Source organism: Urtica dioica, chromosome 10, assembly GCF_054948205.1.
Source record: "Urtica dioica subsp. dioica isolate 48M chromosome 10, U.dioica_male_clone48M_v1_H2, whole genome shotgun sequence".
Classification (NCBI taxonomy): domain Eukaryota; kingdom Viridiplantae; phylum Streptophyta; class Magnoliopsida; order Rosales; family Urticaceae; genus Urtica; species Urtica dioica.
Genome location: NC_142765.1, coordinates 2888113 through 2960201, shown reverse-complemented (window position 1 = coordinate 2960201; position 72089 = coordinate 2888113). Strand labels below are relative to the sequence as shown.

Below are 72089 nucleotides of genomic sequence, written 5' to 3'. Positions count from 1 at the left end.
AGCTCGTGCTGTTGAGCGACCGAGCGTATGTTGCGTCGGGTTGTGCCGGCGTCTTTTGAGCTCGTGCTGTTGAGCGACCGAGCGTATGTTGCGCCGGGTTGTGCCGGCTTATTTTGAGCTCGTGCTGTTGAGCGACCGAGCGTATGTTGCGCCGGGTTGTGCCGGCGTCTTTTGAGCTCGTGTTGTTGAGCGACCGAGCGTATGTTGCGCCGGGTTGTGCCGGCGTCTTTTGAGCTTGTCCTGTTGAGCGACCGAGCGTATGTTGCGTCGGGTTGTGCCGGCGTCTTTTGAGCTCGTGCTGTTGAGCGACCGAGCGTATGTTGCGCCGGGTTATGCCGGCGTCTTTTACTCAAACCTCATTGCGCTGGGTTATGCCAGCGTCTTTGGTGTTCGTGCCCGGGGGCTAGCGAACATTTGTATGGCTCAGATTTGGCCTCTTTTAGAGTTTGAGGCAGTACCTTTACACGACTTACATGCGTCCCGGGAGACGTCTTTCACCTGCACCTTTACGTGTCTTACGGCACGCCGGGAAGGCCGACGTTTTACCCGAACCCGTATGCGCGAAGGGTCGTCGGGGTCCGAGCTTCCTAAGTCTGTATCCTCGTGGGGGACTTAGGCCTGAGTAAAAGTGTTCGTGCTATTCAGCGATCGAACTTATGTGTTGCGTCGGGCTGGACCGGCGTCTTTGAGCTCGTGCTGTTGAGCGACCGAGCATAGGTGTTGCATCAGGTTAGGCCGACGTCTTTTCTCAGACCCGTATGCTTGATGAGCCATCGGGGTTCGAGCTTCTTAAGCCTCTGTATCCCATGAGTGGGGGGCTTAAGGTTTTTTTTTTTTTTTTTTTTTGGCCGTGAATCCTTGAGCGTATGTCGCAGGACCCATTAGCCCCCCAAGTTTTTAGTTTACATGTCGTGCCGTGATGACTAAAAACTTTTAATAAAGTGGGTAAGAAAGACCGCAAACTTTATTTTTTATTAATTTTTATTTTTTGCTAACAGGGAACATCCTTGAACAGTGGCACGTATGCCTTATTGAATAAGGGAAATCAGAGCAATAAATGGGGGCTTGGTCGCTGGTCGTACTGCCTCAAGTGCTCGGCGTTCCACGTGTGCCGGATTGGAGTTCCGTCCGTGTGTTCGATGTAGTAGGTTCCGTCGTGTATGACTTGTCGAACTCTATATGGTCCTTCCTAATTTGGGCCCAGGACCCCGGCGCCTTGCACTTGGGTGTTCTGGAACACGCGCCTGAGTACAAGGCTGCCGACGGCGAAGATCCGCCTTTTGACTTTGGCGTTGTAGTATCTCTCAACCTTTCGCTTTTGTGCAGCGAGTCTGGTGAGGGCCTCGGATCTTTTCTCGTCGATTAGATCCAATTCGAGGCGTATGGCTTCGTCGTTTTCTTTTTCGTCGAAAGTGTCGACCCGGTAGGTGGGGACTTCCGTTTCCACGGGGACCACCGCTTCAATCCCAAAAGCTAGGGAGAATGGGGTCTCTCCGGTGGCGTTTCGAACGGTCGTTCGATAGGCCCATAGGATGAAAGGCAGCTCCTCAGCCCAGGCGCCTTTTTTGGCTTCGAGCTTTTTCTTGAGGTTGCTTTTAATCGTCTTATTGACGGCTTCCACTTGGCCATTAGCCTGTGGGTGTCGCGGAGATGAGAATGTCTTACTTATCCCTAGTTGGGCGCAGATTTCCCTAACCCTCACGTTGTCGAATTGGGCGCCGTTATCGGTCACGTTCGACGCGGGGATGCCGTGGCGGCATATTATGGACTTCCAGATGAAGTTTGTAGTGTTGGCCTCGGTGATCCTGGCCTGAGGCTCGGCTTCGACCCACTTAGTGAAGTAGTCAATAGCGACGGTGGCGTATTCGTATTGCCTTGGGGCTTTGGGAAGCTTGCCGATAATGTCCACGCCCCATTTTGCGAAGGGACGTGGAACAACGATGCTACTCAGGGGAGATGGCGGCTGTCGTGGAACGTTGGAGATATGTTGACACTTGTCACACTTTCTTGCCCAGTCGTAGGCGTCTTTTTTCATCGTTGGCCAGAAATAGCCTTGTCGAAGTGCTTTGAGCGCGAGGGACCTCCCAGCGGTGTGGTTCCCGCAGAGGCCTTCGTGAATTTCGCGGAGGACCTTAGTCGACTCGACGCCGTTGAGACATCGGAGCAGCGGGGTCGAGTACCCGCGCTTGTATAAGGCTTCGCCTCTCAACACGTATTTAGATGCGAGGGCTTTCAGCCTTTCGGCTTCTTTGCGCTCTTCGGGAAGTGCCCCTCTTCGCAAGAAGTCCGTAAGCGGGGTCATCCAAGTTGGATGAGCGGTGCTCTCAATCGTTCCAACCTCGTCACGTGAGACGGATGGTCGCGAGAGAGACTCGATTGGGATAGTTCCCAACCCGTCTTCGGTGATACCGGATCCGAGGCGAGCTAGGGCGTCAGCCTCGGAGTTCTCTTCTCGTGAGATCTGGATGATCTCGAACCAGGAGAAGGCATCTAACTTGGCATTTGTCTTTGCCAAGTAGGTGATCATGTTAGGTTCTTTGGCAACGTAGTCGCCTTTAACCTGATTTACGATTAACTGCGAGTCACAGTGTATTCGTAAATTCTGTACGTTGAGCTTTTGAGCGAGCTCTAACCCTACGATGAGGGCTTCGTACTCGGCCTCATTGTTGGAGGCTTGGAATCCGTAGTGGAGGGCGTAGCGTAACTTTTCCCGGTCGGGGTTTGTTAGAATCACGCCAGCGCCTGCTCCCTGGGCATTGGATGCTCCGTCTACGTGTAATTCCCAGATGGGACCCGTAGGGTCGACCTTTCTTTTTCGAGCCGACAAGTCGCCGGTCGAGTCGTCTTCTGCTCTTCCCATGTCGGGAGTGTAGGAGAATTCAGCCACGAAATCGGCTAGGGCTTGAGCCTTTATTGCCGGTCTCGGGTGAAACTCAATCCCGTACTCGCTCAATTCTTGGGACCAGATCGCCATGCGAGTCGATGTTCCCTTTTGAAGAGCTTTACCGATGGGGTGCCCGGTTCGGAAAACAATTGGGTGAGCCTGGAAGTAGGGGTGTAGCTTTTTGGCGGCTACGAGGAGAGCGAGAGAGAGTTTCTCTATCTCTGTGTAAAGTGTTTCGGCGTCAAGCAAGGCTTTGCTCACGTACCCATTGAGCCTTATCTTCTTCACGGATCAGCACAGCGCTCACAGCTCGTTCGGAGACGGCGAGGTAGATGTAGAGCGTCTCGCCTTCTTTTGGCTTGGAAAGGAACGGAGGTGTCCCAAAGTAGGCCTTCATTTCTTGAAAGGCCTTCTCGCACTCGTCCGTCCATTCAAAGCCGTCCGTCTTCTTTATTGCTTTGAAGAACGGTTGACACTTGTCGGTTGCTTTGGCCACAAAACGTGAGAGGGCGGCAATCCGACCGGTCAAACTTTGGACTTCCTTGACACGTCGCGGAGATTTCATGTCAAGGAGCGCCTTGATTTTCTCGAGGTTCGCTTCGATACCTCGTCGGCTAACTATGTAGCCCAGGAACTTCCCGGATTCGACCCCGAACACACACTTGTTGGGGTTGAGCTTCATTTTGTACCGGCGGAGGATTAAAAACATCTCCCTTAGGTTGTGTACGTGATTAGTAGCCAGTAGGCTTTTAACGAGCATGTCGTCCACGTAAACTTCCATAGTCTTGCCGATCAGGTCGGCAAAGATCCGGTTTACCAATCGTTGGTACGTAGCTCCTGCATTTTTAAGGCCGAAAGACATGACCTTGTAGCAGTAGAGGCCGCGATCGGTGACAAAGGTCGTCTTGATCTGATCGGGCTCGTGCATTCGTATCTGGTTATAGCCCGAGTAGGCGTCCATGAAACTTAGCAGTTCATGTCTTGCCGTGGCGTCGACCAATTGTTTTATGCGCGGGAGTGGAAATCAATCTTTTGTGCAGGCTTTGTTAAGATCTTTATAATCTATACAAATGCGCCATTTCCCATTAGGCTTTTTGACCATGACCACATTGGCCACCTACTTGGGGTACTTGGCTTCTCGGATGAAACCAGCGGAGAGAAGCTTTTCGACTTCCTCGTTTATTGCTAGGTATCGTTCAGGGTTGAACGCGCGTCTAGCTTGTACGTTTTCAGCGATAGTTTTATCGTCATTCAACCGGTGCACAATCACATCGGGGTCTATACCAGGCATGTCTGCATGTGTCCACGCAAAGACATCCTTAAACTGCCGAAGGAAGGACGCTAGTTGAGTTTTGATGGCGAGAGGGAGTTGTGCACCGATCTTCACTACCTGGTCAGGTTTAGCTTCGTCGAGAACGATCGAAGTGAGATCATCGGGGGTGTCAACTTTCAACCTCTCGATATCGTCGCGGGGGTCTAGTTCCCCGAGCTGCCGTGCGTCTTTTTTATCACACGTGTAGTCGTCTTCTAACTGGTAGATCGTGTTGACCCTTTTTTCAGCGGGCTTGCCGTCCACGCCTTGGACGTAGCATATCCTCGCTTGGGTCTGATCGCCAGCCATGACGCCAATCCCCTCTTCTGTGGGGAATTTCACCAGTAGGTGATATGTGGATGTGATGGCCCTTAGTCTGTTCAATGTGGGTCGCCCAATGATAACATTGTAGGGTGACTTATGGTCAACCACAAGAAAGAGGACCATGTGAACGACTTCGATACTTCCGGTAGTTCCGAAGGTGACTGGTAAATCAATGATTCCTTCAGTCATGACCTTTTCTCCCGTGAACCCAAACAGAGGTGTCAGAGTTGGGACAGGGCGGAGCCCCCCGAGCTTCATGCGCTCTAGGGTGGTCTTAAAGATTATATCGGCTGCGCTGCCGTTATCAATAAGAACTCTTTTCACCAAGTTGTTGGCCACCTGGGCCTTAAGGACTATAGCATCATTGTACGGGTGCAAAACTCGCTTGGCCTCTTCATTGGTGAATTGTATCGTCTCGTGAGGTACGGATGGAGGTTCCTCATAGGTGAGGTTGACCTGCCCGGCAAGGCCTTCTTGAGAGGCAGCTCTGAGGAGCTTTTTCCTTTGCCGGGCCGAGTCCCCGTCTTACAGGCCACCTAGGATAGTGGTGACGACGTGGAGTTGCGCATCGGCCATAGCCGCAACCGCGGTACGGTTGGTATTGGTTGTGGCCCATCCACCTTTCTCAGGCTGTGGCTTGTTGTCGGTGGGGGCTGCAGCTCCTACCATGCGAAGGACAAACTCTTTGAGCTCTCCTTTTTCGATTAATGTCTTAATTTGCTTCCTAAGATGGAAGCATTGAGCGGTCGTGTGACCGTAATCCCGGTGGAATTCACAATAACGGGACCGGTCGCGAGATGCGAGGCCGCCTTTCATTGGAGCCGGAGCGGTGAACTTGTCACGCGCCACAGCGTAGATTTGCTCTACCGGGGCGTTCAAGGGAGTGTAACTCGAGTAGTCTCTAAAATTTCTCGCGAGGCGCGGTTTTTGAGACATAGGGGGTCGGCTATCGGTAGCTTGACCGCCCTTGTTCACCCTTTTGCGGGGGTTACCTGGCTCGTTGCTGGACTCATCCCGACGGTGAGAGCTTTGGTTACCGCTTCTGCGGCCGTCGAGGTAATCTTCCACCCCCATGAAGGTTATGGCTCGGTTCATTAACTCGGCCATCGTAGAAGGGACTCTGCCGACAACGGACTTTAAGAAGTCTCCGGTGCGCAAGCCTTCGATGATGGCTGTAATTGCGTCACTGTCGTCAAAGCGGTCGACCTTATTTGATTCTGCGGTGAATCGGGTGAGATACTGTCTCAAGGACTCGTTATTCTCTTGTCTGATTGACCATAAGTACATCTTGGTCTTCTTTTGGACCATTGATGTAGCAAATCGTGCTAGGAACATGTCCTTCAGGTCTTTGAATGATTGGACGCTCCCTGGTCTTAAATTCTTAAACCACTCAAAACCGGGTCCGACGAGGGTAAGACTAAAAGCCTAGCACAGAGCCCCAGGCGAAACGCCCTGCATCGTCATCCAAGTTTTGTAATGTTGGATGTGATACGTGGGATCAGTTTTCCCATTGTAGAGAGGGAGATTCGGGAGTTTGAAGTTTTCCGTGCACACCTCAGCAAGGATTTGGGCGGTGAAGGGAGAGGAACGTCCTTCACGCAGGTCACGCACTTCGTTACGAAGGTTGTGAATCATGGTGACGATGTCGAGGCTAGTGTTGTGGGTCACTCCTTGTTCAGGAGGAGTCACCTGGCGCCTTTCATTCGACCCTTGAGCCGTGCGAGGGTCCCCATTGATTGGGGCCGCAGGGTTGTTACCCTTGCAAGCACTTAGCCTCTCCCGGAGGTCTTCGCCACGGTCGTTCCGTTGGGCGGTAAGACGATCTCTAAGGTCCGGCCCGGTGGTATAGGGGCGTGAGCTTCGAGCCACACGCCTCACTCGCCGAGTCGTTGGACCTTCCCTGGTATCGCCTCTTTGACCGAGTCGGTCATGGGCTGAATGTCGGGAGGTCTCTTCTTGAGAGGAGATCGGTATTGCCTTTGTTTTAGGCGGCGGGATCGACGGACCGGCTTCGATCTCAACAGGGAGTTCCCCGTCTTTGGTGAGAGAAGTCTCGATGTCCGCTGAAATTTCCAAGCCTTCATAGTCGGGGCCATAGTCGTGCCCCTCGTCCATGAGGTCCTCGGACTCCCCGTGGGAGGTGCTATGTGCAGGTGCCTTGCCCGCCAGTTGGCGGTGGTACCTTGCATTGGCTATCTTTAGCTGGCGGATTTTCTCCTCCATCTCAAGGATGCGGTCGTCCTGATTGTCCTGAGGTGGAGGGGGCGAGGGAGTGTGGCTCTCGTCGTTGAGAGACTCCTCGTCGCCTTGCGCTCGGGAGCGCAGGAAATACTTCTTCACTCCGGTTGCGTTTTCAGGGTTATTCACGCCCTCAGAACGAACGGGTGGTTGACCACTCATGTCTTTCTCAAGTCGAGAAGAAAGGGGTCGAGTTGTAGAAGGGATTTCGGGCTGTATAAGTCGGGAAGCCCCCTCATTCTAGCGCCGAAATGTTGTCGCACGAAAATGAACAACGATTAGATACCTCGGGTGGTTCGATCCAAGGCCGGACCAAGTGACCGCGCCCGGGCCAAAAATGGGAGCTCGTAGACCGAGCTGCACCCTCCAGACCCTGAGGTGTGTTTTGGAGGGTGTGACCGTGCCAAAGGTTGGCTGCCTACGTACCCTTTAGTCGGGATCAGGTCAGAACGTAGTTCAATTTGTGTGTTTAGGGCTATCTTGGGCTCAGAGGCTTGGGACTCCAAGGCTTTAGAGTAAGACCCGGCTCGTAGCTTCTAGTGAAGACTTTAGAGGGGTCACCTGCCTCGTAGCTCGGAGTTCTAACTCAATGGCCAAGATGCAGGAGAGCAGTGTGTACTGCTGAAGCTCGGGTCGCAGAAAAGGAGTGTGCTCCCTCTCGTGGAGGGGGGTACTTGTATTTCTGAGCCGAGGGACGAGGAGCGCGCGCTCTTGGATTATCATAAGAGCACGGGAGATGAGAGAATTCTCGAGTGGGAGAGAAGTGTTGTGTGAATTTCCAATGAGAAAAGGTATTTATAGTGTTGCAGGGGGCCTTGGGCCGCCCCTCTTGAGGCCCACCGGGTGGCCGGGAGCGGGGCGCGCGAGAGCGCGGGGCGCGTTGCCTGGACGGGCGCGCGGCGCGCACGCGTGAGACCTGTCCGGGCGCGACGGGCCCAGCAGCAGGTGTGCCCGGCCGAGGCAGCAGGGCGCCCGGACGAGGTGGCAGAGGCACTCGGCCGGGGCAGCAGGGGCACCCGGCCGAGGCAGCAGGGGCGCCCGGCCGAGGCAGCAGGGGCACCCGGCCGAGGTGGCAGGGGCAGTCGGCCGGGGCACCAGGGGCACCCGGCCGAGGCCGTAGAGGCTTTTCGCCGGGGCAGCAGAGGCGCCCGGCCGAGGCAGCAGGGGCGCCCGGCCAAGGCGGTAGAGACGCTCGGCCGGGGCAGCAGGGACGTCTGGCCGAGGCAGCAGGCGTGCTCGGCCGAGGCGCTGGATCGCGAGCGGGCCGGGACGGCCGGGGGCGCGGGAGCGCGCGCGGGCCGGGACGGCCGGGGGCGCGGGACCGCGCGAGGGTCGGGCGCGCTAGGGCGCGCGCTCAGGCTCATTGGGCCGAGGGCGCGGGTGCGCGTGCGCAGGGCCTTTGGGCTGGGGACGCAAGCGCACGCGCAGGCCCTGTCGGGCCGTGGGTGCGTCAGGGCGCTCGGGCCTGGCGGGCCGAGACCCGTTGGGCTTCTGGCCGGCGAAGCTTGGCCGGTCTCGAATCGTTTTTGTATTTCTTGTATTCCGAAAACGACCAGTAACATTAGCCCCCCAAGTTTACGGCTTACGTGACGTAAGTCGTGAACTTTAGAAAAAGAAAGGGCGTTGATGTCATTTTACCTTCGGTCATGCGTGACCGTACGCACGCATATCTCCCCCTTTTTTTTCATTGGCCGGACCCTAGGCGGTCGGACCGGTCTGACTGGGCAGCAAGGCCCGCGCACGGCCTGGCGCCGGTGGACTGGCGCGCGCACGAGGCCGGCACGCGGGCCGGGCTTTGTGTCGCGCGCGCAGGGGGGGGGAGGAGTAGGGTTTGCTCCTTCCTCTCCTATAAATAGGAGAGCCCCCCTCCCTTTCTGTTCACACCTGGCAGCCTCTTTGGGTAATTCGAAAATTCATTTGAGTTTGAAATTCCCTCTGGGCAGCCGACTTTTTTACCCTTTTTTAATGGGGAGTGAGCTTGTTTCCCACGTTGATGATCCCAAGGTTGACTCTGAATCTCACTACGACTCCTATTTATGATTTCAGATCGTACCGTGTTTATGAGAATGAAATCATGGAATTCCGAGCGAGACGGAGAGAGAGGGAGAGAGAGAGAGAGAATTTTGTCCATACTAGGTGTGATGGGCGAAATTTTTGCCTCTGCAAAAGTGTGTTTTTTTGCTTCCTCTAAGACCCCTATTTATAGTGGTAGAAATGAGATATTCTATGAAGTTCCTAGAGACATTTAATTCTCATTTATTCTTTCATATTTTGTAGTTAAGCATGAGCCATTGGATCTTGACTACAAATCCTACTTTTTCTCTCATCCATCATATCATAATCTAGGATATTTATTTCTTTATTTTTCTCATATATTTAAGGAATCTAGATATTTGAGAATAATGAGGACAATATCTTATTTCCTTATTTAATGGAGAGAATATCTCTACAATTTATTCTCCTAGGTATTAGGAAATTAATTATGAGAAAGAATAAATGACATTATCTTATTTCCTTATTTAATGGAGAGAGAATATCTCAACTATTATTATTATCTCTTTTATTTAATTAGTTACCAGAAATCTAGCAACTAATTAAGAAGAGAATATTGAGTAATTAATACCCTAATGTAGGTGCCCAACATAGTGCTATTGGGCCTAGGAATTTCGAATTTCACAGTGTCCAGGAGGTCCAACATAAAAATGCAATTAATTATTTACTTGATCCAACAATAAATAATAATTAATTCCACAATAAATATTTAATTTGGCAAATAGACAAATTTCGGAATGAATGCTGCTAAACAGTTTACAACTGTGAGATTGTAATAATAATATTTATTATTACCAGAGAATTCATATTCGTCTATATCGAAGCCGAATCAGGAACTATGGACATAGTAATAGAAGCTTAACAAATCCGATGAAAAAGACGAAAAATTACTTTCTCTTTTTCCATCGATTCGTCTAATCTTGGTCAAATACTCCGCTATGTAAGCCAGGACTGAACCCTCATTTATACTAGAATTATATTTACTAATCGTGACGAGTGTCCACTGATCTAGTCAGTTCATGATCAAGATCCTCCAGGTTCAACCCGTATCGAGAAAGGTCAACTATTCCGTTATACATTTCTTGATACATATATATACCCTAAACACCGTTGCTCCCCCTGCGAAAGATTCTACCGAACGTACATACTTCGAAAGTGCCGGCAATCTATCGGTTCTGGAATCAACCCTTAGGTGTGTTGTCAATGATGCCCAGAAGAAGAGTTGTAGTCTTTATTTTGTACATTTGATGGAATAAAGTCTCACGAAGACTCTTGCTTGTAATTGCTTATTCATTAATAAAAAGTTGAAACGTTCATTCATTCTTCCTTGTCTGTTTAAAGCTTTATGATAAAACCTTAGTCTTCAGTCCATAAACAAACTTAACAACTTACGAAGAGACAAATGTAGATTTGCATGAACAAACTCTTCGTAGTTTGCTCAAAACAATATATTCGCAATCTAAGGGTCAGAGGACTATTGACCTCAGTACGATTGTTAGGAGAATCTATGATGTCTGGTTATGGGGCATTGAGAGTTGGAGACTCTATAGTTCTTCTAGGTATCTTCCGAATGTATTGAATTGACCAGTGCACTACTAGAGACAAGATAAGAAGAAACCATTTAACCTCTTATGTCTCGAAGTCACTACGTATGAATTGCATCGTGCTTACCTTAATCCTGAAATGAGACATGTCATTTCACAGCTTACGTATTCTCATTCAGAAAGTCAGAGTTCGGACTCCCTATGTGATTCTGAACAAGACCTATTGGTGAAGTACTAAGTAGTGAAGATGTCGTGAGTAACTTTGTGAAGTTCTCATAGATATGGAATTCATGTACAAGATTGCTGAAATGCAATGTATATCACCTCATGCTTTGTTCCTTGGAATGTGAATAAATGAACTGGTCAGTGTCCAAATTGAGTCTTGACTCTTTTGGATGAAACATTGTGACTTGTTAGCTCGTCGTCAATACATTGTTTCTAACTTATTCACAAGCGACAAAAGAGTTGATGAAATAACAGCTAGAAGGGTAAAATGGTAATTTTGTAAATCTCGACTAGCTGATGATATTCATGAAGGGTAAACATAGATAACATTCAATGGATCCACTCATTACAATTAGGTTGAATTCTTGAGTAAAAAATAAATTCATTTGAACCGAGAGATTTTCAGTGTCAACTCTTTAGTGGAGTCAGTTAACATTAAGCTAAAATTGGAAAAAGGTTTGTGAACTTTTGAGTCCAGGTTTTTAGCTCAAGCTTTGTTCATTTGGATCCATGAGGTCACTGTCACAAATCACATCGAGTAGGAATAGTTAAACTAGAAGCTAAGTCAAAACAAGAACATGAAAAGTTTTACGAAAATTGTGAAAAGGGTAATTTTGTCTTTTTGGACATAGGATGAAATGAATGTCAATAAATTTTTTGACATGGTCATTTGATGACTTACATCCAGCCGGCCAAAATTAATTTGTTTGGGCCTCGTGGACTAATTTCATTTCATAAGAGTTTTATTGAAAATTCTTAACGGGCATTTCTCATGTTGTCATGAAGAAATAAAGAAACTTCTAGAAGCCCCTTCTAGGAGACTTGGCCGCCCACCCTATAGAAAATAAAGGGAGATTATTTTGTGCATAAATGTATCAAGATACTTGCCAAAAGAAAAAGAGGAAACAAATCTCCTCTAAGAGGAAGGAGGGAAATCGGCCAAGGCTTAAGGGAAGCAAAAGAGGAAACAAATCCAAGGCTTCTAGAAGACTTATTTGGCCGCCCAAATGAAAGAGGGAAAGAGGGAATATTTTGCTCATGAATATGTGATATTCTATAGAAGAGGAAACTACCTTATTGAAGGTGAAACCTCTCCTATAAATAGAGCCCTCATTCTTCTCATTTCATTCATCCAAAGTTTTAGAGATTGAGAGCTTCTCTCTCTAGACTTGGCCGACTTCTCCTCTCTTTCTCTCTCTCTCTCTTTCTCTCTCTAGTTTTCTTTCATTTTTGTTTTGGCACCTAGGTCCTCATTTGACCTAGCGTTTTTAGCTCTTCGACTTTGAGACTTGTTCTCGAGCCGTCGTGTTTAAAAGTGTCCACTCACTAATTCCTTTTCTCTCGAGTGATTTTTGTGATAGAAACTGTCGTGGTTGCTCGTGTTGCCGAGGAAAGAAGGGAGACGTGCTGCGAGGGGAGACGAATGTTGCAACTTTCCAAAAGCTTCTCAACGTTCAAGCTTCTAAAAAGGTTAGTAAATTTATAATGCTCATAATAGTTTTTATTTACGTGTACTTGCTCTTTGTCTAGGTTAGTAAAATCGTTTTACTTGTCAAAAGACAATTTTTAAAATTCCGCCGCTTACCCGAAGCGTAAAACTTTTTCTTAAACCCTATATCAATTCCAACAAGGTGAGTGAATATTGACCTTCTTTCAGGAAGGCTTGATTCTGTATCTGTCAACCATTTCCCACTCGAATCATGTTCCGAAACTCCGAAGAAATAAGATGTGATTAGCATGATAGTAACCTTTTAGCGAATGAGTCAAAGAGCCCGGTAACATGATCCAGTGTCCATGATCACTTCATGATTTAGATCAAGTTTCACTGTGACCATCATAGCGACCTCGGTTAGTGTGTAGTAACGGTACTTAAACGACACATCTACAACCAAAGCCTCTTCGGGTCATGCACCTACCACAAGTGCAGAATGCTCGCACGTCGTAATTAACCTTCACTAGTGTTCCACGTATATGACTTTAGATATAGCTACACATGTGTGTATTAGTCGTCGACCATGTTTTAGCTCACCACCAGAACTCAGGTGCCCAGCACGTGACTCGGTTTAATAAGGAGGCTACGGATGATAGTTTCTATTGATTTTGATATTCAGAGCTCAACCTACTAATCATACGATGCTAATAAAATAAACCATTATTCTATTTAGTTATCATTTATGATTTATTCATTATCTCTCGTGGATAAGAATTCCTAGCATTGGCAACATCTGAACGGTTACCCCGCGGAACAACTGGCAAAACTTGCCGGAAATCACCGCCGAAGACAACAATTTTTCCACCAAATGGCAGTGAACATGAATTTAAGTCTTGTAGTAATCTATCAACAGCTTCAATAGAAAAACGATGCGTCATTGGGGCTTCATCGCAAATTATAATTGTTGCGATAGGTAGTAAACTTGACAACATTTATGGTTTACTCACATTACACTGCATCGACTTCTTGATTTCAAGTGGGATTTTGAAACGGAAGTGAGCCGTTCGACCTCCTGGTAAAATACTGGCCGCAACACCAGAGGAAGCTGTCACCAATGCAATTAAACCACGCTTTCTAACAGCAGCAAGCAAAGCACATTAGAGAAAACTTTTTCCAGTTCCTCTGATACCATTTATGAAAATAATTGCTGACGTATTTTGCTCTACGCAGCGTATGACATGTTCGAATATGATTCTTTGTTCGGCGTTTAACATCTCGGCCTAACGAATGTCTGCCGATGAAATCGGTATTCATCGTTCATCGTCGATAACTTTGGCGTTTATTTCATGAATGCCAGCCCTAACAAATAATGGATGATCGAAAAATCATTTATATTTCTTCCAAGCATCTCAAGCACGTACTGTATTTTTGTAAGAGCCGATTGTTCAGCATTTTCCGAGGATAGACCTTTGTGGCAGAAATCAGCTATCATCTCTTGCTTAAATCTGGACCAAATCGAAGATGGATTCTCAAGTTCACAATATACCAATAAAATAATAAACAACCGGTGTAGCTGCGATGACATCACAAAGAAAGTGGCTTCCTCGAAATCAATTCCATAATAATCGTCGGATTGCAAAAGACCACGAGCTAAGCATGCGTCTCTAAAAGTTTCAGCAGCGACTGCATTATAACTTTGTAAATCTTCAAAAGAGGTAGGACCTTTGCAATGAGATAATAGTAAACGCATATAATACCGCTTTCATTCAGCCGGGTCCACCGAAACCATTTTGCCGATGACAAGTTGTTTTTTTCTTTTCATCCAAATTTTTCGCCCTTTGTGCCAGAAAAAAATGTTCGGGTATCTGCTTATTTGTTTTTTGGCTTCTTGATCTACCTTGTTTAGGTTATAAAATTCGGTGAGCATAGTTTTGCATAATGAAGCAACTGATAAATCGTCTTCAATATTAGCGTTTTCTTGAAAAGCGACCTAATAAAAAATAGTAAAGTGTTAATATAATAAATTAAAATGGTGTAGGAAGTCAAAAAATTATTTTTTAACCAAACGATTGTAAGGAATACCTGTTGTTTCCCAAGTAAATGAATTTGAAGTGGCAGCACGTGCGGAAACATTTCGTTAAGTGAAAATTTGAAAAATCTCCAAGCAGCTTCCGGTGGAGCAATCCATCTTGCTTCTTGAAATTGTTTAATTTCATCAGCATCAGTTTCATCGTGACTTTTTTCAAGCGAGATCATGATACGATCATGGCCTTTATACACGTACTTGTATGAGTATCTCACGGCCTTAATGGTTGAGCAAATCTTGACATTTTGATGGCAATCAAAATTAGCCAATACCCATCTTTTATCGATCTTTTTTCTTCGAACAATTACTACTGGTCCATTTGAAGGGCGCTTGTAAAGAGGATAAGAGTCTTCACCGAATTCTAAAGAATCAAGAAACGGTCTTGGGTAATGATCTTTACACTCTTCGTTTTGATTCATACAAACATTTTTTGGATTCAAATGCCCACAGGGTCCATGCATCATGTGCTTCAAGACAAGTGAATGTAGAAATGGTTGCTCGTGTTGACGATATATCTTTGCGCAAACGAGTCGATCGATCTATTCAGCACGGTATATCTTCGAACCAGCCTTTAGAATGATCAAGAAGTGAGCACGTGACAAGCCTCTTTTTTTGAAACTTAATAACGTAAACATATGCAGCAACCGAGCCAAAAAAAACTTTTCATTAACAACATATTTTTTAAGTTGTCAGGTCAGGTATATTCTGAGCTAATTCAAATGGATTTAACTGTTGTTAGATTTCTAGCCAATTTGGATTACAAGTGAAGGTAAGAAAAATATCCGACTTTCCGAATTTACGTACCAGAGCCATTGCGTCAAGATAACGTCACTGCATATCTCTTGGACCACCAATAAATGTCCATGGAAGAACAATGCGTTTACCAACCTCCATACATCTTGTGCACCCAGTTGAACAACATCAGCAAGACCCTGGTATAAATCAGCCCGAATGTGTTGTTGATTTTTTCGCAAGAAATGTAATTGTCCGTTTCAATTTTAACGTACATGTGTCGACGATGTATTGTTGGAACAATCGACCAGCGTGTAATAAAATTGATTATTGAAGATAGCGGATTTGAAGCTTATAACAATAGTGGTCGTGACATGAAACTCTCGAATTGTGTTTCCATGACGTGTCACCTATGAAAAATAAGACAAATTATGAATTACAATAATAAATATTGTTGTCAATGGTGCCCACAAGAAGAGTTGTAGTCTCTATTTTATACATTTGATGTAATAAAGTCTCACGAAGACTCTAGCTTGTATTTGCTTATTTAATAAAAAGTTGAAACGTTCATTCATTCTTCCTTGTCTGTTTGAAGCTTTATGATAAAACATTAGTCTTTAGTCCATAAACAAACTTAACAACTTACGAAGAGACAAATGTAGATTTGCATGAACAAACTCTTCGTAGTTTGCTTAAAACGATATATTCGCAATCTAAGGGTCAAAGGACTATTGACCTCAGTACGATTGTTAGAAGAATCTATGATGTCTGGTTATGAGGCATTGAGAGTTGGAGACTCTATAGTTCTTCTAGGTATCTTCCGAAGGTACTGAATTGACCAGTGCACTTCTAGAGATAAGATAAGAACAAACCATTTAACCTCTTATGTCTCGAAGTCACTACGTATGAATTGCATCGTGCTTACCTTAATCCTGAAATGAGACATGCCATTTCACAACTTACGTATTCTCATTTGAAAAAGTCAGAGTTCGGACTCACTATGTGATTCCGAACAGGACCTATTGGTGAAGTACTAAGTTGTGAGAATGTCATGAGTAACTTTGTGAAGTTCTCATAGATATGGAATTCATGTACAAGATTGCTGAAATGCAATGTATATCACCTCATGCTTTGTTCCTTGGAGTGTGAATAAATGAACTGGCCAGTGTCCAAATTGAGTCCTGACTCTTTTGGATGAAACAATGTCACTTGTTAGCTCCTCGTCAATACATTGTTTCTAACTTATTCACAAGCGACAAAGGAGTTGAAGAAATATTAGCTAGAAGGGTAAAATGGTAATTTCGTAAATCCCAACTAGCTGATGATATTCATGAAGGGTAAACATAGATAATATTCAGTGGATCCGCTCATCATAATTTGGTTGAATTCTTGAGTAGAAAATAAATTCACTTGAACCGAGAGATTTTCAGTGTCAACTCTTTAGTGGAGTTAGTTGGCATTAAGCTAAACTTGGAAAAGGTTTGTGAACTTTTGAGTCCATGTGTTTAGCTCAAGCTTTGTTCATTTGGATCCATGAGGTCACTGTCACGAATCACATCGAGTAGGAATAGTTAAACTAGAAGCTAAGTCAAAACAAGAACGAGACAAGTTTTATGAAAATTGTCAAAAGGGTATTTTTGTCTTTTAAGGCATTGCATGAAATGAATGTCAATAAATTTTTTGACAAGGTCATTTGATGATCTAATGTCACTCGGCCAAAATTAGATTTATCGGGCCTTGTGGATTAATTTCATTTCATAAGAATTTTATTGAAAATTCTTAATGGGCATTTCTCATGTTGTCATAAACAAATGAAGAAGCTTATAGAAGCCTTTTCTAGAAGGTCTTGGGCGCCTAACCCTAAGAAAGAAAGGGAGAATATTTTGTGCATAAATGTATCAAGATACTTTCCAAAAGAAAAAGAGGAAACAAATTTCCTATGCATGGCATAGAGAATTTCGGCCAAAGAGGGAGAGAACAAAATAGGAAAGAAATCAAAGAGGAAATGCGCAAATATTTGCTCATGAATATGTGATATTCTATAGAAGAGGAAACTACCTTATTGAAGGTGAGACCTCTCCTATAAATAGGAGCCTCATTCCACACATTTCATTCATCCCAAGTTCTAGAGATTTGAGAGCTTCTCTCTCTAGCTTGGCCGATCCTCTCTCTCTCTCTCTCTCTCTCTCTCTCTCTCTCTCTATTCAATTTCATTTTATTGTTTTGGCACCTAGGTCCTCATTTGACCTAGTGTTTAGCTCTGCGACTTCAAGACTTGTTCTTAAGTCGTAGTGTTTAAAAGTGCCCACACACTAATTCCTTTTTATCTTGAGTGATTTAGTGATAGAAACTTTCGTGGGTGCTCGAGTTGCCGAGGAAGGAAGAGAGACGTGCTGCGAGGGGAGACGAACGTTGCAACCTTTTTCCAAAAGCTTCTCAATGTTCAAGCGTCTAAAAAGGTTAGTAAAATTCTATGCTCATAATAGTTTTATTTATATGTACTTGCTCTTCGTCTAGGTTAGTAAAAACTGTTTTACTTGTAAAAGAAAATTTTTAAAATTCCGCCCCTTACCGAAGCGTTAAACTTTTTCTTAAACCCTAGATAAATTCCAACAAATGGTATCAAAGCTATGGTCAAAGATATGCATGTACATGTAATTTAAAATTATGAGCTTGAAAATCGTTTTCGAAAGTTTACTAATTTTGTGACAAGTTAGAATTGTTTTCTTAGATTTTTTTTTAATTTATTCCTCTTGCCTTTAAATTAAAAATCATGTTGATTTTCTATGAGTATGGGATGATATTAAAACACATTAGAATCAGTTCTAAATTTTTTTAATTTTTTATATTGAAAAACGTGTTTTAAAGGTTTGAGAATTTTCGAGTAAAATTTTGTGACTAGTTTTGTTGTCTTACTAGTTTCTTATTTTTACTTGAATCGTTTTATGCTTGTTGTTATTTCTTTTATTCCATGTTATTACCTTGATAATGAAACACAAATAAAAGCTTTAACAACTTCCTAAAACGTTATGTTACATTCGATTCTTTTTCGCACCTAACTTTAATTTTTTTTTTTTAGCTGGAGTAAAACCCGCAGTAAAAGTGGCATAACTCTCTGCTCAGAAATCGAAATTTAATGATTCTTGAATCAAATTAAAGGTCTGTCTGTCCTCTTTCCAATGCCACCGGTTTTGGGTCAAAAGGACATCGGTGCGTGGCTGTTCCGAAAGTCCAATTTTTTAGAATTTCGGATTTTCAGCCCCACTACCATGAGTTATAGAACTCTAATGAGAAAATTTTCTTGAGCAAAAATGTTTTTCATAAGATTATAAACATGATGTGTAAGATTAAAATGTTTTGATTTTTTAAAGTCTAATTGAATTTGAATTTTTACAAAACTAGTTTGAATTTTGAAAAACCGTTTTCATTTTCAAACTTGAAAATTTTTGTCATCCAAATCAAATAAGTTTTCAAAACTATATCTATATCACATATGTTCAAAATCTATATGCTCTTGAAAAATTTGAGTGGGAGGTCTCCTTGTAGACAAGCCGAAAAATAAAAAGATGTGTAATCTCAAACTTTCAAGTGTTCGAGTGAGTTGAAGTTCACACTTCCCTCATGCACTTTCCCGAAATAGAAAATAGGAAAAGATCCGAGTATGTTCCTTGTGCCTTTATGCACTAACACTGCTCTGAACATGAAAATCTAGGATTCTTTTCTAGTTGTCCGCTCTATCGCTCTATAACTAGGAAAACCGTTTCCGAACTTATAAGAGTTGATGTACCAACTCCAAAAACTAAGTGGGAGGGTTATATCTGTTGTTTGTAACCCACGATCCCCAACACTGATGAAAAGTGCAATTGTCGCTAGACTAAGAGTCACCCTCGTGGCCCTCTCTTAAATGAGAGTACTCAAGGGCGCTTTGCACGGATCATTGCTCAATGAGCTAAATCCGAAAGTGAGACAATGAGACAAGACCTCCCCTCGGCGGATTGTTTTTCAAAGTCAATCTTTTGGACTAAGTGGTTGGTTACACACTTAGACTCAATCCCTAGTAATCCTCCCTCGAGGCCCTGCGAAATGATGTGAGTGATCAAACCAATTTAAAAGGTGGCTGGTCAAAATTGGTGTATTGACATCTTGGCTAAGCATTAATGATGTGTCATTTACTTATAAATGGAGATTTTTTGCGGCCTTCCCTCGAAGGAGTAAATTATCGTTTGGTTTATAACACCTTTGGATTTTATCAAGTCTTAAACAAACTTAAATCCTAAACCAAAGACTAATCATAAACTTGTTTCAAATTTTATAAGCAACATGTCTCTCAACCATCTCTCAATCATCCTTTCCTCGAACAAACTCGAAAACGAAAACTACGTAGATTGAAACATAACCTCGATATCATCATTACCGTTAACAAGCACAAATAGATACTCACCACCCCGTGTCTTCCTCTGACGAATGATGATTCGACTCAAGAGGGAAAACACGCCTTAGCGGCCTGGCTTCGATCCGATGAGATTGCGAGATGCTATATCTTAGCATCAATAAACAATGTGTTGCAACAACAACATCGTGACATCGAGACTGCCACCGTCATGCCGAACAATCTCCATGAGATGTTTGGAGGGCAAAGGCGTCAAGCAAGGCAACGAGCAGTCCGACAGTTTATGAACTGTCATATGAAGGCTAGGACTCCTGTTGGAGACTTTATGATACTGATCATTAGTTTTCTGAATAAAATGGAAATCCTAGGATCTGAGTTGATGGGAAGAGTGTCATAAATATGATCTTAGAAACTCTCCCCACATCTCTTGATACCTCCAAGATGAACTACTCCATAAACAAGCTAGAGTACACTGTTACCAAGCTTATGAAGGAGCTTCACACTGCTGAAGGTCTCACTAGGAGAGGTACATGCTACTGAGTACAAAGCCTCCACCTCTAGATCTAAGAAGAGACCTCACAAGGCCAAGAAGAAGAACTGTCCTGCCTACCTCAAAGCAAAGGAACATAGTATTGTACTAATTACCGAAGCATGCTTGGTAGCTGATAATGTATCAATGTGGATACTTGACTCCGCTGCTACTAACCATATTTGTTGCTCCTTGAATGGTTTAAAAAAAAACCAAAAGCTTAGAGGAATGCGAGTTCTGTTTCAAATCACTAGGACAAAAAACGTCATCCGGTGCGACGATTGTCGCACCAAATACCTCATATGTCGCACCTAATAGTTTATTAGGTGCGACAATAGGTGCGACAAAGTCGCACCAAATATGTCGTCGCTAAAGGCATTAGGTGCGACATGTCGCACCTAATAGTCATACCTTTAGGTGCGACATATCAGGTACGACAATGTCGCACCTAATATGTTTTTTAAATTAAAAAAAAAATTACAAAATCAGAAATAGAATGCTGTTCGATCCAGGCGGCGGGGCGGGGACTGGTCCAGGCGGCGGTGGGGCGCGGCGGGGGGCTGGTCCAGGCAGCGGTGGGGCGGGCGGGCAGGGGGGCTGGTCCAGGCGGCGGGTGGGGGCTGGTCCGGGCGGCAGTGCGGGGCTGGTCCAGGCGGCGGCGGGCAGGCTGGGAGAGACAGACAGAGTGAGAGATGACTGGTGAGACAGATAGAGAGAGAAATAGAGGGGGACGTACCAGGAAGGTTTGGCAGCGGCGGAGCGGAGAGGGACGGCGGCGGGGACTGGCTGAGAGAGAGAGATAGTGTGAGATGGTGAGAGACGGCCGGTGAGCAGAGAGAGAGAGATGGGGACGTACCAGGATGGGCCGGCAGCGGCGGAGCGGGGAAGGACGGCGGCGGGGGCTGGCTGAGAGAGAGAGACCTTGTGAGATGAGAGAGAGAGAGAGAGAGAGTTAATGTGTGAAAAAAGAGAAACGCATGGTTTAAAACCCTAAACCTATTGGGTGCGACATTGTCGCACCTAATAATCATATTAGGTGCGACATTGTCGCACCCAATATGAAATCCCAGATCCAAAAAAAATTCGGCGGGATTCGCTGACAAATTTAATTTTAAAACTCATTGGGTGCGACATTTGTCGCACCTAAAGGTATTAGGTGTGACATATTCATATTAGGTGCGACAATGTCGCACCGAATAACACTAAACATTAGCGAAATTTTTAGTCATCCGGATGAGTATCCGGTGCGACATGTCGCACCTAATATGGGCTTAGGTGTGACTATTAGGTGCGACATGTCGCACCTAATACCCTTCCGCACCCAATATGCTAATTTGTAGTAGTGAATGGGGTGATGGGAGCCTGGTGTCTGCAAAGGCTGTGGGATCTGTGACGCTGTCTTTTGAAGACCGCACTTTAAACTTGAATAATTTTTATTTTGTTCCTACCTTTGGGAAGAACTTAATATCCGTTGCTCGTCTTCTTGAGCAAGATTATTGTTTAAAGTTCATTAAGAATGGAATTCGTATTTCGTTTCCTGATAATTCTTTTGTCACTGATGCATGTATGAAAAATGCTATTTTCTACATCTATCCCACTCAACCTTCCATCTTAGACACCGAAATAGATGACGATCTAATTAGGGAGCCAAAGAGGATCAAACTTTCTGAATCCTCCGATCTAACAAAATCAACATATCTATGGCACTTAAGACTTGGTCATATCAGTCTAGATAGGATTAAGAGACTTGTGAGGGACGGTCAACTCCAAGCCTCTGCAATAGGTTCACTACCTACTTGTGAATCCTGCATAGAAGGAAAAATGACCAAGCGACCTTTCTCCGATAAGGGTCGAAGAGCCACTGAGTTGTTGGAACTAGTACATTCTGATGTATGTGGTCCACTCAGCCAACAGGCACGTGGAGGATACGAATACTTCGTTACCTTCACCGATGATTACTTGCAATATGGTTTTGTCTATTTGCTCAAACACAAATCCGACACCTTTAACGTATTTAAGGTCTTTAGGGCTTTAGTGGAAAAACAAACTGGCAAAGTGATCAAAACCCTTCGATCTGATCGAGGTGGTGAGTATATGTCTGGAGAGTTCGATGACTTTCTTAAAGAAGAAGGTATCGCTTCTCAGCTTACCGCACCTGGCACACCTCAACAAAACGGAGTGTCAGAGATAAGAAACCGAACTCTTATGGAGATGGTTAGATCAATGATGAGTTACTCATCACTCCCTCTTTCCTTTTGGGGATATGCCCTCGAAACAACCGCCTATATTCTGAGCCAAGTTCCGTCCAAAATGGTTCCTGGTAGTCCTTATGAAAGATGGACTGTCCGTGAAGTAAATCTGGGCCACTTCCGAATTTGGGGTTGCCCTGCACATGTGCTAAAGCAAAAGACTAGCAAGTTGGCTAGTAGGTCAGAATTGTGCCTGTTTGTGGGATATCCAAAGGAAACCAAAGGTTTCATTTTCTATAGTCCCGAGGACGATAAGACTTTCGTTAGCACGAATGCTCGTTTCCTCGAGGAGGACTTTATGAAGGATGCAAAACCTAGAAGCAAAATTGTGATTGAAGAAAAGTTGGGTGAGGAAGCTTCTACCTCATCTGTAAAAACTGTTCTTACCCCAACTGAAACACAACCTAACTCATCAGAATCTCGTCAAGTAGTACTTCGACGTAGTGGGAGGTCTACTCAAAAGCCTGACAGGTACATGTCTTATGGAGACTCTCATGTAGCCGTCTCTGACATGGATGATCCTGTTTCCTATAGCCAAGCGATGGCTTGTTCTGAATCAAACCTTTGGCTTGACGCCATGAAAGTTGAGATGCACTCGATGTATGTCAACAAAGTCTGGAAACTTGTAGACCTTCCTGAAGGGATTAAACCCGTAGGGTGTAAGTGGATATACAAGAAGAAAAGGGGTCCGGATGGGAACGTCGAGACGTTCAAAGCACGACTTGTGGCGAAGGGTTATACCCAACAAGAAGGGAATGACTATGAAGAAACCTTCTCACCAGTCGCAATGCTTAAATCCATCCGCATACTTCTATCCATAGCTGCAGCTCTCGACTATGAGATCTGGCAAATGGATGTCAAGACAGCCTTCCTGAATGGCAGTCTTGATGAGCGCATTTACATGGCTCAACCAGACGGTTTCGTGGAAAAAGGTCAAGAGACCAAGGTTTGTGAGTTACTTAAGTCCATTTATGGACTAAAGCAAGCGTCAAGGTCATGGAATATTAGATTCGATGAAACTGTGAAAAGCTTCGGCTTTGAACAGCCAATAGATGAGCCTTGTGTTTACAAGTTAATACACGAAGGCAAAGTTGTGTTTCTGGTACTATATGTCGATGATATATTACTCATAGGTAACGATGTGGGTAAATTATCTGAGGTTAAGGTCTTTAGTCCATAAACAAACTTAACAACTTACGAAGAGACAAATGTAGATTTGTATGAACAAACTCTTCGTAGTTTGCTTAAAACGATATATTCGCAATCTAAGAGTCAAAGGACTATTGACCTCAGTACGATTGTTAGAAGAATCTATGATGTCTGGTTATGAGGCATTGAGAGTTGGAGACTCTAGTTCTTCTAGGTATCTTCCGAAGGTACTGAATTGACCAGTGCACTTCTAGAGATAAGATAAGAACAAACCATTTAACCTCTTATGTATCGAAGTCACTACGTATGAATTGCATCGTGCTTACCTTAATCCTGAAATGAGACATGCCATTTCACAACTTACGTATTCTCATTTGAGAAAGTCAGAGTTCGGACTCACTATGTGATTATGAACATGGCCTATTGGTGAAGTACTAAGTTGTGAGAATGTCATGAGTAACTTTGTGAAGTTCTCATAGATATAGAATTCATGTACAAGACTGCTGAAATGCAATGTATATCACCTCATGCTTTGTTCCTTGGAGTGTGAATAAATGAACTGGCCAGTGTCCAAATTGAGTCCTGACTCTTTTGGATGAAACAATGTCACTTGTTAGCTCCTCGTCAATACATTGTTTCTAACTTATTCACAAGCGACAAAGGAGTTGAGGAAATAACAGCTAGAAGGGTAAAATGGTAATTTCGTAAATCTCGACTAGCTGATGATATTCATGAAGGGTAAACATAGATAATATTCAGTGGATCCGCTCATCATAATTTGGTTGAATTCTTGAGTAGAAAATAAATTCACTTGAACCGAGAGATTTTCAGTGGCAACTCTTTAGTGGAGTCAGTTGGCATTAAGCTATATTTGGAAAAGGTTTGTGAACTTTTGAGTCCAAGTGTTTAGCTCAAGCTTTGTTCATTTGGATCCATGAGATCACTGTCACGAATCACATCAAGTAGGAATAGTTAAACTAGAAGCTAAGTCAAAACAAGAACGAGACAAGTTTTATGAAAATTGTCAAAAGGGTATTTTTGTCTTTTAAAGACATAGCATGAAATGAATGTCAATAAATTTTTTGACAAGGTCATTTGATGACTTAATGTCACTCGGCCAAAATTAGATTTATCGGGCCTTGTGGATTAATTTTTTTTCATAAGAATTCTATTGAAAATTCTTAATGGGTCTTTCTCATGTTGTCATGAACAAATGAAGAAGCTTCTAGAAGCCTTTTCTAGAAGGCCTTGGGCGCCCAACCCTAAGAAAGAAAGGGAGAATATTTTGTGCATAAATGTATCAAGATACTTGCCAAAAGAAAAAGAGGAAACAAATTTCCTATGCATGGCATAGAGAAGTTAGGAAAGAGAACAAAATAGGAAAGAAATCCAAGGGCTTCATGAAGCCTTCTTGGCCGTGTGAATCAAAGAGGAAATGGGCAAATATTTGCTCATGAATATGTGATATTCTATAGAAGAGGAAACTACCTTATTGAAGGTGAGACCTCTCCTATAAATAGGAGCCTCATTCCACACATTTCATTCATCCCAAGTTCTAGAGATTTGAGAGCTTCTCTCTCTAGCTTGGCCGATCCTCTCTCTCTCTCTCTCTCTCTCTCTCTCTCTCTCTCTCCATCTCTCTCTCTCTCTATTCAATTTCATTTTATTGTTTTGGCACATAGGTCCTCATTTGACCTAGTGTTTAGCTCTGCGACCTCAAGACTTGTTCTTAAGTTGTAGTGTTTAAAAGTGCCCACACACTAATTCCTTTTGATCTTGAGTGATTTAGTGATAGAAACTTTCGTGGTTGCTCGAGTTGCCGAGGAAGGAAGAGAGACGTGCTGCGAGGGGAGACGAACGTTGCAACCTTTTTTCCAAAAGCTTCTCAACGTTCAAGCGTCTAAAAAGGTTAGTAAAATTCTATGCTCATAATAGTTTTATTTATATGTACTTGCTCTTTGTCTTGGTTAGTAAAAACTATTTTACTTGTAAAAGAAAATTTTTAAAATTCCGCCGCTTACCGAAGCGTTAAACTTTTTCTTAAACCCTAGATCAATTCCAACAAATATATGTATACTTAACAGAATGGAAAACCATTGAAATTATCCATTTATGCGTACAAGAAAAAAAAAGATAGAGAGAAGAATGAGGAAACGAAAACATATAAAGAGAAATGCCTGTATTTCGTGGTTGAAGTAAATCTTCTATATTCGAAGCAATATTTTCTGAATTCCGCGGCACAGAACCAAATAAGTTGGATGCTCCGAGTGTGTTGCGAGGAATGTTTGGATGCCAACCAGTTTCACTACGAGGGAATAAGATCGGATATTTTAAAGGGTCATAGCATCTATAGTCATATCGAAATAATGTGTACGATCATCTGATCCATGAACAATGATATCCCCATTCCATTGGTCACTTGATGGACCATCTTCTACCCACATTGCTGCTACTTGAGAAATACATGGCAAATTAAAAACTCGTTGATCTAGCCCAAATTATATAACGACGAAAGTTGTCAGATTCCGATCTGCTCTCAAAGAATAAATCCCAAAAAATAGTCGGTGTTTCTTCTATTGTCAAACAAATTTGACTAGAAGAGCAGCAAAACGTGGGTGGCTCAAACTGGAATTTCAAAGCATCACAGTACAAACAGTTTTGCTCAGCTTTATAAATTTGAGGATTATCTAAGATATCCCAAATGCATTCGAAAATAAACTAATGATCTAAAAAATAATAAACATCAGAAATCATAATTTATGTCACCTAAGAAATACAATAAGGGAAATTCTAGATTACAAAATTACACTTAAATAATGTTTGCAACGAGCATCGTAGCTGGGCGGGGGCGTATTTTTTGGAGCTCTTTGGCGTATTATTTGCAGCTTTTTGGCGTATATTATGAAGCTTCTTATGGCGAAAAAGAATTGAAATTGTTTCGCACCTTTGTAGCTTCACAAATACAGAACTTAAAATACATTACTACCCAGACGATTAAAACAAAGTCGGAGTGAAAATAGCAAGTATGAACAATAAGTAAATTAGGAAATACCAGCACACGGGTTGTTGCGGTTGACATCATCTTCGAAGATTTGGTCAGAAAAAAAAATTAGAGACATTTTAAAAATTATTAATTAAAGATATTAATCTTAACAAATTTATATTCTTGAACATAACAAACCTTGTTTTGTAACTTAGTTCTTGAACAACTCAAGAAGTTAGCTAACAAAGTTTCAGACGGTGGAAGAGGACGCCATAGTGTCAGCTAACAAGAATTTTTTACGAGACATTTTCTATTTCTTAGACTGCTTCATTTGTGCCTGTTAATCTAGAGACATCAAAGAAGCACAATTAGATAAAACTTGGCAACCTTCTTCAGAGCTTATATAAAATCAAGTTAAATTGGATTTGATCTCAAAATTTCACAGCGTAGATAAAGCATAGGAGTATTTCAAACTTACATTAGGTAGCGATACGCACACTAAATGCATTATAGATTTATTTACATTAGGCAACGAAAAATCTTGCATAAAAACGACAAACCACAAATGAAACCATAAATATTCCTGCATAAAATAAGCCATGATTATGATAAACTCTTTTCTACTTCATACTAATTATCATTAAGTAAACATGAACGGTAAAAATTATTGGAAATGGTTGTTAAAAAAAATTACAAAATTTATGGCCTTGAACATAAAGTTCAAATTAAATTGATGAGAGTTAAGAAATCAGGTAACTTTATTGTAATTATTATCAATGTGATCAGCCGTTTCATTGTGTGATCAGCTTTATATGTGAGATTTGCTGATCTACGAAATCAATCTTTTAGAAAGTTACACTTTACAATGGGAAATTCAATTCAAAACAAAAAGAATTCAGAAAACCGTTACCCCAAAACAAAAAGCCAAGAGAAGTGAATAAAAAAAAAACTTCTATATGAACAAAACACCACAGTAAAAGTCAATTAACGGAAAACAGTTACATTTCACGTAAGCAAAGCATAGAGAGAAAAGGAGCACAAAATATTTGAACTTCACAGAGACAAAGAAGTGTCGGTAAATGCATCGAGATGTAGAGCACAAAAAAAACCTTAAAGAAATAAATCAATGCAAAACGGAATCAATAGCAATTAAACAAGAATCAAAGCCCTAATTTCAAATAAAATTCCAGCAACACCTTTCTCAAATCCAAAAACCCTAATTTATAAACCAAATCGTACCAATCACTCAATTCCAACAAGAAATCCGAAATCAAACAAGAATCAATCAATTCAATACTAGATAATCAAGACCCGAACACTAACTAAGGGATTCAAACTCTATCCACAAAACTCAATTTCGCAACCCCAAATCAAGCATTAAACCAACCAAATATCAAGGTTTGGCATTTACCTTGTTATGGAAAGGAACAACACGTGCTTAAATCCTTCTCTTCCTCACGGATTCACACCATCCACCTCCTGAATGAAATCTAGGAAAGAATCTAAGTTGAGGATTTGTTATTTCGGGAAGCCTAAATTTTTTACTATGATGTTGGAGAAAGTTTGGCTGTTGTTTTATTAAAAAAAAAAAAAAAATTCGGGATATGTGGTATGCTACGAAAAACCCTCTTGTGGTTTGAGTTTTTTTTTAGTTCGATCAGTTACTTCCTGCGCAAGTAACGTCGACGATCTAGCTTTGCGTGATGATGATGAACAAGAAAAGAAAAGGAACACAATCTTTTACCCTTGTTCGGTCTAGAATGACCTACTCCAGCATTCAAGTCAATCAACTATCAATGAAGAAGACTCTCTCTCTCTCTCACCCGGTTACAAAACACTCAAAACACCCCTAACTCGATCACGAGTTATTTTCAAACCCACTTCTCTCAAGTCTCTCAGTGTTTTCCCAGTTTGTAAACAATACAGAGAATTACATTAGTCTTTACAAGCCCCTAATACTCCTATTTATAGGCAATGAAGACGCTTCCTTGATCGCCAAGTAACACCCGATGAAAATCCAACGGTCCACCACCTTGACTGCTGTTGAACCCGCTGAAGCTTGCCACGTGTAGAAGTAGATAAGAGACTTAAACCAACAAATCTCCACCTAAGACGAGTATCTTCTTCTTTTCATCATTTAATTGATTGACGTGAGTTCTCAGGCCCTAAGGCCTCTCCACCCTGGTGCTCTTGACATTCATCATATCGATGCAGTGTTCAAATTTACTGCTCGAAACTGGCTTAGTCAACATGTCTGCATGGTTATCCTCGGTTGACACCTTCTATATCTTCACCACTCCTTCATTAACCACGTCTCTAAAAAAAGAAGCTTCACATCTATATGCTTCGATCTCTCATGAAAAACCTGATGCTTTGTAAGATGCAGGGCACTCTGACTGTCTGTCATGATCCGGACTTGAACTTGATTGAACCCAATTTCAGTCACAAAGTCCCTTCATCCATATGGCTTCCTTGACAGCCTCAGTGATTGCAATATACTCTGCCTCTGTAGTTGAAAGTGTGACCACTGACTGTAGGTTCGACTTCCAACTTACAACTCTACCACACACATTGAAGAGATATCCTATGAAAGATCTTCTAGTGTCTATTAATCCGAGTCTACATATCCATGTACCTGCACACTGTTAGTATCATCAAAGCCATATACCAGACCAACATCTAAAGATCCCTTGACATATCTCAGAATCTATTTAGCAGTATTCCAGTTATCTTTTCCAGGATTAGACATAAAGCAACTAACTAAACTTATTGCATAAGCAAGGTCAGGTCTACAACATATCATGGCATACATTAAACTGCATACAGCACTAGCATAGGGAATATGAGACATCTCAGCAATATCAGAAGGAGTACTAAGACACTGAGACATAGATAATTTCATGTGTTGAGGTATAGGAGTGGATACAGATTTGGCCTTGGCCATGTCAAACCTCTCAAGCACTTTGATCAGATAGTGCTTTTGGTGAAGCTTGAGGCTTTTCCTATTTCTGAATCTCACTATTTCCATGCCAAGGATCTTCTGTGCTGGACCAAGATCCTTTATCTGAAACTCACTTCTTAGCCATGACTTCAACCTGTCTATCTCCGACATATCTTGACACACATTTAGCATATCATCCACATAAAGAAGTAAATAGATTGTGTGAGTGTTTTTTAAGACATTTAAACTATATACACCCATCATAATTGCTTCTGTGAAAACCATGCTTAATCATAGAAGTGTCGAACCTAAAATACCACTGCATTGGTGATTGCTTTAAGCCATATAATGACTTATGTAGCAAACACACCTTGGCTTGGCTCTCACCTACCACGAACCCCTCAGGCTGCTCCATGTAGATAGTTTCTTCAAGATCACCATAGAGAAAAGTTGTTTTCACGTCCATCTGTTCAAGTTCCCAGTTGAACCTTGCCACCAGAGCAAGTATGGTTCTAATGGATCTATGCTTGACAACATGCGAGTAGATCTCATTGTAGTCTATGCCCTCTTGCTGTGAAAACCCTTTTGCCACCAGTCTTGCCTTGAACCTGGGCTTCTCAACACCTTTTATGCCTTCTTTGAGTTTTAAAATCCATCTTGAACCCATTATCTTCTTGTTTTGAGGCCTGTCAACAATAGACCAGGTCTTGTTGTCTTTGAGGGACTTTAATTCTTCAAGCATAGCCTCTCTCCACTTATCACGATGCTTGTCTTTGCAGGCCTGCTTATAGTTATTTGGCTCCTCTTGCAGATTTTCTGATGCAACCATGAAAACTCTTAGCTTTGTGTAGTCAGTTTCATGATTTGACCACATTTGCATAGGAGTTTTCATATTCATGGCAGTGGAAGGGCGTCTATTGATGAGATAACAAGCAGTGTGAAATGCCTCACCCCAGAATGAGCTAGGTAGCTTGGCATGTAGAAGCATACACCTCACTATTTCCATTATTGTTCGATTGAATCTTTCAGCAATGCCATTTTGCTGAGGCGTGTGAGCAACCGTGTGATGGAGTTGAATAGCAGATGTCTTGCATAACTCATTGAAACTTTACACACAGTATTCTAACCCATTATCAACTCTCAGTTTCTTTACCTTTCTACCTATCTGAGTTTCAACCATGGCTTTCCAATTCTTGAAGGTTTCAAAGGCATCACTCTTGTGCTTGATCAGATATACCCAAGCTCGGCGTGAGTAGTCATCTATTATGGACATGTAGTACTTGTTGCCTTCATGGGATATTGTGCGTGCTGGTCCCCACAGATCCGAGTGGACATAGTCCAAGATTGACTTTGTACTGTGTGTTCCTGTTGGGAAAGGTTGTCTTGCAGATTTTCCCAGAACACATGTCTCACAGAATTCGAGTTTGCCTATCTGAGCTTTATCAATCAAGCCTTGTTTGGCCAATTCACTCATGCCCTTCTCACTTACATGGCCTAGTCTCAAGTGCCAGGTCTTGGCCATGTCAGTTCTTGTGGAAATAGCTGTTGAACTTGTAATAGTCTGACCAACAAGAAAATACAAGCCATTTTTCCTAGCACCTTTCATAACATATCTATTTCCTTTAGATATTACTAGATAGCCATTATCAGAACCAAAAGAGTAACCAGATTTCTCAAGAGTTCCTAAGGAAATTAAGTTCCTCTTCAAATCAGGGATAAGTCTCACATTTGTAAGGAGTTTAGTTTTACCCTGATCATTCTTGATTCGAATGTTACCTCTCCCAATAGCCTTGCACGCCTTGTCATCTCCCAGAAGCACTGATCCACAATCTTCATATGTGAGGCTTTTGAATCAGTCTTTGTTTGGTGATATGTGATAAGTACAACCGCTGTCTAGAACCCATTCCTGGTGAGGCATTTCATCAGTCACGTTCAGAGCTTCCGCGTTGTCGTACCCTTCTTCTGCAATGGCGGCTTTCGCATTCTTCTTTGGTCGATCGAACTGGTTGTCCTTGTCCGGGCAATCCTTCTTCATGTGACCTTCCTTGTGGCAGTGGTAACATTTGTAGGGAAAATCTTTATTTTCTTCGCTCTAATTCTTTGGCTTGTCTTTGGGTTTTGATTTCCAAGATTTCTTGTTTGACTTCGATTGAACATTCAATCCTTCGCCGATCGTTTTCTTCTCCGATGTAGGGTCCAGCTCCTTTGACTTTAGGGCAATATGTACTTCCTCGAGGGTAAATGATTCGCGTCCGTACATCATTGTCTCTACGAAATTGGCGTAAGAGTTTGGCAGCGCATTCAAGATTATTACCGCTTGATCTTCATCTTCAACTTTCACATCGATGTTTGAGAGATCAATAACGATCTAGTTGAATTCGTCGAGGCCTTCTGAGATCGATTTACCCTCTAGCATCTTGAATCCGTAGAGCTTTCCTTTGAGGTGGATTATGTTCGTTAGAGATTTGGTCATGTACAGAGATTCGAGTTTTGACTAAACACCAGCGGCGGATTTTTCTTTGGAGAATTATCCGAGATGAAGAATTATGGTGTTGTAGGCGATCTCGAGGATGTCTGATTTCTCTGCAGCAGACATTGTGGATGGCAATACTTTTTCTCCTCCAAGAGCCTTCGCAACCTTCATCTGCACCAAGACTGCTCTTATTCGAGTCCGCCAAAGAGAGAAGTCGCCTTTGCTGTCGAAGCGCTCCACCTCAACCTTGTTGACTCCCATTCTTGAATTCATACGCAAAGCACGAGGCTCTGATACTAATTGTTAAAAAAAAACCCTCTTGTGGTTTGAGTTTTTCTGAGTTCGATCAGTTACTTCCTGCTCAAGTAACATCGATGATCTAGCTTTGCGTGATGATGATGAACAAGAAAAGAAAAGGAACACAATCTTTTACCCTGGTTCGGTCCTAGAATGACATACTACAGCATTCAAGTCAATCAAATATCAATGAAGAAGATTCTCTCTCTCTCTCTCACCCGGTTACAAAACACTCGAAACACCCCTAACTCGATCACGAGTTATTTCCCAACTCACTTCTCTCAAGTCTCTCAGTGTTTTCCCAGTTTGTAAACAATACAGAGAATTACATTAGTCTTTACAAGCCCCTAATACTCCTATTTATAGGCAACGAAGACGCTTCCTTGATCGCCAAGTAACACCTGATGAAGATCCAACGGTCCACCACTTTGACTGCTGCTGAACCCGCTGAAGCTTGCCATGTGTAGAAGTAGATAGGAGACTTAAACCAACATGGTAGTATTTAAATTTTTTATGTCTCATCAATTTAGCTCTACTTTATTTATCATCAATTTTCCAATAGGCCATTAGCAGAAAAAGTTAAATCTTTAGGCGGATTATGAAAGACAAGTCTTCGGGTTAAGAGTATTTTTGTTGATTGATTTTGTGGAGAGAGTTGGTGTTTTTTGCGTTTGTTTGCGAGGGATTTATGCCCATTGTGGTAGAAAGACTATTGTATCTTTCCATAACATAATTCAGGAGTTTAATACTTGTATGGCAAAATCTGTGGTGTCCAAGCTTGGCTCTTCTGTCACATTTTTTTCCCCTGGTAATAGAGAATGATATCTATCCTCTGGGAGTGTCTCTGCAGTGTCTGTATGGTAATTAGATAATAGTACATAATTAAAGGGGTACCTATATTATCATTGGAAGTCGTATTGGTCTTTAAGTAGGAGAGAATTGTGGGGAATATTCTTGCAAAATAATTTTGGGAGAGCCAGGCCTTATTTTTCCTATAATACGGTCTTGTTTTGGTTGTGCATATTTAATGGGGGAGTGGGTTAAAAACGGGTTTGTTTGCACGGTTTTTTTGGCCAAAGGTTGCGGATAAATTACACCTTCTCCAGAAATTAAAAATAGGAGTTTAATACTTGTATGTTAATACCTATGGTCTGCAAACTTGGCTCTTCTGTCACGTTTTATTGCACAAAAATATATGTAAGCATCATTATATGTCTGATTTCCAAATATTTGAAGCCTATCATATGGTCTCATGATGATTATTGTATATGTTACAACCCTTTGGGTAGAACCCATCCCCAAAAGCTAGATATTACGGAGAGGGTACCCAAGAGGTTATAAACTCACATTCCAAGCCCATATTTAAGCAATGTGAGACTCTCACATGTCAATCTCATACTTCACAATGTGAGAGTCAACTAGGATCGTAACAATACCCCACGCTTGAAGAACCAACGGCCACGTTGGTCACGGTTGGCACCCCCTTTAGGTCCAAGCCACCACTCCGAGTGTTGGAACCAAGATGGACCCGCTCTGATACCAAAACTGATACAGCCCGGGATTTCGATCTCGTGACGGGAGCCGTAATTAAAAAAATTCGTAATTAAAATAGCTTGGGTCTTTCACAAAACCTAATCCCTCTTTCTTGAGAGTGATTAAGATAATTTTTTATTCATGAATAAAGACATATTTATAGATAAATCTAACTTACAACCGAATCCTACCGGGAATCCTACTAATAGGAATCCTACTAATTAAATAATGCAATTTAATTTATTTAATTCGTAATTAAATAAATTCCTAATGCGAAAAAAAAACACCTAATACATAAATAAAAAAACTCCGTCTTTTGTCACTTCTTCCGAAGGAATATTTTACCATCGAGAGAATCTGTAACAGATACATATATGGTGTTCAAGTTTGACTCTTGTGTTACATCTTCTGGATGATAATCGTTCTATTCAGCTTATGTTATGTCTGTATTTTCTGTGTTATTTTTCTTTTATCACGTTTACAAGTTAGAAAAAAGAAATGCGGCAGTTTCCTACAGTTGCAGATAGATATGCCCTGTTTGAAATGATTTAGTGAATAAATAAACAAAAATCGAAGAGCGTTTTGAGACCAGTAGGCCCGGTATCAAAACTGCCATCTAATTGCAGAACAGTCTACCGATCGACGCTCAATCAGAAATCGTATTTATTTTATGGAGGAATTCAAGGAAATAATCCATAAAAGCAAGGGAAAATGGTGGTTCTTCGTTTCCAAGCATGGGCGTACGTTCGAATCATCTTTGGCACGTTTCTCGGCGGCGCTCTATGGTTCTACGTCATGGACCAACTTGAAAAGAGCTTCAAGGTCTGGTTTATTCACTTTTATTTTTTTCTCTTTTCAACTTTTTACTATATATTCTTAAAGTTTCTGTTTCGAATTTCTTTCACATGATTTTTCATTATTTACTTTCTACCTAAAATCATATTATTAAACTAAACATCATAAGGCATTACCAATTCCATTTTCACACACAATATGAAATTCTCACACTATCTACCAAAAACATTGGAAACGATAAGCTCTGATCAACTAACCCCAAAATGTATCTAAAGCCTAAGGTTACAGAAACTTAATTCGTAATAAGAAATAATAAAAATGGTGGATTAATTGAGGAGATATATTACCATTAGCCTTGTGGATTCGAAGGACCTTGCTTCCGGTGACACTTCTGATCTAAGCGATACCTTGCGAGTCACAGAGAACCACTCTGATCGGTGACGGAGTCAGACCTTCTTCGCTAACTTGTATATGATGTCTTCGACCTAATACCCCAAACAAAGAACTCATTACTGAAACACCACGAATTCATATAATTCCGTACACATTTCTCAGCTATACTAGTAATGGCTACGCGCTACGAGAGAATGATTGTATAATGAAAACGAGTAAGTTTGAAGAAATTCAAATTCGTTTTTAAGAGCTTCAACTAATAGGTATCAATTATGATAATTTTGATCTGATGGGCAATGATTTATAAAACTTAACTATATAATTTATATGTAGAGATTGTTGTATATGAATATTTGTAGAGAATTTGAGAGGATTTGAGAGTTTTATTGAGAAGAAAGTTTGACTTGTGAATAAAATGGTGAGAATTGGTGTGTATTTAAAGTGAAAAATAAAAGTGGGGTATTTTGCAAAAAAAAAAGGCTAAATTTCGAGCTCAAACTGTAATAAACAGACACTTTTTTTTCAGCCATCCAGATTCAAACCGTTGAGATTAACTAAAAAAAACAAAAAAAAAAAACAAAAAAAAATACATATCACACACACACGGACACACCACACTCGCACACAGCCACACACACAGTCACACCAACGTCTTTATTTTTCCTTCTCCAACGGTATTAAAGCCTTCCGATAGCATCCGAAAGTCTCTGCCACTTCCGACAAGACTCGGAAATCACCTGCCAGCTTCTGTGGTTACCGGTAAACGGAATCTCCGAGAGGCATACTTCACGTGCGGAACTGATTCCTTCCGTGGATTTCCAGTCGAATGCGGAGGATGAGTCTCAACAATGCGCTCTGCTCAATTTAACTAAATTGAAAATATGTTTGGTTAAAACTTAGAATAAATTGTATTTACGCCTGCTGTGGCAAGTTTTTATTTTTATTTTTTTATGTATATAATATATTTATACATATTTATATATTAAAAAATTTCTTAAGTAAGTTTAGTAATGAAAGAATATTTGGTGGATGGATTGTTTAGAGAGTATATTTATAATATAAATTAACTTTTTCTTCTTTGTTTCCCTTTTTTTTTATTAATTGGAGAACTTAAAAATGGACATGGTGGGTATGATGAATTTACAATCTTGTCAAATCTCTTATTTTCTCTCAATCTTTTTTATCAAACAACTAAAGCTGTCGGGGGAAAATCTACTACTCTCCGTCTTAGTTCAATTGTAATTAATTGGTTAATGACTGCACATTTTTTTTAAACATAATTGAGAAGGTATATTAAAAACATATCTATTATTGTTGAGAATGTACATAAAAGGATATAAAAGATGGTGAAAAATTAAAATCGATTTTACATATTAGAAAACAACTTCTTTCATTAAATACATGAAATATATATACATATATATTATATATATATGACACATATAAATTATTTGTATGGTGACCTTACTTTTGCGTTATATAAATAAAAACTATATAGTATAAAAAAAACGTACGTGGTTGGTATAATAAAATAAAATTAAAAGGGATCAAAACTTTAAAATATTATTAATTAAAATATTTTGTTATAGTTTACTCCAGCAACAAATAATTTTATTATCATTATTAGCATCACCAAAATCAAATTACTTTAATAATTTATAATTTTGAATCTTATGTATACAAAAAGTGTTATTTGTAAAATCGAAACCAACTATTTAAAGTAGTAAATGCTTCAATATAAAAATGTTAACCTATTTTTACTCAAGTATGGAAAAATATATGTATTTACATTCATTCCATGCATAAAAAAATAAAAATAAAAAGAAGACAACAAGTGAGTATTGTAAATCAATTATCGATGATGTGACAAAAAAAAAAATTATAATGCTGCCAGAGAGAGATAGAGAGAGCTTGAAAACATGATAAAAAAAAAGTAAAAATAAATATTTATCTAACACCACAACATGCCGCGTGTCAGCGTATTAAGAAAAGTTGTTATAGGCTTGAGTTCTTATTAACATAACACACACACATATATATATATATATATATATATATATATATATATATATATAACTAGTAATGGGTACGCGCTACGCGCGAATGATCCTAAAACGAAAACAAGCAAGTTCGAAGAAATTCAAACCGTTGATGAAAATTTTGGTAAAAGTATGTGTTAATGTCTGAAAATGGATCAACACGAAAACCAGTCCGCGGTTCGGCCTAGGGCCGGACCCTATGACCGCGCGGTGGTCGAACGAGGAAGTTGTCTCGGCACTTGTCGTCTCCGCCGTGTCGGAAAAGGGTTTCCGACGTCTCTTCACCTGAAAAAGAGAGAAATGTGAGCTAAAGAACCCCGGAGGGGTTTCCTCCGACGGGCACTCCGACGCTCAACATTAGTCCAAGTGTCTTGGTTCAACGTTCTAGAGAGAGAAAGTCTCAGATGATAGAGAGGCAGAGGTTTTGTAAGTCGTCCGAGAACTTACCTCCAAATGAGGAATCTGAAAGTATTTATAGGAGTGTGCTGAGTCAGGGTAGGATGGTCTTTTCATTTTTCCCTTGATTTTTGTAGGGGCTGACCATGCACAATGCTTTAACCTTCCTTGCCCTCGGCGGGGCTGAGATTTTTCCTTCCTTGCCCATGGCAGGGCAGGGATTTTCCTTGCCCTTGGCGGGTGGGATTTTTCCTTCCTTGCCCACGACAGGGCCGGGGTTTTCCTTGCCCTTGGTCGGGTTGGAGTTTTCCTTGCCCTTGGACGGGTCGGGATGTCGCCCCCCTTGCCCTTAGTAAGGCCGAGACATTTCTTTCCTTGCCCTCGGCGGGGCTGGGATTTTTCCTTCCTTGCCCATGGCAGGGCAGGGGTTTTCCTGGCCCTTAGCAGGGCTTAGATTTTTCCTTCCTGGCCCTTGGCAGGGCTGAGACTTTTCCTTCCTCGCCCTTGGCAGGGATGTGATTTTTCCTTCCTGGCCCTTTGCAGGGCTGGGACTTTTTTTTCCTAGCCCTTGGCAGGGCTGGGATTGCCTTCACAATTTTTGGGTTGGACTTCCTCCTGGAGGTCGAACCTGGCCTGGAGGTCGAGCCTGCCTGGAGGTCGAGGCTGCCTGGAGGTCGAGCTCGCCTAGGGGTCGAGATCGCCTGGAGGTCGAGCTCGCCTGGAGGTCGAGCCTGGCTTGGAGGTCGACCCTGGCTGGAGGTCGACCCTGCCTAGAGGTCGAGCTCGCCTGGGTGTCGAGCTCGGGTCGAGCCTGGCTGGAGGTCGAGCCTGGCCTAGAGGGCTAGCGTGGCTGGAGGTCGAGCCTGGCTTGGAGATCGGGCCTGCCTGGAGGTCGAGCCTGCCTGGAGGTCGAGCCTGGCCTCGAGGGCGAGCCTGGCTGGAGGGCGAGCTTGGCCTGGAGGTCGAGCTTGGCCTGGAGGTCGAGCTCGCCTGGAGGTCGAGCTCGCCTGGAGGTCGAGCTCGCCTGGAGGTCGAGCCTGCCTGGAGGTCGAGCCTGCCTGGAGGTCGAGCCTGGCTTGGAGGGCGAGCCTAGCTGGAGGTCGAGCCTGGCTTGGAGGTTGGGCCTGCCTAGAGGTCGAGCTCGTTTGGAGGTCGAGCCTGCCTGGAGGTCGAGCCTGGCCTGGAGGGCGAGCCTGGCCTAGAGATCGAGCCTGCCTGGAGGTCGAGCTCGCCTGGAGGTCGAGCCTGCCTAGAGTCATTTTTTTCCCGATCTTTAATTTTTTTTTCCCTCTCTCATCAATATATTTTGTATATATTTTTATTTCAACTTGAATCCTGGTGTCGCCAGGCAGCGACAGTGGAAGCCATTTTTTTTTCCTTCCAATTTTGATTTTTTTTAATTGAACATAATTCCACTTATATATAATTGATAAAGTATGAAGTAAATGACATGGAGACTTTAAATATCATGAACATAAGATAATTATATACTTGTCATTTTCAAGTTCAAAATGTTGTTAAAAATACAACCAACGATCGATTTTTGACATATCGCAAAATCTAATCTAGATCGACAACCGAAACATGCAGGTAATACCAAAAAAAAAAAAAAAAAAAAAAAAAAAAAAAAAAAAAACAACTTCAAGAGCAGCCTACATTCTATATCTATAATCAAAAGAGTGAATTCAAGGACAAGTCATAAAAAATAAAAATAAAAACAGAGTTTGATTTCAACAAAAGTAACACGTTGTTTTTTTTCGATTTTTGGATTTTTCTTGAGCTTGGTGTTCAAATCTTGAGCCTGGAGGTCGAGCTCGCCTGGAGGTCGAGCTCGCCTTGAGGTCGAGCCTGGCCTGGAGGTCGAGTCTGGCCTGGAGATCAAGCTCGCCTGGAGGTCGAGCTCGCCTGGGGGGTCAAGCTCGCCTGGAGGTCGAGCTCGCCTGGAGGTCGAGCTCGCCTGAAGGTCGAGCTCTCGCCTGGAGGTCGAGCTCTCGCCTGGGGTCGAGCTCGCCTGGAGGTCGAGCCTGGCCTGGAGGTCGAGCCTGCCTGGAGGTCGAGCTCGTTTGGAGGTCGAGCCTGGCCTGGAGATCGAGCTCGCCTGGAGGTCCAGCTCGCCTGGGGGGGTCGAGCTCGCCTGGAGGTCGAGCTCGCCTGGAGGTTGAGCTCGCCTGGAGGTCGAGTTTGGCTTGGAGGTCGAGCCTTCCTGGAGGTCGAGCCTAGCCTGGAGGTCGAGCTCGCCTGGGGATCGAGCTCGCCTGGAGGTCGAGCTCGCCTGGAGGTCGAGCCTGCCTGGAATATTACTGAAGATTGCAATAATACTGAAGATTGCAAACGCAATCAGACTCGAACTTACACCACAAATCTGATCGACATACCTCAAAATAGATAATAAAAGAGAGCCATAAGAGAATAGAATAATAGAGTTTTACCATTATAACATTCTCTTGCTTTGCTAGCCATAAGCATGATATCAATGGTTCGAATAAACATTGTTGTGTAAACCAGCCTTCCATTCTCCACGACCACTTTGAATTCCTCTCGCTCTTTCGGTGTACACACTACACCGCAGAATCTCTTGCAACGCTAGTTTTCCGAAGAGCAGCTTTAAGTCGTGTGAAATTGAGACCAACAGATTAAAGATTTTTAAAATCAGAGGAAGGGAAAAAAACGAAACAGGGAGTTTTACCGATTAGAGGAAAAAAGGCTCGGTCAGGATTTGGTTGTCATCGCACTTGCAATGCTTCATTCCTTCCAAAGCAATTTCACATGCTCATCATAAAACCAGGTTATACCATATTCATTACAACACAACCAAACTATTCAGGAACATCAATTTGAACTCAAAGAAACACTAACAGTATATGACCATATTATATTTTGTATGCAACTTTAAGTTGTCAATTATTTTTGTTTTCTTTTTCTTCTGCTAAGCATATTCACAAACAGTTTATAGCGCATATACATACTTATGAGGGCAAACTCACCGTTGTCCTCGTCCTCATCTTCGTCCAAGCCGTCTACGATCGGTGTCGCCTCGACCGGTCCGCTCCAGTTTCTCAGCTCCGAACGATCGCCGCCGTACATTCCCCGGCGGAAAATCCGGCGTGACGGCGAAAAAACACCCGTCGATGAATCCGCTAAGATCTCTCGTCTTCGGAATCCCGGCTGATTCTTCTCCCACCGCCGGAGCTAAGCAGTTGAAGTGCAGAGCTTCGTTGCCTTGATAGACGATTTGGTGATGGTGGTGTTGAGAGCTTCTGTAGCCACTGCGGCGCAACCAAGCGCATATCCTCCGACGACAGTTTTCTTGCCCTAAAAAACGTATATTTATTCAAAACTTTCTTTCTTTTGACATATGGCTGAATTTGACATATGGTAGCACATCAAGACTCACCTGGTTTTCAGGAGGTAGAGAGTGAGCAAACGAGATGAGGGAGTGACAAGAGACAGGTTCGAGAGAGCAAGAAAGAGAGAAGATCGAGGTCAATCTAGAGAGAGTGCCAAAAAAGAAGAAGAAGTGTGAAAGTCAATCGGGTTCCAATTAGGAATCACGGATTCACGCTCTTCATCTCCACTTCATCTCCTAAAAATCACGCTCAAGAATCAACAAAATCCGAGCGATTAAGGAGAAAAAAAAAAAGCGAGTCCTTACCTTGGATGAGGCAGAGGAGTTCCGATCTCTCACGATTTCTCTCTCTTATTGATTCTCTCGCTCTCTTTCTTCTCTGGGTGTTTTTTGGGCGTGGTCGAGTGAAGAAGAAATAGGAAAAGAAAAGAAGTAAGATAAATGAATTTGATTTCTTTTTCATTTTTTAGAAGAAGACGAATCGATGGCGTGGGTTTTTAGAAGAAGACGAATCGATGGCGTGGGTATCGAATGAAGATGAAGAAGGAAGAGGAAAAGAAAACGCAAGGAATAGACCAATTTAGCCACGTGTCGCGCAAAGAAGGTGGCAAAGGAGTGCCACGTGGCATCCTCTGGATAGAAGTTTAAGTACCGTAGATTCTGATTATCTATGTTATGGAAGAGAGAGACACGAAAACAAGGCTTTCTTACCTTGATACGTGACGAACTCTGGCGTGGTTACTCTACTTCTCCGTTTAATGAGAAAAATGGGATGGGGCACAACTTTTTTCTTTCTTCTTTTCTTTTCCGCTTGCCTGCGTTTTTTTTAATTTGGTTTCTATTTCGGATAAGGAGAAAAAAAAAAAGACGACATTTCAACCAAGAAAAAATTGCTTTAGAGATGGTAACTGTTGTCGATCGTTTTCGGAAAACCCGAGACATTGAGAAGACACGTTGTTCAAATGGCCGATGATCAGGCCGGAGGTCTTGAAGAGCAGCAAGCCTTCCGTCACGAGTCGACTGGCAAGTCCTCGTGCCAAACTTTCAACTCCGCAAGTTGAGTCACTCTCCTCGAATTGAGCCTTGCTCCTCAAGTCAAGTCGTACTCCTCGAGTCGAGTCGTCTTCCTCCTCGAGTCGAAATAACTCCTCGAGTCAAGATAACTCCTCAAGTTGAGTCACGTGTCCACGAGTCGATTAACAAATCCTCGTGTCGACCTTGATTCCTCCAGTATGGACTTTTATGTTTCACGCAACTCATGAAATCTCAAGTCCCGAAGGCCCAACGGGCGGGATAAACGAAGACCACTAAGGCCCACAAAAGGTCGACACATCAGGCGCACGCCCCTCAAGGAAAGCGCGCGAGCGCAGCAAGCCACGCGTCGCGCCAATCACACCGCGCGCCCCTCAAGGAGAGCGCGCGCATGCAGGGCACTCTGCACGCTGCGCTCCCCTCTTCTTGGCGGAGCGCGCTCTCCAGTCCAACAAGGACGAGCTACAAGCCTCCTAGGCCCCTCCAACTACTATAAATACCCCCATCTCCTTAAGGGGAAACTCATCCCATTCATTCCCTTGAATACTCACTCTTCTCTCTGCTTCTCTGGATGCCATCCTTGGCCTGAAGCGGATTCTCCACGATTTCTCGTTCTCAGAGATTCTGAAGCGCTCCCGGGGACTCCCGAGCGCCGCCTCTCTTGATCGAACGACTAATCCCGAGCCCACGAGTGCTCGTGCACTCCAAGAAATCGCCTACGCGTCCTGCATTTCCGACTGGAAATCGCCTACGTGTCCGGAAGCTCCGCCACGAAGAGGAACTCTTGACTTAGAGTCTCCCGCGTCTCCAAAAGAGAGAAAACACACATTCTCTCTTGGGTCACTCGATCCCAGAGTTCTGAGGCGTCGCCGAGGACTCCTCCGCGCTCCGTCTCCTCTGTCGAGCACACCCTCTAGGCTCCGCGCCTCATACTGCGTTACATACGCCTTGAACTACGTTCTGACCTGATCCCTATTCACACGGGTACGTAGGCAGCCTACACAAAAGGCACGGTCACTCCCCCTATTCACCCCTTCTGTCCTCTAAGAAGCCCTCCGACTGGAGAAAACCCAGCTCGAGACTTTCGAGTTCGCACATTTGGTTCGGGTGCGGCCACTTGGTCCGGCCTTGGGTCGAACCGCCCGAAGTTTTCTATAGTTGTTCATTTTCGTGCGATAACATTTTGGCGCTAGAAGGAGGGGACTTCCCGACTTGTTCAGCCCAAAATCCCTTCTCCCCATCTTCTTCTTCTCTTCTGAAAGCTCGACTTTCTCGGACTCGAGAAAAGATGAGTAATCAACTACCCATACGTTCTGAGGGCGCTAACAACCCTGATAATGCTACTGGGACCAAAAAATACTTATTGCGCTCCCAAGCGCGTGGTGACGAAGAGTCGCTCCCTGAAGAGAGCTCGACCCGTCCACCATCTCCATCTCCAGATATATCAGGGACGACTGCATCAAGGAGTTGGAGGAGAACACCCGCCTACTAAAGGCAAAGAATGCGAGGTACCAGAGCCGACTGGCTGCAAAACAACCTATGCATAACCCGGTGATTCCCAATGGGGATCCCGAGAGCCTCAATGAGGAAAGTCGCGACCGCGACCCAGATTACGAGGCTGCTGATGATTCGAACAATATCGAGACTTCTCTCACAAAGGACGGGGAACTCCCCGTTGTGAATGAAGCTGGTCCTTCGGATCCTTCACCCAAGACGGGGAATGCACCTGCAACCTCCCAAGAGGGGAACTCCCGACGTTCGGCCCATGACCGACTTGGTCAAGGGGAGAATGTTGCGGAAAGTCAGGGCACACGAAGAAGGTGCCATGTTAGACGAAGCATGCGCCTCCGTGCGGCAAGCCCGAATCTTAGGGATCATCTTACTGCCCAACGCAACAAGCGTGGTGATGACCTAAGAGAGCAACTAAGCTCTCGGCCAAACATCCCCCCGGCAGCCCCAACTAACGGGAACCGCCGTGCGGGTCAATGGTCTAATGAGAGGCGGCATGTGACTCCTCCCGAACAGGGATTTACTCTGACTACCGGTCTCGATGTGGTCACTATGATCCACAATCTTCGAAATGAAGTATGATATCTCCGAGAATATGCAGTAGGCAGAAGTGCGTATGGGGTCGTTGAGGAGAATTCTTCGCCTTTCACGACTCAGATATTGGCCGAGGTATGTACGGAAAATTTCAAACTCCCGAACCTCGCTCCCTACCATGGGAAAGCGGATCCCGTTTACCACATCCAGCATTATCAAACCTAGATGATGATGCATGGTGTCGCTCTCGGCGTAATGTGTCAAGCTTTTAGCCTTACCCTCGCCGGACCCGATTTCGAGTGGTTCAAGAACTTAAGGCCAGGAAGCATCCACTTGTTCAAAGACCTGAAAGACATGTTCCTAGCATGGTTCGCTATATCTACGGTCCAAAAGAAGACCAAGATGTACCTGTGGTCAATCAGGCAAGAGAGTGGCGAGTCTCTTAGGCGATACCTCGCCCGATTCACTGAAGAATCGAATAAGGTCAATCGCTTTGACGACAATGACGCAATCGCCGCCATAATTGAAGGCTTGCGAATGAGTGACTTCCTCAAGTCCGTCGTCGGCCGTGTCGCTTCTACTATGGCCGAGTTAATGACTCGAGCCAAGACCTTCATGGGAATCGAAGATTACCTCGACGGCCGCAAGAGCAACGATCAAAGCTCTCGCCGCCGAGACGAACCTAGCCACGAGCAAGGCGACTCCCGTAAAAGGCGAAACAGAGGGGGTCAGACTTCGAATAGACAACCTCAGATGCCGCAGAAGCCGCGACTTGCAGAAGACTTTAAGGACTACTCGGCGTTCACACAGTTGAACACGACGCCGGATCAAATCTTAGCTTTGGCGCGTGACAAGTTCACCCCAACCCCCCGGCTCCAATGAAAAAAGACCTCACGACCGGTCTAGATATTGCGAGTTCCATCAGAAATACGGTCACTTGACCTCCGAGTGCCAAAATCTCTAAAGGCAAATCGAGGCTTTGATCCAACGGGGTGAGCTGAAAAAGTTCGTGTTGCGCATGATATGTGATGCGGGCCCCACTTCAAGCAGACCACAGTCTAGCAAAGGAGAAGGAACATCCGCTTCTGCCAATCGAGCCACAGCTACTGCCGACGCCAATCCGTAGCTCCACGTTGTGACCACCATACTGGGAGGTTCGCAAGATGGAGATTCAGCCCGACAGCAGAAGAAGTTCCTAAGGGCCGTGGCTCAAGAAGACGCTGATGTCCACGTCAACTTTACGTACGAGGAACCTCCGTCCGTGCCTCACGAGACGATGTATTTCACCAACGAAGAGGCCAAGCGAGTTGTGCATCCGCACAATGATGTAATAGTGCCCAAAGCCCAAGTGGCTAATAATCTGGTGAAAAGGGTTCTCGTTGACAACGGCAGTGCTGCTGATATAATCTTCAAGACCACCTTAGAGCGCATGAAGCTCTTGGGGCTATGCCCAACTTCGACCCAAACACTTTTATTTGGGTTCACGGGGGAGAGAGTCATGACCGAAGGCATCATCGATCTGCCACCTTCGGGACTCCCGGAGGCATTGAAGTCGTTCACATGGTCCCATTCCTAGTGGTTGATCAGGAGTCGCCATATAATGTCATCATTGGGCGGCCAACACTGAGCCGACTAAGGGCTATTACTTCTACATACCACCTACTGGTGAAGTTCCCTACCGAGGAGGGAATCGGCATCATGGCTGGAGATCAATCACAAGCCAAAGTATACTACAACCAAGGAATCGATGGAAAACCCGCTAGAAAGACGGTTAACGCAATCTCCCAACTTAGAGATAGCGTCGAGTCGACCAAGGTCCTCTGCAAAATCCATGAAGATATCTACATGACACCCAAGTGCAAGGTGCCGGCGTCATTAACTGGGAGGGACCCTACAATGTCCGCCAAGTCATACATGACGGGACCTACTACATGGAATACACGGACGGGATCCCGATCTGTCACCCGTGGAATGCGGAATACTTGAGGCAGTACTACCAGTAGCTAGCGCTTCTCCCATGTTATTGCTTTGCTTTCCAACATTCAATAAGGCCTACGAGCCAATGTTTTAGGATTTCAAATTTTTGCAATATTTATAAAGTTCGAGGTTTTTCTTTCCAAACCCACTTTACCAAAGTTTTTCGATCATCAAGATAACGCTTGAAAACCCAAAAATGTGGGGGGCTAGTGACATAGGAAACGGTAAGTACGCCCGAAATCCTCAAGAAAGTACGCTCCACCAAAACAAAACACCTGAACATAAACAGGAACAAGCGTGCTCTAAAGACGCCTCAGCGGCGTGCCATAAGACATCCAAGAGATGCAGGCTAAAGACACCTCCGCGGCGCGCCATAAGACATCCAAGAGATACAGGCTTAAGACGCATCCCCGGCGCCATAAGACATCCAAGAGATGCAGGCTAAAGACGCATTCGCGGCGCGCCATAAGACATCCAAGAGATGCAGGCGTAAGACGCCAACATGCTGCAACCAAGTCGTCCCCCGCGACGCATTTAAGACGCCTACATGGCGCACCTAAGACGCATTCGCGTCGTGCCATAAGACATCCAAGAGATGCAGGCTAAAGACGCCCCCGCGGCGCACCATAAGACATCCAAGAGATGCAGGCTAAAGACGCCTCCGCGGCGCGCATAAAACATCCAAGAGATGTAGGCTAAAGACGCCTACGCGGCGCGCCATAAGACATCTAAGAGATGCAGGCTAAAGACACCTCTGCGGCGTGCCATAAGACATCCAATAGATGCAGGCCTAAGCCGCCTACAAGGCGCACCTAAGATGCCTACAAGGCGCACTTAAGACGCTTACATGGTGCATCTAAGATGCCTACATGGCGCACTTAAGACGCCTACATGGCGCACTTTAGACGCCTATATGGCGCATCTAAGACATCCCTCATGATATGCCGAAGACGCCTACATGGCACACATAAGACACCTACATGGCGCATCCAAGCCGTCCCTCGCGGCGCACTTAAGGCACCTACATGACGCACTTAAGACACTTACATGGCGCAGTTCATGAACATCTCACACGATGCATCCACATCGTCGCAGCCGCGACAGAGTTGTCCCAACCCAGAGAAAGCGACACAATCGCTCGGGAACAAGGACGTGAACCATACAACAGTTCGCACGTCTAAGGCCGAACTCCCAAAGGCAACAAGCCAAGCTTCTATGGGAAGGAAAGCCAAATCTTGCTAAGGCAGAAGACTTGTCGAAACTATCGACAAACACAAGTATCTAGCAAGACATGCTATAGCTAATCAGAATAAGAACGTACGATCAAAGTGAGCAGACATTTTCATAAAAGAAAAAAGATCATATTTCATAAAAAGAGGGCAACTGCCCCAAAAATCCTAGAAAGCTAGCACAAAGGCAAGTGCGGTGAAAGGAAACTCCTAAAGAAAGCAATGCGCTAAGCACTTTCGGGGGAAAATTACTCGAACACAACGTGTTAAACGGCGGGAAAAGAGGATCGAAGAAGTCGAAAGTGATCCCTCGAGACACGTTCTCGGTAGCGGTAGCTTCCCAACACTCCACCGCCGCGGCATACCTCGCCTCCTCGACCATGACATCGAAGTCGTCCTGCAAATCACACGCAAGCTGTTCTGCCGCTGCCTTCTCCGCAATAAGCCAAGCTACTTCCCCCGCCAAAGAGTCACGCTTGCGCTCCACCCGGAAGCAGGCAACCTGCTTGGCGGAAGTTGGCCGTGTATGATGACACCTCATCCGTCCGCATGTCTAACTGGCATCAAATGTCACGCACCTCGCTCCGGTAAACTTTCGACGACCGAGTCGTCACCTATAGAGCTTGACGTCCCATAGTCAACTCTCTAGCCATCTTCACGACCGCCGACTGAGCATGATCACACTCGCCTTGGGAGACTCCCCATTCCACGCGAGCTAATTGAAGCTGCTCTCGAAGACTCGCGAACTCTGCCTTTGAGCGAGAACCTCGCTCGGGCCTGAGCTAGCTGAGACTTTGCTCGTGCAAGCTTCTCATGGAGGAGTCCCATGCGACGAATGAGGTCGTGTAAAATCTTCTCGCCTCGGGTTGCACGAGCAAGCACCTGAAGCGATTTGTAGAGCAGGTTAGCCAAAGCAAGATGTTCGCAAAACAAAGTGAAAAAACAACCAGAGGAAAACTTACCCTCTGGACGTCAAAAACGCCATGACAGAAGAAGTCCACATCGCTACTCGTTACGATGCCCTTTCACGTCTTCAATGGAGACTATCTGCTCCCGCATCGGAAGAAAAGTCAGCCAGAATCGGAGTGACACTGCTTCAAAGTGTTGTCAATGGTGCCCACAAGAAGAGTAGTAGTGTCTATTTATGTACATTTGATGTCATATAGTCTTACGAAGACTCTTGCTTGTAATTGCTTATTCATTAATAAAAAGTTGAAACGTTCATTCAATCTTCCTTGTCTGAAGCTTTATGATAAAACCATAGTCTTTTAGTCCATAAACAAACTAAACAACTTACGAAGAGACAAATGTAGATTTGCATGAACAAACTCTTCGTAGTTTGCTTAAAATGATATATTCGCAATCTTAGGGTCAAAGGACTATTGACCTCAGTATGATTGTTAGAAGAATCTATGATGTCTGGTTATGAGGCATTGAGAGTTAGGGACTCTATAGTTCTTCTAGGTATCTTCCGAAGATACTGAATTGACCAGTGCACTTCTAGAGACAATATAAGAACAAACCATTTAACCTCTTATGTCTCGAAGTCACTATGTATGAATTGCATCATGCTTACCTTAATCCTGAAATGAGACATGTCATTTCACACCTTAGTATTCTCATTTGAGAAAGTCAAATTTCGGACTCACTATGTGATTCCGAACAAGGCCTATTGGTGAGGTACTAAGTTGTGAGTCTGTCATGAGTAACTTTGTGAAGTTCTCATAGATATGGAATTCATGTACAAGATTGCTGAAATGCAATGTATGTCACCTCATGCTTTGTTCCTTGGAGTGTGAATAAATGAACTGGCCAGTGTCCAAATTGAGTCCTGACTCTTTTGGATGAAACAATGTGACTTGTTAGCTCCTCGTCAATACATTGTTTCTAACTTATTCACAAGCGACAAAGGAGTTGAGGAAATAACAGCTAGAAGGGTAAAATGGTAATTTAGTAAATCCCGACTAGCTGATGACATTCATGAAGGGTAGCATAGATAATATTCAGTGGATCCGCTCATTATAATTAGGTCGAATTCTTGAGTAGAAAACAAATTCATTTGAACCGAGAGATTTTCAGTGTCAGCTCTTTAGTGGAGTCAGCTGGCATTAAGCTAAACTTGGAAAAGGTTTGTGAACTTTTGAGTCCAAGTGTTTAGCTAAAGCTTTGTTCATTTGGGTCCATGAGGTCACTGTCACGAATCACATCGATAGGAATAGTTAAACTGGAAGCTAAGTCAAAACAAGAACGAAAATAGTCAAAAGGGTATTTTTGTCTTTTGAGACAAAGGATGAAATGAATGTCAATAAATTTTTTGACAAGTTCATTTGATGACTTAATGTCACTCGGCCATAATATGATTAATTGGGCCTTGTGGATTAATTTCATTTCATAAGAATTTTATTGAAAATTCTTAATGGGCCTTTTTCATGTTGTCATGAACAAAATGGAAAAGCTTCTAGAAGCCCCTTCTAGAAGGTGATAGGCGCCCATAATACCAATAGGAAGAGAGAATATTTTGTGCATAAATGTATCAAGATACTTGCCAAAAGAAAAAGAGGAAACAAATTTCCCCTAAGAGGAAACATGGTGGGCGCCCAAATGTGGTCAAGAGAGAAGCAAACAAAAGAGGAAACAAATCCAAGGACTTACTTGTTTTGTCTTGGACGTGCACCTTTTTGAAGGAAAAGGGAAATTGGCTCATGAATATGTGATATTCTATAGAAGAGGAAACTACCTTATTGAAGGTGAGACCTCTCCTATAAATAGGAGCCTCATTCCACACTTTTCATTCATGCAAAGTTTTAGAGATTGAGAGCTTCTCTCTCTAGACTTGGCCGCCCCTTCCTCTCTCTCTCTCTAGTTTATATTTTCGATTATTTCTTGTCTTGGCACCTAGGTCCTCACTCGACCTAGTGTTTAGCTCTGCGACTTCGAGACTCGTTCTCAAGTCGTAGTGTTTAAAAGTGCCCACTCACTGATTCCTTCTTTTCGAGTGATTTAGTGATAGAAACTTTCGTGGTTGCTCGAGGTGCCGAGGAAAGAAAGAGAGACGTGCTGCGAGGGGAGACGAGCGTTGCAACTTTCTAAAAGCTTCTACAAGGTTCAAGCTTCAAGAAAGGTTAGTAACTTTAATAGCTCATATTAGTTTTTATTTACATGCACATGCTCTTGTCTAGGTTAGTAAAAACTAGTTTTACTTAAAAAGAAAATTTTTAAAATTCCGCCGCTTAACGAAGCGTTAAACTTTTTCTTAAACCCTAGATCGATTCCAACAAATGGTATCAGAGCTATGGTCAAAGGAATGCATGTGCATGTTTTTAAATTATGAGCTTGAAAATCGTTTTCGAAAGTTTACTAATTTTGTGACAAGTTAGAATTGTAATCTTAGATTATTTTTAATTTATTGCTCTTGTCTCTAAATTAAAAATCATGTTGATTTTCTATGAGTTTGGGATGATGTTAAAACACATTAGAATCAGTTCTAAAAGTTTTTAATTTTTTATATTGAAAAACGTGTTTTAAAGGTTTGAGATTTTTCGAGTAAATTTTGTGACTAGTTTTATTTTCTTGCTAGTTTCGTTTATTTACTTGAATCGTTTTATGCATGTTGTTTTTTCTTTTATTCTATGTTATTACCCTGCTAATAAAACACAAATAAAAGCTTTAAACAATATCTTAAAACGTTCCGTTACACTCGATTCTTTTTCGCACCTAAATGGACAAAGCTTTAATTTATTTCTTTTTCTTCGAGCTGGAATGTAAACCCGCATTAAAAGCGGCATAACTCTCTGCTCAGAAATCTAAATTTAATGATTCTTGAATCAAATTAAAGCTCTGTCTGTCCTCTGTCCAATGCCACCGGTTTCGGCTCAAAAGGACATCGGAGCCGCCAGTTATGGCGATTTTACTCCGAGGTGCGCGGCTGTCTGAAACTCCAGTTTTTTTTAGAAATCCGGATTTTCAAACCCCACTACCATGAGTTATAGAACTCTAATGAGAAAACTTTCTTGAGCAAAAATGTTTTTCATATGATTATAAACATGATGTGTAAAGATTAAAAGTTTTGATTTTTGAAAGATTAATTGAAATTGAATTTTTACAAAACTAGTTTGAATTTTGAAAAACCGTTTTCACTTTCAAACTTGAAAATATTTTGTCATCCAAATCAAATAAATTTTCAAAATGTTTTCAAAACTATATCTATATCACATATGTTCAAAATCTATATGCTCTTGAAATTTTGAGTGGGAGGTCTCTTTGTAGACAAAACCGAAAAATAAAAAGATGTGTAATCTCAAACTTTCAAGTGTTCGAGTGAGTTGAAGTTCACACTTCCCTCACGCACTTTCCCGAAATAGAAAATAGGAAAAGATCGAGTATGTCCCTTGTGCCTTTATGCACTAATACTGCTCTGAACATGTCGATCTAGGATTCTCTTCTAGTTGTCCGCTCTGTCGCTCTCTAACTAGGAAATCTGTTTCCGAACTTAAAAGAGTCGATGAACCATCTCCAAAAACTAAGTGGGAGGGTTATACTCGTTGTTTGTAACCCGCGATCCCCAACACTAGTGAAAGATGCAATAACGTGGGACTAAGAGCCGCTCTTGCGACCCTCACTTAAATGTGAGTACTCCAAGGCATTGTTGCTTCGATCATTGCTCAATGAGCTACGTCCGAGAGTGATGCAATGATGGCAAGGCCTCCCCTTGGGGGATTGTTTTTCAAAGCTGATCTTTTGGACTAAGTGGTTGGTTGCACACTTAGGCTCAATCCCTAGTATCCTTCCTTAAGGCTCTGCGAAAGGATATGAGTGATCAAACCAATTTACAAGGTGGCTAGTCAAAATGATGTACTGACATCTTGGCTTAGCATTAATGATGTGTCATTTACTTATAAAAGGAGATTTTTTGCGGCCTTCTCTTGAGGGAGTAAATTATCGTTTGGTTTATAACACCTTTGGGTTTTACAAAAGTCTTAATAAAACTTAAATCCTAAACCAAAGACTAATCATAAACTTGTTTCAACTGTTATAGGCAATATGTCTCTCAACAATCTCTCAATCTTTCTTTCCTCGATCAAACTCGAAAACGAAAACTACATAGACTCGAAACGTAACCTCGACATAATACCTACCGTTAACAAGCACAAATGGGTACTCACCACCCCGTGTCCTCCTCTGACGAATGATGATTCAACTCAAGAGGACAATGACGCCTTAGCGGCCTGGCTTCGATCCGATGAGATTGTGAGGTGCTATATCTTGGCATCTATGAACAATATGCTGAAAGAGCAACATCGTGACTTCGAGACTGCCGCTGACATGCTCTACAATCTCCTTGAGATGTTTGGAGGGCAAAGGCGTCAAACAAGGCTACAAGCAGTCCGACAGTTTATGAACTGTCATATGCAGGCTAGGACTCCTATTGGAGACTTTATGATATTGATCATTAGTCATCTGAGTAAAATGGAAATCCTAGGATCTGAGATTGTTGGGAAGAATGTCATAGATGTGATCTTAGAAACTCTCCCCGCATCTCTTGATACCTTCAAGATGAACTACTCCATTAACAAGCTAGAGTACACTGTTACCAAGCTTATGGAGGAACTTCACACTGCTGTAGGTTTCACTAAGAGAAAGAGGAATCAAGGAGAGGCACATGCTACTGAGCAAAGAGCCTCCGCCTCTGGAACTAAGAAGAGACCTCACAAGGCCGATAAAAAGAACTGTCCTGCCAATCTCAAAGCAAAGGAACATAGTATTGTACTAGTTACCGAAGCATGCTTAGTAGCTGATAATGTATCAACGTGGATTATTGACTCCGCTGCTACTAACCATATTTGCTGCTCCTTGACTGGTTTTAGGAAAAGCAAAAGCTTAGAGGATGGCGACTTCTGCTTCAAGTGGGGTGATGAGAGCGTGGTGTCTGCGAAGGCTGTGGGATCCGTGACGCTATCTTTTGAAGATCGAACTTTAAATTTGAATAATGTTTATTATGTTCCTTCCTTTGGGAAAAACCTAGTATCTGTTGCTCAACTTTTCGAGCAAGATTATTATTTAAAGTTTATAAAGAATGGAATTCGTATTTCTTTTTCTAATTCTTTCGTCACTGATGCATGTATGAAGAATGGTATTTTTTACATCTATCCCACTCAACCTTCTCTCTTAAACACCGAAATAGATAACGATCTAATTAGGGAGCCAAAGAGGATCAAACTTTCTGAATCCTCCGATCTAACAAAATCAACATACCTCTGGCACTTAAGACTTGGTCATATCAGTCTAGATAGGATTAAGAGACTTGTGAGGGATGGTCCACTCCAAGCCTCTGCAATAGGCTCACTGCCTACTTGTGAATCCTGTATAGAAGGAAAAATGACTAAGCGACCTTTCTCCGATAAGGGTCGAAGAGCCACTGAGTTGCTGGAACTAATACATTCTGATGTATGTGGTCCGCTCAACCAACAGGCACGTGGAGGATACGAATACTTCGTTACCTTCACTGATGATTACTCAAGATATGGGTTTGTCTATTTGCTTAAACACAAATCCGAGACCTTTAACGTATTTAAGGTCTTTAGGGCTTTAGTGGAAAAGCAAACTGGCAAAGTGATCAAAACCCTTCGATCTGATCGAGGTGGTGAGTATATGTCTGGAGAGTTCGATGACTTTCTTAAAGAAGAAGGTATCGCTTCTCAGCTTACCGCGCCTGGCACACCTCAACAAAACGGAGTGTCAGAGAGAAGAAACCGAACTCTTATGGAGATGGTTAGATCAATGATGAGTTACTCATCACTCCCGCTTTCCTTTTGGGGATATGCCCTCGAAACAGCCGCTTATATTCTGAACCAAGTTCCGTCCAAAACGGTTCCTGGTACTCCTTATGAACGATGGACTGGCCGTAAAGTGAATCTTGGCCGCATCCGAATTTGGGGTTGCCCTGCACACGTGCTGAGGCAAAAGACTAGCAAGTTGGCTAGTAGGTCAGAATTGTGCCTGTTTGTAGGATATCCGAAGGAAACCAAAGGTTTTACTTTCTATAGTCCCGAGGACGATAAGACTTTCGTTAGCACGAATGCTCGTTTCCTTGAGGAGGACTTTATGAAGGATGCGAAACCTAGAAGCAAAATTGTGCTTGAAGAAAAGTTGGGTGAGGAAGCTTCTACCTCATCTGTAAGAACTGTTCTTACCCCAACTGAAACACAACCTAACTCATTAGAATCTCGTCAAGTAGTACTTCGACGTAGTGGGAGGGCTACTCAAAAGCCTGACAGGTACATGTCTTATGGAGACTCTCTTGTAGCCGTCTCTGACATGGATGATCCTGTTTCCTATAGCCAAGCAATGGCTTGTTCTGAATCAAACCTTTGGCTTGACGCCATGAAAGTTGAGATGCACTCGATGTATGTCAACAAAGTCTGGAAACTTGTAGACCTTCCTGAAGGGATTAAACCCGTAGGGTGTAAGTGGATATACAAGAAGAAAAGGGGTCCTGATGGGAACGTTGAGACGTTCAAAGCACGACTTGTTGCAAAGGGTTATACCCAACAAGAAGGGATTGACTATGAAGAAACCTTCTCGCCAGTCGCAATGCTTAAATCCATCCGCATACTCCTATCCATAGCTGCAGCTCTCGACTATGAGATCTGGCAAATGGATGTCAAGACAGCTTTTCTGAATGGCAATCTTGACGAGCGCATTTACATGGCTCAACCAGACGGTTTCGTGGATAAAGGTCAAGAGACCAAGGTTTGTGAGTTGCTTAAATCCATTTATGGACTAAAGCAAGCATCTAGGTCATGGAACATTAGATTCGATGAAACTGTAAAGAGCTTCGGCTTTGAACAGTCAATAGATGAGCCTTGTGTTTACAAGTTAATACACGAAGGCAGAGTTGTGTTTCTGGTACTATATGTCGATGATATACTACTCATTGGTAATGACGTGGGTAAGTTATCTGAGGTTAAGGTCTGGCTAGCAAAGCAATTCGATATGAAGGATCTAGGAGAAGCCGCGTACATTCTGGGAATCCAAATCTTTCGAGATAGGAAAAACCGGACCCTGTCGCTCTCTCAAGCATCTTATATTGATAAGGTGATGGATCGCTTCTCGATGCAAGACTGCAAGAGGGGTCAAACACCCTTTAGGCATGGAGTTTCACTCTCTAAGGACCAGTCTCCCAAGACTGCACAAGAGATTGAAGACATGAGGAAAATTCCTTACGCCTCTGCCGTAGGAAGCCTCATGTATGCTATGCTTTGCACCCGACCTGATATATGTTTCGCTGTTGGCGTAGTTAGTCGTTTCCAATCCAACCCTGGACCCGAGCACTGGATTGCTGTTAAGCATGTTCTTAAGTATCTTCGAAGAACTAGGAACTTGATGCTTACATACTCAGGTACTGACCTGACTATGACGGGATATACCGACTCCGATTTTCAAGCGGATAAGGATTTCAGGAAATCCACTTCGGGATCTGTGTTCATCCTTAATGGTGGAGCTGTTGTGTGGAGAAGTATTAAGCAATCTTGCATTGCTGACTCCACAATGGAAGCAGAATATGTGGCTGCTTGTGAAGCATCCAAAGAGGCTGTATGGCTTAGAAAATAAAGAGGCTGTATGGCTTAGAAAATTCCTTAAGTATTTGGAAGTTGTTCCAAACGTCGACAAGCCCATGACCCTTTATTGTGATAATAGTGGGGCTGTCGCTAAAGGAACCTAGAAGCCATAAGCGCTCTAAGCATATTGAGAGGAAATACCATTTGATTCGAGAGATCGCGCAACGCGGAGACGTGGAGTGAAGTAGATCTCTGGAAGATCCATTCACCAAGGCCCTAGCGAACATGGTCTTCGACCAACTTCGAGAGGGATTAGGCATGTAGGACTACTCACATCTTCTTTGAGTCAAGTGGGAGTTTGTTGTCAATGGTGCCCACAAGAAGAGTAGTAGTGTCTATTTATGTACATTTGATGTCATATAGTCTTACGAAGACTCTTGCTTGTAATTGCTTATTCATTAATAAAAAGTTGAAACGTTCATTCAATCTTCCTTGTCTGAAGCTTTATGATAAAACCATAGTCTTTTAGTCCATAAACAAACTAAACAACTTACGAAGAGACAAATGTAGATTTGCATGAACAAACTCTTCGTAGTTTGCTTAAAATGATATATTCGCAATCTTAGGGTCAAAGGACTATTGACCTCAGTATGATTGTTAGAAGAATCTATGATGTCTGGTTATGAGGCATTGAGAGTTAGGGACTCTATAGTTCTTCTAGGTATCTTCCGAAGATACTGAATTGACCAGTGCACTTCTAGAGACAATATAAGAACAAACCATTTAACCTCTTATGTCTCGAAGTCACTATGTATGAATTGCATCATGCTTACCTTAATCCTGAAATGAGACATGTCATTTCACACCTTAGTATTCTCATTTGAGAAAGTCAAATTTCGGACTCACTATGTGATTCCGAACAAGGCCTATTGGTGAGGTACTAAGTTGTGAGTCTGTCATGAGTAACTTTGTGAAGTTCTCATAGATATGGAATTCATGTACAAGATTGCTGAAATGCAATGTATGTCACCTCATGCTTTGTTCCTTGGAGTGTGAATAAATGAACTGGCCAGTGTCCAAATTGAGTCCTGACTCTTTTGGATGAAACAATGTGACTTGTTAGCTCCTCGTCAATACATTGTTTCTAACTTATTCACAAGCGACAAAGGAGTTGAGGAAATAACAGCTAGAAGGGTAAAATGGTAATTTAGTAAATCCCGACTAGCTGATGACATTCATGAAGGGTAGCATAGATAATATTCAGTGGATCCGCTCATTATAATTAGGTCGAATTCTTGAGTAGAAAACAAATTCATTTGAACCGAGAGATTTTCAGTGTCAGCTCTTTAGTGGAGTCAGCTGGCATTAAGCTAAACTTGGAAAAGGTTTGTGAACTTTTGAGTCCAAGTGTTTAGCTAAAGCTTTGTTCATTTGGGTCCATGAGGTCACTGTCACGAATCACATCGATAGGAATAGTTAAACTGGAAGCTAAGTCAAAACAAGAACGAAAATAGTCAAAAGGGTATTTTTGTCTTTTGAGACAAAGGATGAAATGAATGTCAATAAATTTTTTGACAAGTTCATTTGATGACTTAATGTCACTCGGCCATAATATGATTAATTGGGCCTTGTGGATTAATTTCATTTCATAAGAATTTTATTGAAAATTCTTAATGGGCCTTTTTCATGTTGTCATGAACAAAATGGAAAAGCTTCTAGAAGCCCCTTCTAGAAGGTGATAGGCGCCCATAATACCAATAGGAAGAGAGAATATTTTGTGCATAAATGTATCAAGATACTTGCCAAAAGAAAAAGAGGAAACAAATTTCCCCTAAGAGGAAACATGGTGGGCGCCCAAATGTGGTCAAGAGAGAAGCAAACAAAAGAGGAAACAAATCCAAGGACTTACTTGTTTTGTCTTGGACGTGCACCTTTTTGAAGGAAAAGGGAAATTGGCTCATGAATATGTGATATTCTATAGAAGAGGAAACTACCTTATTGAAGGTGAGACCTCTCCTATAAATAGGAGCCTCATTCCACACTTTTCATTCATGCAAAGTTTTAGAGATTGAGAGCTTCTCTCTCTAGACTTGGCCGCCCCTTCCTCTCTCTCTCTCTAGTTTATATTTTCGATTATTTCTTGTCTTGGCACCTAGGTCCTCACTCGACCTAGTGTTTAGCTCTGCGACTTCGAGACTCGTTCTCAAGTCGTAGTGTTTAAAAGTGCCCACTCACTGATTCCTTCTTTTCGAGTGATTTAGTGATAGAAACTTTCGTGGTTGCTCGAGGTGCCGAGGAAAGAAAGAGAGACGTGCTGCGAGGGGAGACGAGCGTTGCAACTTTCTAAAAGCTTCTACAAGGTTCAAGCTTCAAGAAAGGTTAGTAACTTTAATAGCTCATATTAGTTTTTATTTACATGCACATGCTCTTGTCTAGGTTAGTAAAAACTAGTTTTACTTAAAAAGAAAATTTTTAAAATTCCGCCGCTTAACGAAGCGTTAAACTTTTTCTTAAACCCTAGATCGATTCCAACACAAAGGCCTCAACTGATACCCGCACTCGCGTCTGGGGAATAAGGGTCGATCTTCCGAACGCAGACGGAGAAGCGCCACCAAAGTTGGAATGGCGGATGCCTCCGTGAGACCGACTTATGCCCGATGTGTGATCGAACTTCTAGCGTCGATCCCCGAGCAGTCGAAGCCCTCCGGAGCGGCATAGCCTTCCACCAGATACCACTCAGTCTTCTCGAAGCATCAGCTCGCAGCATCAACCTCTGTCTCTGGGACCTCAGAATGAGCACGCCTTTGCGAAATGCAAAAGTGCAGTCGCATTCCACGCTGGCCGAGACGGGTGCCATGATCTTCCCCTAACAAGTCACGAGTAGACAATCGTCGCCCTGCTAGTCATCATCAAGTCCCACGGACTCCGGCTTTAAGATATCATCACACAAAATGCCATCAAAGAAAGACTTGGGCAGGACTTCGTCCAAAGATCAACAAGCCGCAACAATCCGGTCCGCCTCTACACACGCGTCCGCCTGCTTGCGCGCGCACGTTCCCTTGCTCTGAGGCTAGAGCGACGGATGCAATCACGTCTGCCTCGCCCACGTCGAGCTACGCCTCCTATCCACTTTGGTCCTCCTCCACGTGTTAATCACACACTCGTGTTGAGAGAGACGGAAAAACGGGAGAGAGCACATGAAATTGTGAGAACATTCTTTATAATCACAAAGGCTTCGCGACGGCGAAGTTTTGGGAAATAAATTTTCCTCAAACACCCGGCTGAAACAACTAAAAGTTCACCGCCCGAAGCCTCCCGAGCGACGAACTTGGGGGACTAATATTGTCGGTCGTTTTCGGAAAACCCGAGACATCGAGAAGACACGCAGTTCAAAGGGCCGATGGTCAGGCCGGAGGTCCTGAAGAGCAGCAAGTCTTCCGTCACGAGTCGACTGGCAAGTCCTCGTGCCAAACTTTCAATTCCTCAAGTTGAGTCACTCTCCTCGATTCGAGCCTTGCTCCTCGAGTCAAGTCGTACTCCTCGAGTCGAGCATCACTCCTCGAGTCGAGCCGTCTTCCTCCTCGAGTCGAAATAACTCCTCAAGTCGAGATAACTCATCACGTTAAGTCACATGTCCATGAGTCGATTAACAAATCCTCGTGTTGACCTTGATTCCTCGAGTATGGACTTTTATGTTTCACACAACTCATGAAATCTCAAGTCTCGAAGGCCCAACAGGCTAGATAAACGAAGACCACTTTGGCCCATACAAGGCCGACAAGTCAGGCGCGCACCCCTCAAGGAAAGCTCGCGAGCGCAGCAAGCCGTGCCAGTCAAGCGCGTGCCACGCCAATCACACCGCGCGCCGTGCGCCCCTTAAGGAGAGCACGCGTACGTGGGGCGCTCTGCACGCCATGCGTGACACTCTGCGCGCCACAGGCGCGCTGCGCTCCTCTTCTTGGCGGAGCGCGCTCTCCAATCCCACATGGACGAGCTACAAGTCTCCTAGGCCCCTCCAACTACTATCAATACCCACAATCTCCTTGAGGGAAAACTTATCCCATTCATTCCCTTGAATACTCACTCTTCTCTCTGCTTCTATGGATGTCATCCTTGGCCTGAAGCGGATTCTCCACGATTTCTCGTTCTCAGAGATTCTGAAGCGCTCCCGGGGACTCCCGAGCGCCGCCTCTCTTGATCGAACGACTAATCCCGAGCCCACGAGTGCTCGTGCGGTTTTCGACTGAAAATCGCCTACACGTCTAGCACACTAGACGCGTCCACCATTTCTGACAAGAAATTGCCTATGCGTCCTGCATTTCCGACTGGAAATCGCCTACGCGTCCGGAAGCTCCGCCACGAAGAGGAACTCTTGACTTAGAGTCTCCCGCGTCCCCAAAAGAGAGAAAACACACATTCTCTCTCGGGTCACTCGATCCCAGAGTTCTGAGGCGTCGCCGAGGACTCCTCCGCGCTCCGTCTCCTCTGTCGAGCACACCCTCCAGGCTCCGCGCCTCATACTGCGTTACATACGCCTTGAACTACGTTCTGACCTGATCACTATTCACACGGGTACGTAGGCAGCCTACACAAAAAGGCACGGTCACTCCCCCTATTCACCCATTCTCTCCTCTGAGAAGCCCTCCGACTGGAGAAAACCCAGCTCGAGACTTTTGATTTCACACATTTGGCTCGGGTGCGGCCACTTGGTCCGGCCTTGGGTCGAACCGCCCGAAGTTTTCAATAGTTGTTCATTTTCGTGTGACAACAGTAACTCCTCATTCGCCTGTAGATTATTCAAAGTAAGGTTCGCCTTACCGTTACTATTACCGTATCGGGATTTCAATTTTGTGGGCAAACCACTTGTCGGAGGAGAAACCGAGGGGTATTCAGACAAATATTTTGCAAAAATAAACATACTTTTCATAGTTCAAACTTCATATTTCATACAGCTAATACATTATATCAATTCATCATCACAAATCATCATATTTATCATCAAATCATCATATTCAACTCAAGAACATCATTCATCATCATTAAACATCATAAGCATCATATTCATATCAAGAACATCCACTCAAGAACATCATAATCATCATATTCATCATCAAATCGTCATCTACAACATAAAAAAAAACTCAGATTCGGATTGAAAATCAAAATTTTGATTTGGATTAAACCTAAAAATACATAGAAAACTATACAAAATAACCAATAAACTCATATTCATTGCTCAAGCCCTTGAAATCATAGATTAAAGTAAAAAATTATTAAAAAAAAAAGTGAAAACAAAGACCCTGAATTTGAAAAACCCCGGAAACTTACCTACCGAAAACCAAGGAAAGTTGACAAAAAAAACTGCGACGAACGAAAACCACCGGAAAGCACCGGAAACCATCGAAAACCACTGGAAACCACCGGAAAGTGCCGGTAAATTGGAACGAAAACGGTAACTAGCGAACCGGTACCGATCCTCTCCGATAAGACGGTTTTCGGTCTGGTTCCGCGGTAAGTCAATCCTTGATTCAAAGCAATTAAGCCAAAAAAAAAAAAAAAAAACATCCAAACTGGTTATTGAGCGTACAAAAAACAAAAAGAAAAGAAAAATAAAGCATCGTATTATAATTGGATAATAACGTTATGACCAGTGATTTCGAGGGATTTTGAGTTATAATATTTTATAGATATAGATTATAGATAATAATATCAGATTGTTTGAAAAAGTAGATATATATAAAATTGTAAAATATAAAAAGCGGTCTATATGGGGTAATATGGTCTTGTTAGGTAGATTTAACAGTAAAGCATATCTATCACACTTCTTGCCTTATTTTAGAAAATTTAGTCTCTTCTAGACAAATTCAATGCGAGTGCTACTCGTGACTTGAATATTTAATTAAAAAAAATTGTGACTTTAATATTGTATATGAATTTCCCCTATGACATTATTGTTAATGTCTTGAAATTTAAAGGGCAAAATTTGTCATTTGCGACTTTGACTAAAAAAATGAGTATTTCTAGACTTTGATAAGGTCATTCAACTGAATAACAATTACCGTTATGAGTTCGCGAAAAAAAAAAAAAACAAAAACAAAAACAAAAAAACAAACAAACAAAAAAACGAAAACAAAAAACAAAAAAACAACAACTACCTTTATAAGTTAACTTATTTATAAAAAGATTCTCTAAATATATAACTTTAGGAAAAGTAAAATTTGTTGTAACTAGTCAAATTTGTTATTCTTATTATTTGTTATTCTTATTAAGAGAATAGCCCAAGTTTCATTTTATTAAGCAAATAGTTCATATTTTTTACTCAGACCATAATGCCCTCGCTTCCTTCACGAATCAGTTAATTAATTAACGTACTGGAGTGAGTTAGGTTAATTAATTAACTGATTCGTGAAAGATTTGAAATTCACAAAAAAAATTACAAAAATAAGAACTTAAGTCAATTGATATTCAAAGCATTCAATTAATTAACCTAATTCATAATTCAATCATTTAGTAAATTAAGTTTACTCACAAAAAAATCAGAACCTAAGCTAATATTCAATCAATAAATGAATTAATTAACCTAACTCAACAGTCAGTTAATTAAATTAACTAATTCGCGAATTTACAGTGAATCAACAAAATCGGCGAATCATCTTCTTCTTCTCCACCACCAGCGAACCCGAGCCACAATTTAAAACAGAAAACCTCAGAAAACCTCTAATCATCGCCGGACACTCTGTCGGAGGCTCGATTGCTGCGTGAAATGCGAGGCGGTGGAGGCGGAAAATCTACCGACATCGTCGTTTGAGTTGGTGGAGGCGGCGAGTAGACCGTCACCGTAGTTTGCGGCGGCGGAGGCGACAGAATCTTCTGAGTCGCGTTCGACGTGGCCGGCGCCTCCGGCGGAGCCTCCAGAGGCTACGGGGACGTGTCGTTCGCTGGCAGAGAGATAATCGGAGAAGTCGATGTCATCGTGAGAGACAGAGAGAGTGTGTGAAGTTGGGTTGGGTGAGTGGGATTTCAAGGGTAATTTAGGTAGTGTACAAAATATGGGCTATTCCCTTAATTAAATGAAACTTTGGCTATTCTCTTAGTATTAGTAGGTTGATTGGGCTAGTTAGCAAAATAGCCCTTAGGAAAACTCAAATCTTAACTAATAATTAATCTTAAATAAATTTTAAATAAATAGTCACAAAATTTTATTGACAACGCAAAAAAAATACATTAATAATTATAAATATTTGGAGGAAATGATAACATATACACTTAATATTTTCGGAAATATACACTTAAATACTTATTCTTTTTTTGCGATAAAAATACTTAATGTTAGGTTTCAGTTGCACCGTTAAAAAAAGACCGTTATGTTTGACGGAAATACACGTGGCAACCCAAATTAAACGGGATTTAATATTCTTTTTCAAATAAACTAACTAAATAAAAAAAATTAATTAAAATCGATTTTTATATTATACGTAAGCACTGACGATATTATAAAAATATTTTCAAATTTATTTGTTAATATTAGTCAAACATTAATAATATAATTTTTAGAAAAATATTAATTATATTTTAATATTGTGGGGGTTAAAAATCAATTATTAAAAATATTTATCTCTATTGGGCTTTAGTCCGACCAAAGCCCAATATCCTCTTTGCAACACAATTTACGAGATCAATTATGGGCCTAGTGTGATCTCGACAGGTCGGCCCAAGCCCAATTACACTTTCCAGCTCTTCTGAGGATTCCAGCTCGACCACGTCCACCTGGCCAGAAGGATCGGTCATAGTCAAAGAGACGACCTCGTCGCGAAGACCGGATCTGAGACGACTTCAACCCCGACAAGGAGGAACGGATCAATCAACACATGTCTTCAACAAAGGAACTCTGCATCGTCTATAAATAGAAGATCAAATGTCGATTTTCAGGCACGCAAGCTTATTTTTTCTCGATTATTATTATCGTATTTACATTGCTTTCAGTGTCGAGTTCGCCTGCTAGACCTCGTCACTTCGTCCTCTTGTAATTCAATTTCGCGATCAATAAAATGTATTCTCAATTTCTTCTATATTGTATTTACATTGCTTTCAGTGTCGAGTTCACTTTCAATTATAGTTTTTTTTTCTATATTGTTTCTTATACGACGTCTTCTGAGACCTTTATCTAATAAAAATAAAATATATACGTATTATTATTTGTGATTGTTGATCGATCCAGAAATCGACATCAACAATTCGGCGCCGTCTGTGGGAAAGATCAGAAAGACCAACCTCGAAAGAAACAGTTCGTAAAAAAAATTATATATATCATGTCTTCCACTCCGACTCATTATGAATCTGGAGAGGAGATCCCTCCGGGGATCAGGGCAATCCTGGATATGCTGACCCAAAAAATTGATGCACAGGCAGAGACCAACCGAGCTCTTAACGACCGGCTGAATACTCTCTCGACCCCTCAGAACGCGCCGGACCCTCAAGCGGGGTCCGGAGATACGACCACCTCGGAATCTTCTCGTCAAGCGGCCTCGACTGCACAGACGAGCCGGGTTCTCCATCCCGGAGTCCGTCTGGACTTCTCCGACATCCACGTCACCCAAGGGACAGACCAGTCTCTCGGAACAAGCTTTCAGGTTTGTGGGACTCCTGGCGAAGTCGCTGCAGTAGTCACGATCGACCCAACCGAACTACCTCCGCCTCCCCCGGTGGGAGCACCATCCGGGTTCTTCCAGACTAATGCGGGACCTCGCCCTTCGGCAACCTCCCGAATGTTCACCCCCCAATATTTTGGCGGGCTGAATCAGACCCATCGTAGCCCTGTTGAGGCGACTGTGGACACGCCTACGCGTACGGGACCTCGCCTTTTTCATGGGGGCGAACCCAGCATGACCGAACTCGACCGATTCAAAGAGTCAGTAGCGGCCGAACTAAGAGTTGTTCACTCAGAATTCCACTTTGCGACCAGTTCGGCCCCTGAGATAGATCGCCTCGTCGAAGAGATGAGAATGACTCTTTTCGCTAAGAATATCACCGAGGTGCAATTTGGAGATACCGCAAAGGTTCGCCTTCCGCGGTATAATGGCACTTCAAGTCCCAAAGCTTTTATCTTGTCCTTTAGAGTCGCAATGGGACGAGTTATGCTCGCAGTGAGAGAATTGGAGGCGGGTTACTGCCAACTATTCGCAAAAAGCTTATCTGGGTCCGTTTTAGATTGGTTCTCCAAACTCAAGTCGAACTTTGTCGATAGTTTTGACAAACTATCGGCTGCATTCCTGAAACATTATTCGATGTTCGTGGAGGACGATCTGACCATAGCAGATTTATGGGGGATTCAATAGAAAGATAACGAATCCTTGAAGGACTTTATGGTCCGTTACAAGGACGTACTCTCTAAAATCTCTAACGTATGTCATGAATCTACCATAACCTCTTTGAGGAACGGGTTAAGGCACGAATCAAAGCTGAAATTAGAGATGACGGTCAATCGTCCCCCTACATTGGAAGATGCGATTCACAAAGCCGCGAATTACGCAAAAGCCGAAGAGGAATTCGCTTCCTATGAAAGGCAGCGTGCGGCCGAGAAGAAACCACCCTCCAATACCTGGGTATGGCCTATCAATGTTGGGGGCAACCCCCGCAGGGCCAATAACCATGACGCCACACCCCATGTCAGAAAGCAACACGCCCCTCTTAATTACACCTTCAACATCGGGGAAGATAGTAAGGAAGGAGGTCCCCAGGCAAAGAAGTTGACACGAGACCCAAACGCGTATTGCAGTTTCCACAAGACTAACGGTCATGACACGGTTGATTGCGAGACCATGCACAGGGCCTTAGCAGAGAAATATGCAAAGGGGGAGCCAAATGACGTCGACCTAGGACCCCCGCCAAAAAAGAAGGTCTTTAACAACAATAATAGAGGAAGGGGCGACCCTTCCCCTAAGAGATCGCGACTTGCCAATGAAAGGGAACCAGATTCCTCCCAACCATCGCAAAACATAGGGTTGACTTTATGATAGGCGGTTCAAAATTTTGCAACGGCTCGGTTAACTCAATAAAAGCTTACCAACGTCAGTTGAGTAACCGGACCACCAGAATCGGGCCAGAACAAGACATCCAAATCTCGTTCTCCGAAAAAGAAGCCTTGGAAGCAACAGACCCGCACGACGACGCACTCGTAATCACGATCGACGTGTCGAACTGCGAGGTCGCCAGAGTCCTAATAGATGAGGGAAGCTTCGTGGATCTTATCTTCAAAGACACCCTAGCTAGGATGGGAATCAACGAGGACGAGAAAGAGAACAAACCCAATTGACAGGTTTTAATGGATCGACTACTCCATCATTGGGAACGATCAAGTAGCTCGTAAAAACGAATGGAATTAATAAGATAGTAGAGTTCCAAGTGCTAGACTGTTTCTCCCCCTACAATATCATTTTGGAAGACCATGGATACATAGGATGAGGGATGTACCCTCAACCTTTCATCAATGTATTTGTTTCCCTACGCCTGAGGGGGTAAAGGAGATACGAGGCAATTAGGCGACCTCACGTAGCTGCTATCTCACTAGTTATAAACATTATGTTAAAAAGACTAAAGAGGGACAATAGCAATTAATGAATGTGGAGTCGGCTAAGAAGATTGCTAACTTGGAAGATTACGACTCCCTCGATGCTCCGAGTACTGAGATGACAGTACAAATACAGCTCGATGGCTCTGATCCCTCCAAGCACGTTGGGATCGGAGCTGAGCTTAAAGGTAGTATCAGGCGAGAACTGATTTGTTTCTTAAAACGAAACAAATCCACCTTCGCCTGGACGACCGAAGATATGCCGGGTATAAACATCGACGTTACGTCTCACCAACTTAACGTCGATCCTAGTTTTAAACCCGTAAAACAAAAAAGATGAAAACTCAGTCCCGACAGGGCACGGGTTGTCAACGATGAAGTCGAAAGACTACTCAGTGCAGGTTCAATCTGCGAAGTAAAATATCCGGATTGGCTGGCAAATACCGTCGTTGTGAAGAAAAAGAATGGAAATTGGAGGGTATGCGTTGATTTCACAGATCTGAACAAAGCATGCCCCAAAGATAGCTTTCCGTTGCCTCACATCGACCAGCTGGTCGAAGCAACCGCGGGGCATAAGATCCTTTCGTTCATGGACGAGTTCTCAGGATATAATCAAATCCTGATGCATCCAGACGATCAAGAAAAGACAGCTTTCATTACGGACCGGGGCACGTACTGCTACAAGGTCATGCCATTTGGACTGAAAAACGCTGGCTCAACCTACCAAAGGTTAGTCAACGAAATGTTCAAAGAAAAGATAAGTAGAACAATGGAAGTGTATATCGACGACATGCTCGTAAAATCCCTGAGGGAAAACGATCATACAGGACATTTGGAGGAGTTTTTCGAGGTACTGAACAAGTACCAAATGAAACTCAACCCCACCAAATGTTCATTCGGAGTTTCGTCCGGTAAATTTCGTGGGTACCTAGTTACCCAACGAGGAATTGAGGCTAATCCGGATCAACTACATACTTTGCGAGAGATGCCTTCACCCTGTAATATGCGTGAAGTACAAAGTTGACGGGATGCATTACCGCCCTTAACCGCTTCATATCTCGATCCACGGACAAATGTCTCCCTTTCTACCGACTTCTTAAAGGGAATAAAAAGCTCGAATGGGACGAAAAATGCGATGAAGCATACAAAAAATTGAAAGAGTACCTATCGACATCTCCAATCTTGGCAAAACCCGTCGCGTGAGAGCCGCTCTACCTGTACGTCGCCGTGTCCCAAGCGGCCGTTAACGGAGTACTCGTCATAGAAGAACAAGGGGACCAACGACCAATATTCTATACGAGTAAGTCATTAGTCGATGCTGAAACTCGATACCCCGTTATGGAGAAGTTGGCTTTGACTGTCGTTTCCGCCGCGCGGAAACTTCGACCATACTTCCAATCTCACACTATAATAGTAATGACGACGCATCCGCTGAGAAGTTTTCTACACAGCCCCAATCAATCTGGAAGGTTGACTAAGTAGGCCATAGAACTGAGCGAATATGATATCGAGTATCGAATGAAGACATCCGTAAAATCACAAGTTTTAGCAGACTTCATCATCGAACTCCCGAGGGAAGATCCCGCTGTGACCGAAGTCGAAGGCACCTGGACACTTAAAGTGGATGGGGCATCGTCAAAGCAAGGGGCAGGAGTAGGAATACACCTGACATCCCCTCACGGCGAGACCATAGAACAATCGTTCAGACTCGACTTCATTGCATCCAACAACGAAGCCGAATACGAAGCACTAATCGCCGACTTAGGTTAGCCACAACAGTCAGATCAAAGAAAGTGGAAGCTTTCTGCGATTCTCAGCTCGTAGTAAACCAATACTCCGGGGAATACGAGACTAGGGACGAGCGAACGGAAGCTTACTTGAAAGTCGTAAAAGATCTCACGAAACATTTCAAGGAATTCTCCCTGACACAAATCCCTCGAGGCGAGAATACTTCGGCAGACGGGTTAGCTGCCTTGGCATCTACCTCTGACCCGGACCTCAAAAAGATCATACCGGTCGAAACAATCAAACAACCTTCTATAGCCATGACCGTTGCCGTAGTCATAGCAATTGAAGGGGGGGATTGGAGAAATGAAATATTGCATTAAATCACAACTGGTACGGTCCCGTCAGACAAAATGGCAAGACGCAAACTTGTGCTGAGAAGTGCGAGATTTTGCATCATAGACGGAAGCCTGTTTAAGAGAAGCTTAGCAGGACCATACCTCAAGTGCGTTGGAACGGAGGAGTCTAAACGAGTCCTAGAAGACATACACGGGGGGATGCAGAAATCACGCAGGTGGACGTGCACTCGCCATTAAAATAAAGAGGTAAGGCTACTTCTGGCCTCTCATGCTGGTAGATTGCGAGGCGCATTCGCGCCGCTGCAATCAATGCCAACGGCATGCGCCCAACATAAGAAGACCCGCAGAAGAGTTGTCTTCCATATCTGCTTCATACCCATTCATGAAATGGTCGATGGACATCGTAGGACCGATGTCGATCGCCCCTGGCGGTTTTAAGTACTTGCTACTCTTAACAGACTATTTTTCAAAATGGGTTGAAGCTAGCGCCTTCATCTTGATAAAGGATGTCGATGTCACAGCATTCATCTGGAAAAATATAATCTTTCGGCATGGAACTCCCCACGAGATCATAACGGACAACGGGTCACAGTTCATATCTAAAAAATTCAGGAATTTTTGCTTCGACAATAACATTGAGGTGAGGATGTCAACACCACGATACCCCAAGGAAATGGACATGTAGAGGTAGCAAATAAGACCATAGTAGATTCCATAAGGAAAAGGCCCGACGCCAAGAAAGGACGGTGGGCAGAAGAGCTACCTGGTGTGCTCTGGGCCTACCGAACTAGCCCGCAAAGACCGACAGGTTAAACTCCGTTTTCCCTGGTCCACAGAGTCGAATCAGTCATCCCAATCGAACACCAAGTGCAAACCCTTAGGGCGATGCATGCGCCTGAGGATGAGCCGAAAAATGATGAATCGCTATGCGATGCCTTGGATCTTGTAGAGGAAAAACGGGATTCAACACTAGAACGGCTATCCCACTATAGGCAATCGATTGCCAGATTCTACAATAAAGGCGTTAACACGAGAAGATTTGATGAAGGGGACTTGGTCCTCCGAAAAGTCTTCCAAAACACCGCCGAGGCTAACGCCGGGAAACTAGGCGCCAATTGGGAAGGCCCTTACAGGGTCACCAAGATTGTGTGTCCCGGCGTCTATGTACTTGAAACACTCAACGGAGTCCTGGTTTCAAGATCATGGAACGTCTCGAACCTTAAAAAATACTACTGCTAAAACCAGTAAGAACCGAATTATGTCTGACTTGATCTCCATAAAAGGGTACGTAGGCAGCCTTTCTTTGCAAAGGCACAGTCCCCCCTTGATAAAAATATTTAAACCACTCGAGAATAACTACAAAAATATGATAATAGGGCTCCGGAGCCCACACTTCGTCTGAAAGGCCCGAACCTCGATCTAGGACTACGGTGTAAACACCTCACGACCAAGACGAGATCCGAAATCTCACTTCGTCATCTCACGTAACATCTGAATTAGAGGCCGCACCTCGACAAGGTTGACCTCGCCCAGGAAAAACAAAGTGAAACTTTTTAGATCACGGCGGTCTAAAAGACTTGACAACGTCTGAGTAAAATTCATTTGATTACTTCAGCCTAAGGGAAAATTTTAGATATTCGACGATCTAAAAGACTTAGCAAACATAAAAGACATATGTCTACGTGACTCCGGCCTAAGGGAAACATTTCGGATACTTCGATGATCTGAAAGACTTGGCGGATTTAAAAGATATTCATTGTCCGACCTCGGCCTAAAATCTTAAGGGAAACATTTTGGATTTCGGCGATCTAAAAGACTTAACAGATTTAGAAAGACCGAGTTGACTAAGACTTAGCAAATATCACAATATTTCGGTCTAAGGGAAACGCTTTAGATTTTGACGATCTAAAAAACTTTGCGAACTCTAAAGATGTACACGATCAAGTGACTTCGGCCCAAATTTATAAGGAAATTTTTTTTAGATACCGACGATATAAAAGACGACCAAATTAGAAGGATCCTAAAGTATCCTAAAGTATAGTTAGGCGATCTGAATGACTTGGCAATTTTACGAATATTCATGCATTCACGAGTTTTGGACGAGGTAATATACTTGACAAAAATATTGAAGAATAAAAGCACGGAATGAAGTTCAAAGATAAATAAAATAAAGCATAATAATAATAGCGGTACCGAAGCCCCCTATAATTGTTTAAAAAATATTAAAAAGGTTTTGCCCAAAATAAACGGGCCCGATAATAAGCATAAAAAAATAGCAAAAAATTATAACTTCTTGAAGATGGCGAGCTCGGACTTAGGTCTGGCCGTGGGCGTCTTGCTCAGTATGCTCCGAGTTCGGGGCTTCTCGTCCAGTGCGCTCCGCGGTCGGGGTGAAGGGCGGATCCTCTTGGGCCTCTGGGATAGTGGCGAGGACCTATTCGGTCGAATCCAACATCGAGCTGTGCTCGTCAAAGACTGGGGGTTCAGGGCAGACCTCACGGTCGGTCGGAGCATCGGTGGGCGAGCGGTCATTATACAGAGTAAAAGGAATATCCTTGACCTCTAGAATAATGACGGCGGCGTACTCTTTCTCGTAGTCGGCGATATCCGCTTCGGTATCCGCCAGCTCGCTCGATCAGTCGGGGGCTGAGTTGTTGATGACTTCGGTGATCAGCTCCTTGTTACCCCGACTCTGCTCCAACTTCTTCAAGATCACGACCGCCTCTTTGATTTTTTCCCGCTGAGCGTGATACTTTAGTATCTGCTCCCGGTACTTCATCGACGTCGCCTTCCTTGCCGCCAGGACCGCCCTTTCCTTCTCGGCCTTTGCCGTTCTCTTCAGCTTGGCGATCTCCTCCCTGGCACTGGCTAGATCCCTATCGCTGTTGTTTACCCAAGCCTTGGCACCCGCGAGCTCTTTAGAGAGTGCGGCCGAATGGACGCCCCATTTGTCGATGGCCTTTTTGTCCTTCTCGACTTGGGCCTCGAGCTCCTTAATCCCCGCCTCGAGGCGGCTTGCACCGTCTTCGACCTCTCCAGGAGGGCGTCCTTGGCCTGGACGTCTTCTTGGAGCTCGGTCACCTTCTCTCCCATCCCTTTGAGCTCGGCGCATAGGGAGTCCGTCTTCTTCTTCGCCTCTTCGGAGTTGGCCAGTGTGGCTCGAGCTCTCTTAATGTGTTCCTCATAACGGAACACACCACGGTTGAGTTGGTGAGAGAGCTGCAGGCATGAAAATAAAATCAAAATTTAGAAAAAATTCCCAGTTCTTTCAGTCCGCCCATTCTAAAAACTCTCACAAACATACCGAGGTGATCTGTTGGGTCATGAGACGATACCAGTCCGCCTCAACAAGCAGGGGCACCTTGGGCAGCGGTAAACGTCGACGGTGAGCTTCCTGATGAGCCCGGCGGACGAGTATAAGTCGTCGCAGAGCAGGGTGTCGCGGTTGTACTTAAAGTGGATGTTGTATTTCTTCTTCGGCTTCGAAGAAGAACCCACTTCATTCACGGACTTCGCCGTGGTCGCCCCGCTCGAGTGAGTCTCCAACTCCCCTCACCCAATATCGGCCTCCTGCTTTCTTGGGCCGCTCGAGTCGTCGTGGCCGAGGACTTTCCCTTAGTCGCGACAGTCGCGGGCGCCGATTTGATCACCCCGACTTCGGGCCTCGCGACGTTTGCGGATGCCGATGTAGACACCCTGTCCCCATTCTTCGCGGCCTCTCCGACCACGCGTTGCCCATCTCTGCTCTTCTTTTTCTTTTTTTCTCTTCTTCTTGGCTCCCTCCTCGCCAGGCAGTTTGCCTTCTTCTTCTCTTTCTTGGTTGTCATTTCGACGAGCTGGATCCTTCCTTTTCCTGAGTCCCACAGAGGGCTCAGCCGACTTGTCCATCTCTCCGACCGGCGCGGTCAGAGCAGACTCGGGGGCCTGACCGCCCTGGGCAACCTCGGCATTCACCGCCCCCGGGACCGCGTTGTCTTCAACATCAACAATCGGGATGTCTCTGGGGTTACGGATCCCGGTGATCTCAACTTTGGGCTCCTGCGAAGGACCCGTTGGCGTAGTGGTCGAAGAGGAGACCCCGGCAGCAGCCTTCTTTTGACGCCTGGCGTCACGAGCAGACACATTGGTGTTCATGTTGTCCCCGACGACTAAAAATAACTAAATAAATAAGTATAAAAAAATAAAAAATAATAATAATAAAATAAATAAAATAATAAATAATAATGAAGATAAATATACATTTTAAACTAAGGACGA

The 72089-nt window shown here is 43.4% G+C and overlaps 2 protein-coding genes across 2 annotated transcripts; both read left to right on the top strand.

Annotated features, from left to right (window-relative positions):
* Nucleotides 1–34084: 34084 nt before the first annotated feature.
* LOC149383058 (uncharacterized) lies at nt 34085–40990 on the top strand. Its single transcript, XM_089627668.1, has 2 exons — nt 34085–34195; nt 40844–40990. Exons 1-2 carry the CDS (start codon nt 34085–34087, stop codon nt 40988–40990), a joined length of 258 nt encoding a protein of 85 aa, XP_089483794.1.
* Nucleotides 40991–68226: 27236 nt separating this feature from the next.
* On the top strand, nt 68227–69071 carry LOC149383057 (uncharacterized). The gene is made up of 2 exons (XM_089627667.1): nt 68227–68513; nt 68669–69071. The coding sequence occupies exons 1-2, from the start codon at nt 68227–68229 to the stop codon at nt 69069–69071; spliced, it is 690 nt and encodes a 229-aa protein (XP_089483793.1).
* The last annotated feature ends 3018 nt before the right edge of the window (nt 69072–72089 follow it).

Coding starts and splice junctions, on each gene's coding strand:
- LOC149383058 (XM_089627668.1), top strand. CDS start 34,085: ATGGTGGTTCTTCGTTTCCAAGCATGGGCGTACGTTCGAATCATCTTT. Junction 34,196..40,843: donor AACTTGAAAAGAGCTTCAAG/GTCTGGTTTATT, acceptor GTGGGTTTTTAG/AAGAAGACGAATCGATGGCG.
- LOC149383057 (XM_089627667.1), top strand. CDS start 68,227: ATGGACATCGTAGGACCGATGTCGATCGCCCCTGGCGGTTTTAAGTAC. Junction 68,514..68,668: donor TACCCCAAGGAAATGGACAT/GTAGAGGTAGCA, acceptor CCTGGTCCACAG/AGTCGAATCAGTCATCCCAA.